At 45.0% G+C, this 72,089-nt stretch overlaps 2 protein-coding genes across 2 annotated transcripts; both read right to left on the bottom strand.

The window, feature by feature from the left end:
• Window positions 1-3,974: 3,974 nt before the first annotated feature.
• LOC146812733 (adenosine receptor A1-like) lies at window positions 3,975-52,167 on the bottom strand. Its single transcript, XM_085615192.1, has 2 exons — window positions 51,761-52,167; window positions 3,975-6,141 (listed from the first exon to the last, which is right to left on the bottom strand). Exons 1-2 carry the CDS (start codon window positions 52,165-52,167, stop codon window positions 5,538-5,540), a joined length of 1,011 nt encoding a protein of 336 aa, XP_085471318.1. The 3' UTR covers window positions 3,975-5,537.
• A 5,174-nt stretch (window positions 52,168-57,341) lies between these two features.
• Window positions 57,342-60,430, bottom strand: LOC146812734 (adenosine receptor A1-like). Its single transcript, XM_085615193.1, has 2 exons — window positions 60,018-60,430; window positions 57,342-57,963 (listed from the first exon to the last, which is right to left on the bottom strand). The coding sequence occupies exons 1-2, from the start codon at window positions 60,428-60,430 to the stop codon at window positions 57,342-57,344; spliced, it is 1,035 nt and encodes a 344-aa protein (XP_085471319.1).
• Window positions 60,431-72,089: the final 11,659 nt, after the last annotated feature.

Consider the following 72,089-nt stretch of genomic DNA (forward strand, 5'->3'; position numbering starts at 1 on the left):
GATTCGTGGTAAGGCTATACTGTCCCCTCCTCGAAATGTCAAAGTAGGAGGGACATGAGACAGTGGCCCTGGAGGAGCTTCTGTGTGATGATGGCTATCAACGACCCAAAAACTTTTGATGCCTGCACGGTTGGTGATGAATATAAATATTCACTGATAATTGTGCCACGTCTGGTCACAACTTTCCTATTCAGGGAAACCCACCTAGATAGCAAATAATTGATGGACAGAAATCCTTCAATTAATAGGAATCACTGTTAATTAGTCTGGCTTTATTGTATTCCATTGGTTTTCAGCTAATATGTGCTACTGGACATAAAGGGCAACCATATAAAAATTACTCTTGGGCCCACACGAAATAGTACAGTCCAGACCAAGCCCCATCCCAAACAACCCCAGATGAGATTCAGCCTTGCTGAGCATCATCACTTAGGTGCAGCATGAGCCCTGTGGCACAGGGAGCTCGATACCCCCCATGTCCGGGCATACTCTTCGCCCTTAGGGCGACTGACATACATCAAGCTCTGCTCACTGAGTAGTCAATTAGTTTGCAGAGCTCCTTCTAATTATGTATATGTTTGATTACTAGGGACATAGCACACGGTTTTTTCAGTGTTTCATAAGTGAAAAATGATTTAGTTAAAACTTTGGTTTTAAGTTTTTCCTGAGTTAATTTTGTAATAAAAAAATTCCAGAGTTTAGTAACAGCTTGTGAGGTTTTAAGTCAGCATGTAAGAGGACTTGGTCTAAGTCCGCGCCAATGTGGCTGAAGTAATCCTTTTCAAAGTTGGGAAATGCAGGTCCAAACCTCAAACTGCCCATCTCTTTAGTAGCAGGTTTGGACCAAGTGCATCATTCCTGGGAACACCTTTGGGGCATAGTTGACTTATGTTGGTACCTGAGTCACCCAACCTATCATTGGCTGTTCCATAAGAAATCTGATCAAAGATGAGTAGATTTATTCCAAAGCTGAGAAGGAAAGCTAGATTGTTGTCCAGCCATGTGAACACCTCCACTTGTTCAGGTAGGAAAGGGTTTATTTGCACAATTGTACATGAATATCAGGCACTTTTTTAAATCTTTTGTAGCCCAAAAGCAAAAACGTCACCTTGCATTTTAAGATAGGGCCTGCAACTCCAGGACTATTGTATCTACATAGTGCACAAGAGTGATCCACTAGCCATCAGCAAAAGTGACATCATGATGGCCACCTGTGAGGCAGTGACTGCCTCGACCAGTCTCATTGTAATTCAGCTCTCGAGATATATTGACAGAGTAAAGAAGCACACGAGTTATTGGAAATGAACCTGGCTGCTCATTCAAAAGTTATTGTGAAATGAGGTAGGAGACCTGGACCATCATGAGGATTACTGTGGTGACTAAGCGTCTTCTGAGACGGAAGCTATGGTTCCATTACCTGGATGAATTGACAGAGTAAATTCATAGGTCCTGTCATGTACGTCAAAGTCTGTGTCCGAGCTCCTGGTGGTTTATTCACTACTAGAAGGTATCTGGGGAGACATGGCTGCTGACTTCCTTGGACCGATTGTGACTGGCAAATACTGATTGTCATCGCTGATTTCTTGTGCTTTCCCTGCACCTTGTAGCACATTAGTGATCAGTGGTCCGTGCTGTCGACAAGATATTCTCCATATCTGACATAGCAGAGACTGCCATTGGTCCTCCTATCAACAGAAAGGAAGGCCAAGGTCACACTGTGCATGAGCTTCTATCAGAGGAAGATCACCATGTAGTAACCTTAAGGCGACGGATGGCAGTGTGGAGCAGTCCATGGCAATGCTAAAGAAAGACGTGCACAGTACTAAACTCACATGAAAGCTTATTTTTGAGATACTCTGTCGAACCCTAAAGGGCGGACTATCATGATACTCCTCCCTTTACCACTGCCAAATCCCCAGCTAAGCTCTGGGAACAGTGTGTATGCCTTCATTAGGGGATGAAGTCCAACAACAAGATCTATAAAAGATGAACATGGAAGAAAATTCAGGCAGGAGAAGAACCAGGCCATCATGATGGTCATGGAGACATGGGGGCTTATTTACAAGCCCCTTGTGCCACAGGTGCATCACTTTTAATGCGGGGAAAAGTGACAACCTGCGGCGTAAATCAGCTCCATGGTTTAGCCAAGGCAAAAAGTTCCTGCAAAGATGAGTTGCCTTTCAAGTTCCTCTCGATATGTCATCGCTACCATCAAGGCATCCACGCCTACAATGTAGACTTAGAGGGGTTCACTCAAAACAATAGGGAATTCCTCACACTTCCTTACAGTAAACAGAGATCTCTGTGAACAGCCATTGCAGTTCTCGCGAAGCATTAAATGATTCCACCCTCCCATTCCTTCCTCACTATATCTACCACCAATTTACGTGTCAGCATCACCGCCAACCACCACCCTCTACCATCAAACCTCCTAAAGGGGTTGTTATAACAATGGACAGAGTGTTCTGACTTGTTGGATAAGCAAGGAAGCTATGGAGTGCTGTCTTCCATGAGTGTGTGAACGGATGTGCAAACACTGAAACACAGTGGCGGTGATTCGCAGAGTGTGTCGACACAGCAAGAACACGATCTGGCAGAGGGCATGTCACATCCTGGATCTGGTCATGCTTCTTGCAGTGATTTTTCCTTCTGCAAGTATAGAGAGAAGCTGAAATTGGGATTGAATCCCCAGCCCTTATATGACTATTTGAACAAGGATCTTAAGAGAGCCTGGAAATCAATGATCAATAAATATAGCTTTTTAATGTAGCGATATTTTTGTTGCAGTGATATCATTTTTGTTGAGATAAATTAATATTTACAATTGCGTATTAATAAAGGCGTGATACTGGTCACAGAACTCTAAACTATTCTATAATGTATAATTTAGTGGTGTTAAATGTATTCAGGTCATGACGTTTTTATACAGTTATGTGTTTTATCTAAAATATGAATCCACCACACTTTGGGGCATATCAGAAACAACCGGCGATAATTATCGCTAAGCGCACTTAGCGCTAGGATAATTATCGCCGGCTAATGTGGATTTTTATCGCTGAGATAGCGTGCTATTAGTAACGCTTATCTCAAAAGCGATAAAAATCCTAGCGCTAACTGCCAAACGTGAGATTATCGCTGGAAACCCAGCGATAATCTCACGAAGATTGGCTTTATCTTGATGATAGGCCTCACATACTTAGCCATGATATCCACCTTCCATAGGATATCATGGCTAAGTCAGTCCTGAAGCAGGCGTAAGGAAAGTAGCGATAACAGGGGTTATTGCTACTTTTCTTGCCGCTATGCTTCATAACGTGGGGCTTGATGATAGGAGAAATGTCGCTTAGCGACATTTCTCCAGTCATGTCAAGTCAGGATCGCCCACTTTGCATCTCATTAGAGATGCGAAGCTGGGCATTAAGAATCCGGGCGCTAATGCAAGGTTTCACGCGATAGCGTGACCTTGCTAATTAGGCGATAAAATTATCGCCGCTTTTCGCCCAAAAATGGACGCAAAAGCAGCGATAATTTTATATCGCCTCGTTGCTGATATGCCTCTTTGTTTTTCACAACTTTTTAGTGATTTCATTTTTGCACCAAAGGCTTATAATGATCTTTGGCACCGCCTACACCAGCCTTATGTTGGTTCTACTTCACTCTCCCCGCCACACACAACAGAGACTCCGGGAAATTGGAAAGAGCTTATAAGTGGGGCGCCTTCGTGCTGTGAATCCAGAACCATGCCCAAGAACGGTTGCTACCAGGGCCCTGGGGCAAAGCCTGGTACTGTCCACAGATATCATCTAGAGTAGACCAATCACACACAGCAGAACACATTCTGAAACTAAACATTCACATTCACTCTTCTCTCCTGTGGATCATAGCGCCTTGACTCCTCCGGGTAATTATTTTCACCTAATAAATCTTAATAACATAACATAAACTCTCCTCACACCTCCTCCTTCCAGGGCGGCTTTTCTTGCAAGTCTTTTATTTATTGGATAACACCAAGAGCATTCATAATATTCTAAGGAATCTGAGTACAGTGAGAGGATTTCAGCTGAATACCTGGGGGGATTGAAGTGGATTGGAGCGGGTGGAGTGGAGTGTACTGATTAGAGTAGGGTGGTTTGGAGTGGTGTGAATTAGAGTGGAGTGGAGATGGGTGGATTGTAATGGGGTGGATATAGATTGTAGTGTGGTGGATTGGATTGGAGCGGGGTGGATTGGATTGGAGTGGGGTGGATTGCATTTTTGTGGGCTGGATGGATGAGATTGAGCGAGGGTGGACTGAACTGGAGTGGGGTGGATTGTTTTAGAGTGGGGTGGATTGGACCGCAGTGGATTGGAGTGGATTGGAGTGAGGTGGACTGGATGAAATGGGTTAGATTGATGGACATGAATGCTTCAGCTGTACTCTAGAATACCTGGCAGAGGCAGATGGACTAGAGCGTCAGGGGCGAGCGAGGAGAGGTTGGTTTGGGTAGAGAACACTGGGGTGTAAATGATTTCTGTTTTTGAGGACTTTAGCATGAGAGAACAAAGGACCACCCAAGAGTGAGTATGCTGCTGGATAGCTGAAGATTCCAGATGGAAGGTGTATCACGGGCGTAGTCGAGGTATAAGGCAAAAGATGACAGTGTGTTGACAAGGTGAAGAGTAAAGGGTCATCATGATGCCTTGATGCCACGTGGTAGGGACATAGATGAGGAGGAACAAGGGGTGCACCAGCCATGTGCGCAATGCAGCGCAGAGCAGAGCCAACTCTTACTGTCAGAGAGAGTCAATGTCGTGCTTTTAGCGAGGAAATTAGTGGTGACCAGTGTACGGTGAGACAGAAGAAATCCAGCGTGCTTGTGCATCAGCAGACATTTTGAACTGTCTGCGGACAGTGATCAGGCATGGCTGCTCATTGTTTTGAGTTGTGTGGGACTATCTATGATTGGGCCAAGCTAGGCATCGAGAAGACCTAATTTAGTGGGGAAGAGAGTGGGAAAAATGGAATCCTTTGCTACCCTTCTCTCCAGCAGAGAGAAGGGTAGCAAGGGATTCATTGTTTGTCTGGGTGACAGTGGGTAGCATTGAATCCCTTGCTACCTTTCTCTCCAGGAGACAGAAGGGTAGCAAGGGATTCATTGTTTGTCTGGGTTTATTTCGTTTTTTGTTTCTATTAATATATATTTTGTTTTTGTTAGTAAAGTAAGGGGATATGTTGTGATTCGTAATGTATAATTTTAATATGTACTACGTGTAGTTCTATTCTTATTGTGCAATCATCGTGTCTCGTGAGCGTTGTCGTGGTATCCGTGGAATGCAGCTCCCCATTCCAGGGAAGCTAGTGCTGCTCTGGGCGGCATCACACTGCTGGTATTTGTTCACGGTGAAAGGGGGTGCAAGTGTTACCTCTAGATTGTCCTTTTATCTGGTCTCTACTGTCATTCGCTCAGGTGATGGAGGGACCCATTCCCTCACCACTAGATCCTGATTGGTTAGAGCTGGAGTCTGCTGTTGTCTGTCCTAGCCTTCCTGCTCCAGCTTCAACCGAGCCTCCGTTGTGAAATGTCGGGCTTATTTACGGTGTTGATGACCCCCACACGGTTGGGGAAAAGGACCTGCCAAAGGTTGCTGTACCCCTCGGAGCTCCGGAAGTAGTACATGAAGGGGTTGGAGGCAGCAGAGAATGTGGCCAGCATGAGGCTGGTGGGCACCAACCAAGGAGGAAACCAGCACCCAGGACAGTAGAGGCGCACCATGGCCACCACGTTGAAGGGAAGCCGGCTGAGACCATAAATGACCACGAGCCCCGCAAGACTGCGGTTTAATCTCTTCTGACGGCGGTAGTAGCTAGTGTGCCGTGGGTAGTGCCTCTGTTGCTTCCGTAGTTTTCCAAAGACCAGGGCGTAGAGCGCAGCAATGGCCAGGAAGGGTACCAGCACGCAGCCGTCGAAGACGATGTAGACTAAGTACTCCATGCTGAGCACATTCTGGTAGGCACAGAGGACGGTACAGGAGGAAGCAGGTGATGGCAAGTTACAGATATGCTGTGACCCCCAGGCCAGGGCTGGAAGCCAGGAGACAAGGCCACCAGCAGTCCAGCAGAGTGCTATCTGCAGGCCGAGGCAGAGGCGGGAGTCTTTGTGCCTGCGGAAAGAGAGAAATAAGTTGGGTGAGGTGAGAGTGTGGAGAACTAATCCTATTTTTTTATGGTTTAAAAATAAAGGAGCTCCCTGGCATACTGTCCTAACAATTTAACTTTCACTGAATCAATATACATATTGAGAGCTTGAGGCCTACATCACAAAGTCATTTGCACATTTATATTTGATTAAGGTGAGTGTTGTGATTTTTAATGTATAATTTTAATATGGACTACGTGTAGTTCTATTCTTATTGTGCAACCATCGCATCCCGTGAGCGTTGTTGTGGTATCCGTGGAATGCAGCTCAGCATTCCAGGGAAGCTGGATGAACTCGGTGATGGTTGATGGATTAAACAGGATGGGAGCCCCGTCTGTGTTGGCGAGAAGAAATAAACTTACGTTTAACATCACCTGCGCATCGACTTCTTTGTATTGAACTTCAGCGTTTTGGTGACAATTGCCTGCGCTCTTCAACAGCGGGGAACGAATCTGCTTGATTTGACTGCATCACGATCTTCGATCTTCAATGGCGTACAGGTGTACGAGCATATGAGTTAGTACGCCTTTATTTATGGTGCCAAGTCAAGCTGTCATCCGGAGTACAGGTACTATGTACGTTTCATTTTATTTGGTTGAGGCGTTTGCACTGAGCCCGTGTTTCCTCGCGCTGCTGAGCGTGCTTTGACTTTGTGGAGGAATCCGATACATGTATGAGATAGATGCACAATTTATAGATTAAAAAAGAAAATACAGTGAACGTCATTAGCAAGAAGGATGATCTGTTGGACGGTGATCACAAAGCAAAGCAAAAGAATGATGGTAGACATGGTTTACACAAATATAAAGCAAAACCTGTGGGAGATAACAGAAGCAAATTTAACGGGTGTCATAGATTTGAGAGCATGAGTCATGCTCCTGATTTTGTGGGTTGTTATGCTAGAGATAACGTTTTCAGAAAATGTGGGGAAAAAGAGCATCTAAGCAGGATTAGCAAAGATCTTTCAAAAAGTAGAGTTGCTTTTGTTGAGGATGGATCTTTCGCACCTGATATTGTACTTTGTGTGGAGTACGAATGCAAAAACAGAATGCAAAGACCCAAAGCGGCTTTCCTGGTCAATGGTGTACCTGTAGAGTTGATGGTGGATTCGGGTTCCATGTTTAGTATTCTACCCTTTCGAATGTTTAATGAGCATTGGCCGAATGTGTAAGTCAGTAACAATGACATTCCTCCTAAGGGGTACAGTGGGGAAGCTATTTCCATCAGAGGGTGGGTGGAAGCTAACTTTGATTTTAAAGGGAGAAGTGCAAGGGGTAAAGTTTATGTGTTGAATGATTGGCCAGCTATTCTAGGCTGGGTGCCACAACATGATCTGCATAAGATTATTGATCCCAGATCGGAGGAACAAGTGTTGATGGTGGGTGATGGGGATGTGATTGAATCTATCCTAGCCAAATACAGAGGAGTATTTAGTGTTTAGGAAAACTGGTGGGGTATTTGCATGAGATCACCTGAAGGATGGGGCGCAACCCGTGAGACATGGGCTAATGAAAATTCCAATTGCCATTGGGGATGAAGTTGAGGAGATGCTGAGTGATATGCAAAGGCAAGATATTATTGAACCGATAAAGGCATCAGAGTGGCTTTCGCCTGTGGTGGTCTCTAAGAAGAAGGATGGTAAGCTCAGGTTTTGTGTTGACCTCAGATCATTGAACCAAAACATAGTCATGGATAGATTTCCTCTGCCAAACATATCTGAAATGGTGTTATTGACAAACAAAGCCAAGTTTTTTACAAAGTTGGATTTGAGGTCAGCCTACCATCAGGTCATGTTACATCCTGATTCTAGACAATTGACAGCTTTTATCACCATTGAGGGAGTTTTCCGATTCAAGAGGCTTCCTTTTGGCCTGGCATCAGCTGCCAGTGTTTTTTAGCATATGATGCACAGCTTACTTGATGGGGTTGAGAATTTCCAGGATGACATTCTTGTTACCGGGGAAAATGAAGTAGAACACAATAGAACCTTGGCAAAGGTCTTGGAAATACTACAGCAGGCAGGAATAACTCTGAGGAGCGACAAATGCATGTTTTTATTGAAGGAGGTGGTCTAATTGGGGTATACAATTTCTGAGAGAGATGTGCAACATAAAGAATATCTGTTAAAGACTATTAAGCTTGCTGGTATTCCTACTAGAAAAGATCAACTCAAATCATTTATGGGATTAGTTGAGTACTAGTCCAAATGTATTCTCAATTTTGCAGACAAAACGGAACCTTTCAGAGAATTATTGAGGAAAAGTGCACAATTTGAGTGGAGTGATACCCAGCATAGGGCTTTTTTAATATCAAGGATGAAATAGTGAATGTGGGCATTTTGACTCCATTTGAACCCAGTAAGGTCAACCTAATTACTGTTGATGCCAGTGCCCATGGTGTTGGTGCTGTCTTGCCACAAGTTAAAGGGGGTGTGGAAAAACCAGTGGTGTTTGCTTCTCGCACCCTTAACCAGTTAGAACGCAACTATGCTGTGAATAAGAGGGAGGTGTTAGCTGTTCACTACTTTCGCACCTACTTGTGGGGTGAACGCTTCACTCTAAGGACAGATCATAAACCCCTTGTGAGAATGTTGAGCCCAGGGGGGGGCGAGTAAAGGATCTTCATGCCTGATGCCTGAGTTAAATATGTAGCAGGCTGAAAAAATGTGCAGGCGGACTGTCTATCTAGATTACCACTTAGTGTGGAATGTGATGACGAGGATACTGAGGAAGTGGTGTGCATGGTGGTTAGTGTTGAAGATGTGTTGGAAAATTAATTTAATTAAGTGACTAAAGATGAGCGGCAGGGAGCAGCTAGGAATGATGACGAATTCAGAGAACTTGTTAGTTCCATCTGGACAGGGTGGAAACGTGAGGGTGATCTCAAGCCTGCTTTGAGGAGTTACCTTAAATTGCAGGAGGAGTTCAGCGACGGACTATTTAGTACTGAGGGGTGAGAGATTCGTACACCCTAGGGGGCTTAGAAAAAACCTACTTCTTTTGGCACATGAAGGTCATTTGGGACAAACAATTACTAAGATATGTCTCAGTGGCCAGGATTAGATGAGGATGTTGAAGTGTGGGTAGAAAGTTGTCATTTATGCAGAGAAAGTGAAAAAAGACTCAAGATTGATACAGAGTGCATGGGGTCTATTGGTGGTGGCCAAAATGGAGAGGCGTGGGAGAAAGTTTGTGTGGACTTAATTGGCCCCATGGATTTTTTTAGCCAGAGACAGGAGATTTGCCATGGTACTGGTGGATTTACTCGTGTTGGGTCATTGTGGAGTTTCTGAGAAACATCACCACCAGTAATGTGATCAAAAACTTAGATGCCATATTTAAGAAAGAAGGGTATCCAGGTGTGTTGGTGACAGATAATGGCACGCAACTTACATCTCACGTTATGCAAACGTTTTTGCATGGGAATGGTATTAGACATGTTTGCACATCTTTGTATAATTAACAAGGGAATGGCATGGTGGAACACGTGAATAGGGTCATCAAGGGCACGATTCAAATGGCTTTACAGGGAAATCAAGATGTTCAGAGATGTGTGGATAATATGGTGTGGACCTAAATACCACAGTCAACTGTGCCACTAATGAAATGCTTTTCAAATTACTCCTCAGTGGATGTTTGAAAGTGTTGGTGGTGTTAAGGGAAAGGATGGTATGAAGGGAGGTAGAATAGAAGTTGGAGATTTAATCAAAATCAAGTTGGACAAGAAAGAGCATTGTGTGAACAGATTCTCTGCACCCATGGAAGTGAAAGAAGTACATGGGTGGCATGTAGTTTTAAAGAATGGACAAAGGTGGAATAGAAGAAGAGTGCCTTTGTATTGTAAGAAGACTGGTATTGATGAGTGTGTGGAAAGGAATGAGGACAATTTAAGGAATGAGCACAACACTGAGAACAAATTGTACCAAGGTGTACCAATGGGGCAGAATGATTGGTGTTAAGCAATCTCGTGAGCATCATTTTCACTCTAAATTTAATAACTTTGTCATGGGGTATGGTCTAAGTGTAGTTTCATTGTTTGTCTGGGTTGTTTTCGTATTTTTGTTTCTATTATTCTATATCTTGTTTTTGTTAGTAAAGTAAGGGGATATGTTTTGATTCGTAATGTATAATTTTAATATGTACTACGTGTAGTTCTATTCGTGTAGTTTATCATTACCTGCACATCGACTTCTTTGTATTGAACCTCAACAGTGAGCAAAGAGCGTAAGCACATGTTGTGTATTCTCAAAATGTCTGTTTCCAATTGCAAAACATGTAGTTATATTTTGGGTGAGAATAATTCTCCCAGGATGAGGGAGGTGCATGTTTCAGGGTGAGAATGCCCTGAAAGTTTGCGCACTCCCACATGTAAACATGTTTTTGAATAATCAGAAACCTTTCTGTAGCCTAGCCTCCCTGTGGTCACTGTTAGATATTTGCTCTTTGGTGGTATTTGGTGAATATCGACCCCCAGAATGTTGTTATACAAGAATATCGAGGACAGAATATCAAATGGTAGGGAGGGAATTATAGGAAAGTATAGATTTACCATTCTTAACTACACATCTACCTATCTTGAAGATATATGTACAACATAGGTACACATATGTGGCATTAGGTACCAACAATCTACACTTACTTACTTGTCAATATTTAATTTTCAATATTTTGTCCTCGATATTCTTATGTCGATATTTAGTGTTCACACCTTGCTCTTTCAAGGGCGTTAGCATATTTGGGGAGGGAAGACCCCAATTTTTGGTACAGGTTTAGTGTAAGGATTAACTGCAAGGGGGCGAGAAGAAAGAAAAAGATGCAAATTCGCTACAGTGTTGTAATTAAAACTATGTAAATTTATACTATGTACAATTACACTTCTTAATATGTTTCTTCATGGTTTTAAAAGAGAATTCATGAAGGTATTTGTGGTTTACTCTTGGAACTATGAGATTGTCACAGCTTCCCAGGCGTACTCCCAGATACCTTGGTGAATTTCAAAAAGCCAGAAATGTACTCCAAAAATAGAAAGGAAATCCACGGGAGTAAATTTCAGAATTTGTTTGTGAACTGAGCCATTACATTCTGCGTCATCTAGGGGGACGACTTCTTAGCTAGGGGACCAGTTTCCTCTCTTCATACCAAAGATCATTCTTTGCCACTCAGCCTTTTTGTTCACCTTTCATTTCTATCTGTTCCTCTGCATATAATTGCTCAGTTTCTTGTCTTTCTTCCGCTGTGGCATGGCCATGTCTACACAACTTGCCTGGCCGGCTGGGTGTCTGGTAAATTTCCTTCCTAGGGGACTAACGTTTGGGAGACTTACATGAAGCATTCACTTTTACCATTCTATCTATACCGCCTTCCAGCTGCCACTAGCTGAGTGGGCTCTGCATCCCTTCTCTCAGCAGCATGGCTGTTTGCTAACACAGTGTTGGAAAGTCATCTTGTGCCCTGGGCAACACCCAACTTTTTGCTGACTGGTATTGGTGGTAACTTACTCTGGCTAACCAAGCCCAGGACCAGTGCTATGCTGAAACAGACACATTTAGAATACAGTGAAAACACCTTCATACACTAGGCTATACTATGGGTTGGGGTACCCCTGTGATTGGCATGACCTACCCTATAAGGCCCTAGTACATACTAGGGAGGGGGATTGAAACTACCTATCAGTCCCTAGTATATAATAGGGCATGGCAGTTAAGAGGCCAGCAGCCCTTTCTGCACTTGCATGTGTGCCCTGCTGAAGCCTGGGGTCAGTTTAAAAGTGACTCTGTGCTGCAGGACTGCTTTTAAAAAGTAAATTGTGCCCAAACTCAACTTTGGTGTTTGGGGAACTTAGAAATGGTTAACCTACAATGTTTGGGTATATTAGGTACCCGGGGTCTCTCCTGGGTGTCCCAATGGTGGGGGATCAGGTATTTATAAGGAGGACCCTTATAAATGAGTTGTATATGCCCTGGGTTAAGTGAAATGGCACATTTCACTCCCCACATTGTGATAAAGTGCTGCCCAAAATCGACTTTGGTGGTAGGAGCACTGTAGAGGGAGGATCTGCAATATTGTTACATATTCAGAACCCCTAAAGTCTCCCCTAGGTGTTCCTGGGGTGGGGGTCCTGTACATATATGGAAAGTACTTATGAAATACGTTTTTATAAGCCTTGATGTTGGAAAAATGGCCCAAGTCATTTTTCCCATTGCAAATTCCATGCCACATAGGTTAACATGGCAAGAATTTATTAACTAATAACTCTTGATAGGAGAAGGCTAAAAGTACAGTTCAAAGACTTCTCAGAATGGTATTAATAAACTCAACAATATGATAATGTTGAATTTCTCCTAAAATGTACATAAAAGAAGTTATAAGACTTTCTTGTTTCTAAGCCCAGATTCAGCCTTCCAGTGGTCTGTCCGATTGGTCAGAGTTAAGTGGATTAGCCAGGCTTCTTTGAAGAGGTGATAAAGAGCCCCTGGGGTTAACAAGCTCTGCTGGTAGGGCAGCATTCCGTTACACAGGAATGCCAGAGCAGGGGGAGGAGTCATAAACAATGGACTTCAAGGGATGGGGAAGACACCAGTGTCATTTACAACTCCATTCTTTTGACCCTAAAACAGATGCTAGGATTAAGGAAGGAATCAGCAGATGCAAGGGGGAGAGACTATGGAGATTAGCCATCCTAGGGGTGTGTTTAGCCAGATCTTCTCTCCTTGCTGGAAAATCTGCCATCATGAATTTGGAAGAATTGGTGCACTCTGGGACAAAATAGTGCCACTCTCTGCAAAAAGTGGTCAGACCTTTGAGTGGTACCCTGCAGCCCATTGGACAGGACTGACCTCTTACTTGACCCAGAGAAATTGGAATAAGTATCTGAGAAGGGCAGAGCCCCTCAGATCTGCTGCTTGAAACTTAAGAAAGCAAGAAGGGCCATGCTGGAAATTTGATGTGCATTTCTTAAGGCCTGCACTCTGAAGCCTGCACCTTCTGCACCATCTGAAACTGCAACCTGTGGATTACCTTGCTGTAAAAAGGACTAAAGAGTGAACTCCCTGCAAGCTACAGGTTAACAGAGTTCACCTAGAACATCACCACCAAGGATCTACAACCTGGAGAACTACCAGTGGATTTGTAAGGGTTTTGTCCAAGTGAATTGTGGGAACTGAAGTCCTCAACTTTCAAGGACCATCTTGAAGATTCCAGACCCTTGGAGTGAGTTTGAGACACTTTGGGATCCTTTGGGGACCTTCAGGAAGAAGTTCCAGGAGTTTGGAGAACTTTGGAACAACTTTGAAAAAAAGCTCCATAAGGGGACCGGCTCAACCTGGCCAGCCAAGCCACCTGCCTTCAACCACGAGCCAGCCAGCCATCCAGGTTCGGCTTGCTGAAAAGCTCTGCAGGTCTGACTTCCAAAGTTTGACCGGGCTTAGGTGGAATAGGAGGCCAGCGAACCCTCACTGAATGGTGAAGAACATCGAGGGACCCTATGAAGAAAAGCTCCCGAAATGTTTCTAAGTCCAAAGGTAAAAACTGTGTCCGAGACCTACCGCGAGGGGTAGCCGAGCGGGGCTCCATCGCAGTCGGCCTGAAACTTTGACTTTGACCCGGTCTATCGCGACCAGTTGTCCCGATAAGGTGCTGTATGTTTCTATGTGCTAGAAACTGCTAAATCTTTGAAAATTCATATCTCCGGATCCCTACATTTGATTTTTGTCGTTTTGGTGTCATTTTAAGGATAAAATATTTCCTATTTCAATAAATTGGTGTTGGATTTTTATTATGCAATGTGTCTTACATATTTACTGAACTGGTGTTTTTAGATGCTTTACATACCTGTCTTTGAATTTAAGCCTGGCTGTTTGCAGCCAAGCTACCAAGGGTTGAGCACAGGAATAATTTTCTAAGACCTATTCTGAGCCCTATACTGTGTTAGTGGCCTTATTGTCAGTAGCAGATATACATTTGCCCCTACTAATAATCCACTTTCCAACACACAGCTAACAGGAAAAAAGAAGCATTGGCAAGGGCAATAGGTCACATTTAATGCAACAATGTACATAAATAGTTATGCCATAATGACGTATCTATATAAGAGCACACTAAAGCCAGATCAACTGGCCTTACCAGTGATTGGTCATGGTAGTGTTGGAAGTGTGGATTTGTTTTGGTGCTGTTATTGTTGTTGATGGAGTAGCATCCACTGTGGTATTGGTATTATGGTGGTGTAGTATTGGTAGTGGTATGGTATCTGTGGTGGTGATATTTATGGTGACAGTGGCATTAGAGGTGGTATTGGTGGTATTAGTGGGGATTTCGGTGTTTCTGGTGGTATCAGTGGTATTGATGGTGCTAATGGTGGTGGTAGTATTGGTGGTCGTGATGGTGGTATAGATGGTATGGAGGTGATATTGGTGGTGATTGGTGGTGATTGTAAAGTTGGTGGAATTAGTGGTGATATTGATGGTGTTCTAGTGGCAGTGGCATTGTGATGGTACTGGTGGTGGTGTTTGCAGTGGTGAAACTGAAGATGATATATTGGTGTTGTGATGTTGGTGGTACTGATAATGCTATTGCTGTACCATAGGTCGTGGTGGTGTTGATGGTGGTTCAGGTGGTAAAAAAACTGTTTTCATTTGCGTGTTTCTTTTCCATTTTTTCGTCCAAATGGATATTGCAACGTGAGGTTTTCTGGTGCTGGAATGTGAAAACCTTGATCACTCAATGCAACTACACAAAGCATCCTCTTTTTCAGCTATCAAACAAACGGAAGGTACTTTAATCTCATGTGACATGAGGTCTTTGTACAGAACAGGCACCTGAATCCCGATCAAATTCTCTTGCATTTCACTGATCTTCTGTGATTAACTGAAACATGGCTATCAAAAGGCATTGCGTCTATATGAAATGAACTACTGCCAGCCACGTGTAAAATCTGTAAGAGAAATCGCCTCGGTTGGGCCAGTGGACAGTGGAGTTGCAGTAAAAACCTGCCAGTCACCATCTATTTGAGTTGATTTGATCCTGGCCCGCCCAGAAAATTAACTGCTACTCTTTTCAAGGAAATTTAGTAACTGGACAGAAATTTTTCTGATATATCATCCCCTTCAACCTCTGCTTTCCAAACTACATCTTTTAACAGCAGAAATGGGACAGTATGTATTTGAGAAGGAAAACATACATTTCTAGACAACTTACACCTCTGGCTAGAGGCTCCTACTGGTGCTACCTTAAACGCAATTACTGATCTTGCAGGTTTTAGTCCCGCACGCTACCAACACTAAACAACTTACATTGTGCAGGAGGAAGATGTCAACTAGAGTAAACCCTCCCTATCTTAATCAAAAATCCCAAACAGTACCCCATAGGATAATATTTTGGGCTTAGAATAGTTGATAAGTATTGGGACTAAGGTATTATTGTGAGTTTTTGAAGGAAGACTTGTCTTAAAGGATATGCGTGCTGACTCATTATCGATTTCTGTGATCTACATCGCATATGTGCTACAGCATCCTGGGTGTACAGCCTTCTTCCAGCAGTCGGGTTGTGCATTGCAAGACCTACAATCACAACATCTCAAGACGCGCTAGCTAATGGAAGACTCCAAGTGAAGGAGGTGCCGAGCTACCATTAGTAAAGCAGGCGGGAGGCAACACATCCGAAGAGCTCAGAACAGAACCTTCTATCATTGAAATGTTATTTGTCCAGTATATGGTGTTGTCGTCCATGAGAAGGTAAATCTTACTAAGACTCTTGATTCCTCTTGAGTGTCTCTGCAAAGGATACAGCTGTGGGTTACAAGTGATGGTAGAACCAAGTGATATCCACTTAATCCATCATCAATTAATTTCACCACTTGATCCACCATCAATTAATTCATCACAACTGCACTGTGAAACAAATACTGCCAGATATTGTATCGGATGTATTTTACATCACCCCGGGCAGCATGGCTAAATAAGAAAAAAAGGCCTACAATCCTTTTGTTGGCGCACCACCACATGCGCGCCTACATAATGACGCAGCCTCTTTTTTTTTTTTTTTAGTTCACAAATCCAAATTGTATCAGCAAATATAAAGAAAAAAATGCATGAAAGTGTTTTATGAAACAGGGTGGAGCAACATGGAGGGTGTGGGTGGTGGGAAGCAACACGGGGTGGGGATGAGAATCAGCCAGTTACAGAGAAGGAAGGCGTAGATGGGAGAAGTAACAGAGAGGGTGGGGGATGGAAGGAACACAAGGGCGGGGGGAGGATAAGAAAATCAAAGAGCGGCAGAAAAAGAGGGTGTGAGTGGGGGAAGCAACACAGAGATGGGGATGAGAATCAGCCAGAGGCAGAGAAGGAAGGGGTAGATGGGAGAAGCAACAGAGAGGGTGGGGGATGGAAGCAACACAAGGGCAGGGCGTACAAGAAAAGCAAAGGGTGTCAGAAAAAGAGGTTGTGAGTGGGGATGCAACATGGAGGGCGGAGTGGGGTGAAAAAGCAACAAGTGAGAGAGCAACATGGAGCAGATGTGGGAGGCGCACACAAGCAAGAAAATGACAGGGCAGGCGATGAGAGCAAGCACAACATGAACGGAGGTATGGAGATGCACACGGGTGACCGACAGAAACAAGGAGTGCAGGAGAAAACAGCTGAAAAACTCATGCAGTCTCATGGAGTGCTTAAGCCAAAAGGAAAAGAGAAGTGCTTGAAAAGCAAGCAGTGGAAGCATAGAAGCCAATCAATCAAAAGAGATGGTAAAGAGGCTATGCTTCATGGGAGGGACAAACACAAGATTGACAAACTGTGACACGAATAGGAAGCAGGCAAATGAGAGTGACAGCATAGCCAACCAATGGTGAGCCATGGGCAGTCTCCAAGCCCATGTATGTCTTTGGTAAGCCCACAATATGTCTTCTGCGATCAGATATCTGCACTGTCTGGTAGGCTTGACCTAAAAATGGAGCTGTAATAAAAGTGGGATGGAGAGTGCCAAAGAAAGTTTGAAATTGTTAAAGAGAAATTACAGGAGGACCCTGTACTTACAAAGTTTTGACCAAAGCAGAAATGTACCGTAGTTACTAATGTCAGTAGTAAAGGACGTGATGCATTTTGTTGCAAGGACGAGGGAGACAAAAAAAATATATATTTTTTTTCTTTCAACTAGGCAGTGGGCAGGCAAAAAAGCGGAAACCAGCTACTCGGTAGTTGAAAGGGAATCCTAACTCTCCGAAAAAAGAAGACGAAAACATTTTGTTTCGGTAACAGTTTTTTAGTTAAGACAAACCATAAACTTCTGAGATAAATGTTTAAAATAATTAATAGAAGGGGTATGCTACTAAGCTGTATCTTGAGCATATATGTGCGCCCGTTGCTAAGGCTCGGCAGTGTGTACAGCGAGTGAGCGCTAGACAGAAACTCTCTGAGATAGTGCATAGGTTCATGATATAAGGCTCTGGTTTCTGCAAAATGTGTGACAATGTGTCAGTGTTAAATATGTATGTATGGGACATAAACTGACGTAAAAGTCAACAATTTTCAGTCGTAATTGAAAAAGCTAAAAACATTGCAACCTTCGTGAATTTGCAAAGTTTCCATTGACCTTTGCAAAAATTGCAAAAAAAACCTTTGCAATATTGCACATCCCTAGGCGCAGACTGTTCTCTTTCTATCGACTGCGCTTATCCATTGGAACTCGCTGGCTGCGAACCATGGAGCCCATCCTTCTCCCCACTTATCCAAAAACACCCTGCCACCTCACCCTTTGAGTCTGGAGTTATAAGGCTATGTGTTAGCCCCTCCTCCAAACCCATAGCTCTGCTCATAGCAGCTCTCCTGTATACAGATGTCACCTTCCCTAATATCACCTTACTTAACGGTAAATAAGTAATATGTATTATGTTTTTTTTTACTCTTTTTCTCTGTGACTAATTTGCCATGGAATATTGTATCGTCCTTGAAGAATGCTTAATTAGAGCCGGTGGTTGCCGGTGGTGGGCACCGCCATTCTTTTTGTTGTTGTCTCGGACAAATTTTCATCATCAGACTGTGACCTTAAGCAAGGGAGAGAGAAAACAGCTACGGGATATAGAAGGAGGACGAAAAAGATAGGAAACATCAACAAAGGGAGAAATCAGGGATGAAGAAAGAACTCGCAAGACTGATATAAAGAGACAGGACATGCATGGCAATGGAAGAAAGACTCAGCCACTGGCTCCTCAGAAAAGCTTCGGAACCCTGCACTCCTTTTGGCAGGAGTGAGCCATATTTATTGCAATACAGTGCATTCCTGTCCTTTCCCCAGCACCGGCGCACAATGGGCCTGCCTAGCGCCAACGCAGCATACAGGAAGGCACACCTTTCTGCACAGAGCACACATAGAAAGAGGAAGTAACGTGGAGAAGGCGTATCTTTTTGGTGCATTCCCAGGTCTACGACTTTTGACAAACCTGAGAATGTGTAAAAAGAAAAACGTGGGAATTGTGCGGGAGCACCCACGCAATGCCCATGGAATACCTTCCCAGGGCAGAGTAACACAACGTTTGGTGCTGCTTCGCGTTACTTAGATTTATGAAGCCATCAGAGCCACGCAGAGGTGCCTTGCGGGGCTTCGTAAACCTCAATTTTTGTGTTGCGTCGCTCTTGTCCAGGGTGATGCAAGAGCGACGCAACATATAAATATGGCCCTGGATCCTGCTGCGGTCCCAGGTGTTTTGTGCAATAACATTAACCAGCAGTCAGTTTCTGACAAATAACAGTGAGTCATTGACAGACTGTACCTTTCAATACTACAACCTGCCGGAATCCGGGCTGCGCTTTAGTGTTTCGTGCGCACTTGAATCACCGCAGGCAGGCACGGCAGGGGCGTAACACAGGCCCCCGCATCCCCCGTGGTGCGGGGGGCCCAGCTCCAGGGGACCCCCTCAGAACAGAACTACGGTCTGAGACCTCCGGATAAAATGCGGAGTGGGGGGGCCCTCTGTGTACAATGCAGGGGGGGCCCTTAAACTTTCTTTACCTCACTGAGGCGCGGGCACGAGTGCGGGAGGAAGTGGCTTGTGAGTTATGTACTTTAAAAAAAGCTTTATTCGATGTTTACAGGTAACTGGGGATAGTTTAATGAAAGTTGACGGTAGCTGCCCACCTCCACTCTGCCATACCCCCACACTGCTACAACGCATTTCTTTGGGGGGCACTTTTCAAGGGCATCCTGCAGTATCCGGTGAAGCCATTGATAATGTATCACTGTAAAGTTCGCTGTTACTCGAATATTCCATTTTCGATCTGTGCACGTGGTTAACCAGGGCTGCCTGCTGGTGGCATGCCAACCAGAACACCGTGCGCATGCGCAGCCTCGCGGGGGTCATTTACAACGCAATGTAATCAGGTACACCGTGACCCGAGACTACAACTCCCAGAATACATGTGGGTGTTTAATATAAATTCAGAGCGGAGGTCACGTGACCTCGGTAACATGGGGCAATTTGGAATCCTTATATGTCCCGCTTTTTCTAAAATAAAGCTTTCAGTTGCTAATTGAGGAATCCGTGCAATTATCGATAAGGCTGAGTTCAAATTAAACTATTATACAATCTACAAATGGGGCATCGTGAATGTACGAATGATTCGGAAGTTAAGACGTAAATGTATTATAGCCAAGAAGGTTATACAGTGCTCTGAGAAGGGCCGGATACGCGGGGCTCCTTTGCCATTTTTTTTTGTGCTCAATTCCAATTTACCATCCGTGCATGTTGAGGTGCAACGTTGCACCAATGCACAGTTATAAGGCCACACCTGGTGATGAAGGTGACCAGAGATGTGTGGATAATATGGTGTGGGCCTAAATACCACAGTCAACTGTACCACTAATGAAATGCTTTTCAAATTACTCCTCAGTGGATGTTTGAAAGTGTTGGTGGTGTTAAGAGAAAGGATGGTATGAAGGGAGGTAGAATAGAAGTTGGAGATTTAATCAAAATCAAGTTGGACAAGGAAGAGCATTGCGTGAACAGATTCTCTGCACCCATGGAAGTGAAAGAAGTACATGGGTGGCATGTAGTTTTAAAGAATGGACAAAGGTGGAATAGAAGAAGAGTGCCTTTGTATTGTAAGAAGACTGGTATTGATGAGTGTGTGGAAAGGAATGAGGACAATTTAAGGAATGAGCACATCACTGAGAACAAATTGTACCAAGGTGTACCAATGGGGCAGAATGATTGGTGTTAAGCAATCTCGTGAGCATCATTTTCACTCTAAATTTAATAACTTTGTCATGGGGTATGGTCTAAGTGTAGTTTCATTGTTTGTCTGGGTTGTTTTCGTATTTTTGTTTCTATTATTCTATATCTTGTTTTTGTTAGTAAAGTAAGGGGATATGTTTTAAATCATAATGTATAATTTTAATATGTACTACGTGTAGTTCTATTCGTGTAGTTTATCATTACCTGCACATCGACTTCTTTGTATTGAACTTCAACAGTGAGCAAAGAGCGTAAGCACATGTTGTGTATTCTCAAAATGTCTGTTTTCAATTGCAAAACATGTAGTTATATTTTGGGTGAGAATAATTCTCCCAGGATGAGGGAGGTGCATGTTTCAGGGTGAGAATGCCCTGAAAGTTTGCGCACTCCCACATGTAAACATGTTTTTGAATAATCAGAAACCTTTCTGTAGCCTAGCCTCCCTGTGGTCACTGTTAGATATTTGCTCTTTAGTGGTATTTGGTGAATATCGACCCCCAGAATGTTGTTATACAAGAATATCGAGGACAGAATATCAAATGGTAGCGAGGGAATTATAGGAAAGTATAGATTTACCATTCTTAACTACACTTCTACCTACCTCGAAGATATATGTACAACATAGGTACACATATGTGGCATTAGGTACCGAAAATCTACACTTACTTACCTGTCAATATTTAATTTTTCAATATTTTGTCCTCGATATTCTTATGTCGATATTTAGTGTTCACACCTTGCTCTTTCAAGGGCGTTAGCATATTTGGGGAGGAAAGACCCCAATTTTTGGAACAGGTTTAGTGTAAGGATTAGCTGCAAGGGGGCGAGAAGAAAGAGAAAGATGCAAATTCACTACAGTGTTGTAATTAAAACTATGTAAATTTATACTATGTACAATTACACTTCTTAATATGTTTCTTCATGGTTTTAAAGAGAATTCATGAAGGTATTTGTGGTTTACTCTTGGAACTATGAGATTGTCACAGCTTCCCAGGCGTACTCCCAGATACCTTGGTGAATTTCAAAAAGCCAGAAATGTACTCCAAAAATAGAAAGGAAATCCACGGGAGTAAATTTCAGAATTTGTTTGTGAACTGAGCCATTACATTCTGCGTCATCTAGGGGGACGACTTCTTAGCTAGGGGACCAGTTTCCTCTTTTCATACCAAAGATCATTCTTTGCCACTCAGCCTTTTTGTTCACCTTTCATTTCTATCTGTCCCTCTGCATATAATTGCTCAGTTTCTTGTCTTTCTTCCGCTGTGGCATGGCCATGTCTACACAACTTGCCTGGCCGGCTGGGTGTCTGGTAAATTTCCTTCCTAGGGGACCAACGTTTGGGAGACTTACATGAAGCATTCACTGTTACCATTCTAGCCATACCGCCTTCCAGCTGCCCCCACTGAGTGGGCTCTGCATCCCTTCTCTCAGCAGCATGGCTGTTTGCTAACACAGTGTTGGAAAGTCATCCTGTGCCCTGGGCAACACCCAACTTTTTGCTGACTGGTATTGGTGGTAACTTACTCTGGCTAACCAAGCCCAGGGCCAGTGCTATGCTGAAACAGACATATTTAGAATACAGTGAAAACACCTTCATACACTAGGGTACACTATGGGTTGGGGTACCCCTGTGATTGGCATGACCTACCCTATAAGGCCCTAGTACATACTAGGGAGGGGGATTGAAACTACCTATCAGTCCCTAGTATATAATAGGGCATGGCAGTTAAGAGGCCAGCAGCCCTTTCTGCACTTGCATGTGTGCACTGCTGAAGCCTGAGGTCAGTTTAAAAGTGGCTCTGTGCTGCAGGACTGCTTTTAAAAAGTAAATTGTGCCCAAACTCAACTTTGGTGTTTGGGAGACTTAGAAATGGTTAACCTACAATGTTTGGGCATATTAGGTACCCCCGGGGTCTCTCCTGGGTGTCCCAATGGTGGGGGAACAGGTATTTATAAGGAGAACCCTTATAAAATGAGTTTTATATGCCCTGGGTTAAGTGAAATGGCACATTTCACTCCCCACATTGTGATAAAGTGCTGCCCAAAATCGACGTTGGTGGTAGGAGCACTATAGAGGGAGGATCTGCAATATTGTTAGATATTCAGAACCCCTAAAGCCTCCCCTAGGTGTTCCTGGGGTGGGGGTCCTATACATATATGGAAAGTACTTATGAAATATGTTTTTATAAGGCCTGATACTGGAAAAATGTCTCAAGTCATTTTTCCCATTGCAAATTCCATGCCACAAAGGTTAACATATCAAGAATTTATTAACTAATAACTCTTGATAGGAGAAGGCTAAAAGTACAGTTCAAAGACTTCTCAGAATGGTATTAATAAGCTCAACAATATGATAATGTTAAATTTCTCCTAAAATGTACATAAAAGAAGTTATAAGACTTTCTTGTTTCTAAACCCAAATTCAGCCTTCCAGTGGTCTGTCCGATTGGTCAGAGTTAAATGGATTAGCCAGGCTTCTTTGAAGAGGTGATAAAGAGCCCCTGGGGTTAATCAACTCTGCTGGTAGGGCAGCGTTCCATTACACAGGAATGCCAGAGCAGGGGGAGGAGTCATAAACAATGGACTTCAAGGGATGGGGAAGACACCAGTGTCATTTACAACTCCATTCTTTTGTCCCTAAAACAGATGCTAGGATTAAGGAAGGAATCAGCAGATGCAAGGGGAAGAGACTATGGAGATTAGCCATCCTAGGGGTGTGTTTAGCCAGATCTTCTCTCCTTGCTGGGAAATCTGCCATCATGAATTTGGAAGAATTGGTGCACTCTGGGACAAAATAGTGCCACTCTCTGCAAAAAGTGGTCAGACCTTTGAGTGGTACCCTGCAGCCCATTGGACAGGACTGGCCTCTTGCTTGACCCAGAGAAATTGGAATAAGTATCTGAGAAGGGCAGAGCCCCTCATATCTGCTGCTTGAAACTTAAGAAAGCAAGAAGGGCCATGCTGGAAGTTTGATGTGCATTTCTTAAGGCCTGCACTCTGAAGACTGCACCTTCTGCACCATCTGAAACTGCAACCTGTGGATTACCTTGCTGTTAAAAGGACTAAAGAGTGAACTCCCTGCAAGCTACAGGTTAACAGAGTTCACCTAGAACATCACCACCAAGGATCTACAACCTGGAGAACTACCAGTGGATTTGTAAGGGTTTTGTCCAAGTGGATTTTGGGAACTGAAGTTCTCAACTTTCAAGGACCATCTTGAAGATTCCAGACCCTTGGAGTGAGTTTGAGACACTTTGGGACCCTTTGGGGAACTTCAGGAAGAAGTTCCAGGAGTTTGGAGTACTTTGGAACAACTTTGAAAAAAAGCTCCATAAGGGGACCGGCTCAACCTGGCCAGCCAAGCCACCTGCCTTCAACCACGAGCCGGCCAGCCATCCAGGTTCGGCTTGCTGAAAAGCTCTGCAGGTCTGACTTCCAAAGTTTGACCGGGCTTAGGTGGAATCCGAGGCCAGCGAACCGTCACTGAGTGGTGAAGAACATCGAGGGACCCTGTGAAGAAAAGCTCCAGAAATGTTTCTAAGTCCGAAGGTAAAAACTGTGACCGAGACCTACCGCGAGGGGTAGCAGAACGGGGCTCCATCGCGGTCGGCCTGAAACTTTGACTTTGACCCGGTCTATCGCGACCAGTTGTCCCGATAAGGTGCTGTATGTTTCTATGTGCTAGAAACTGCTAAATCTTTGAAAATTCATATCTCCGGTTCCCTACATTTGATTTTTGCCATTTTGGTGTCATTTTGAGGATAAAAATATTTCCTATTTCAATAAATTGGTGTTGGATTTTTATTATGCATTGTGTCTTACATATTTACTGAACTGGTGTTTTTAGATGCTTTACATACCTGTCTTTGAATTTAAGCCTGCCTGTTTGCAGCCAAGCTACCAAGGATTGAGCACAGAAATAATTTTCTAAGACCTATTCTGAGCCCTATACTGTGTTAGTGGCCTTATTGCCAGTGGCAGATATACATTTGCCCCTACTAATAATCCACTTTCCAACACACAGCTAACAGGCAAAAAGAAGCATTGGCAAGGGCAATAGGTCACATTTAATGCAACAATGTAAATAAATAGTTATGTCATAATGATGTATCTATATAATAGCACACTAAAGCCAGATCAACTGGCCTTACCAGTGATTGGTCATGGTAGTGTTGGAAGTGTGGATTTGTTTTGGTGCTGTTATTGTTGTTGATGGAGTAGCATCCACTGTGGTATTGGTATTATGGTGGTGTAGTATTGGTAGTGGTATGGTATCCGTGGTGGTGATATTGATGGTGACAGTGGCATTAGAGGTGGTAATGGTGGTATTAGTGGGGATTTCGGTGTTTCTGGTGGTATCAGTGGTATTGATGGTGCTAATGGTGGTGGTAGTATTGGTGGTCGTGATGGTGGTATAGATGGTATGGAGGTGATATTGGTGGTGATTGGTGGTGATTGTAAAGTTGGTGGAATTAGTGGTGATATTGATGGTGTTCTAGTGGCAGTGGCATTGTGATGGTACTGGTGGTGGTGTTTGCAGTGGTGAAACTGAAGGTGATATATTGGTGTTGTGATGTTGGTGGTACTGATAATGCTATTGCGGTACCATAGGTCGTGGTGGTGTTGATGGTGGTTCAGGTGGTAAAAAAACTGTTTTCATTTGCATGTTTCTTTTCCATTTTTTCGTCCAAATGGATATTGCAACGTGAGGTTTTCTGGTGCTGGAATGTGAAAACCTTGATCACTCAATGCAACTACACAAAGCATCCTCTTTTTCAGCTGTCAAACAAACGGAAGGTACTTTAATCTCATGTGACATGAGGTCTTTGTACAGAACAGGCACCTGAATCCCGATTAAATTCTCTTGCATTTCACTGATCTTCTGTGATTAACTGAAACATGGCTATGAAAAGGCATTGCGCCTATATGAAATGAACTACTGCCAGCCACGTGTAAAATCTGTAAGAGAAATCGCCTCGGTTGGGCCAGTGGACAGTGGAGTTGCAGTAAAAACCTGCCAGTCACCATCTATTTGAGTTGATTTGATCCTGGCCCGCACAGAAAATTAACTGCTACTCTTTTCAAGGAAATTTAGTAACTGGACAGAAATTTTTCTGATATATCATCCCCTTCAACCTCTGCTTTCCAAACTACATCTTTTAACAGCAGAAATGGGACAGTATGTATTTGAGAAGGAAAACATACATTTCTAGACAACTTACACCTCTGGCTAGAGGCTCCTACTGGTGCTACCTTAAACGCAATTACTGATCTTGCAGGTTTTAGTCCCGCACGCTACCAACACTAAACAACTTACATTGTGCAGGAGGAAGATGTCAACTAGAGTAAACCCTCCCTATCTTAATCAAAAATCCCAAACAGTACCCCATAGGATAATATTTTGGGCTTAGAATAGTTGATAAGTATTGGGACTAAGGTATTATTGTGAGTTTTTGAAGGAAGACTTGTCTTAAAGGATATGCGTGCTGACTCATTATCGATTTCTGTGATCTACATCGCATATGTGCTACAGCATCCTGGGTGTACAGCCTTCTTCCAGCAGTCGGGTTGTGCATTGCAAGACCTACAATCACAACATCTCAAGACGCGCTAGCTAATGGAAGACTCCAAGTGAAGGAGGTGCCGAGCTACCATTAGTAAAGCAGGCGGGAGGCAACACATCCGAAGAGCTCAGAACAGAACCTTCTATCATTGAAATGTTATTTGTCCAGTATATGGTGTTGTCGTCCATGAGAAGGTAAATCTTACTAAGACTCTTGATTCCTCTTGAGTGTCTCTGCAAAGGATACAGCTGTGGGTTACAAGTGATGGTAGAACCAAGTGATATCCACTTAATCCATCATCAATTAATTTCACCACTTGATCCACCATCAATTAATTCATCACAACTGCACTGTGAAACAAATACTGCCAGATATTGTATCGGATGTATTTTACATCACCCCGGGCAGCATGGCTAAATAAGAAAAAAAGGCCTACAATCCTTTTGTTGGCGCACCACCACATGCGCGCCTACATAATGACGCAGCCTCTTTTTTTTTTTTTTTAGTTCACAAATCCAAATTGTATCAGCAAATATAAAGAAAAAAATGCATGAAAGTGTTTTATGAAACAGGGTGGAGCAACATGGAGGGTGTGGGTGGTGGGAAGCAACACGGGGTGGGGATGAGAATCAGCCAGTTACAGAGAAGGAAGGCGTAGATGGGAGAAGTAACAGAGAGGGTGGGGGATGGAAGGAACACAAGGGCGGGGGGAGGATAAGAAAATCAAAGAGCGGCAGAAAAAGAGGGTGTGAGTGGGGGAAGCAACACAGAGATGGGGATGAGAATCAGCCAGAGGCAGAGAAGGAAGGGGTAGATGGGAGAAGCAACAGAGAGGGTGGGGGATGGAAGCAACACAAGGGCAGGGCGTACAAGAAAAGCAAAGGGTGTCAGAAAAAGAGGTTGTGAGTGGGGATGCAACATGGAGGGCGGAGTGGGGTGAAAAAGCAACAAGTGAGAGAGCAACATGGAGCAGATGTGGGAGGCGCACACAAGCAAGAAAATGACAGGGCAGGCGATGAGAGCAAGCACAACATGAACGGAGGTATGGAGATGCACACGGGTGACCGACAGAAACAAGGAGTGCAGGAGAAAACAGCTGAAAAACTCATGCAGTCTCATGGAGTGCTTAAGCCAAAAGGAAAAGAGAAGTGCTTGAAAAGCAAGCAGTGGAAGCATAGAAGCCAATCAATCAAAAGAGATGGTAAAGAGGCTATGCTTCATGGGAGGGACAAACACAAGATTGACAAACTGTGACACGAATAGGAAGCAGGCAAATGAGAGTGACAGCATAGCCAACCAATGGTGAGCCATGGGCAGTCTCCAAGCCCATGTATGTCTTTGGTAAGCCCACAATATGTCTTCTGCGATCAGATATCTGCACTGTCTGGTAGGCTTGACCTAAAAATGGAGCTGTAATAAAAGTGGGATGGAGAGTGCCAAAGAAAGTTTGAAATTGTTAAAGAGAAATTACAGGAGGACCCTGTACTTACAAAGTTTTGACCAAAGCAGAAATGTACCGTAGTTACTAATGTCAGTAGTAAAGGACGTGATGCATTTTGTTGCAAGGACGAGGGAGACAAAAAAAATATATATTTTTTTTCTTTCAACTAGGCAGTGGGCAGGCAAAAAAGCGGAAACCAGCTACTCGGTAGTTGAAAGGGAATCCTAACTCTCCGAAAAAAGAAGACGAAAACATTTTGTTTCGGTAACAGTTTTTTAGTTAAGACAAACCATAAACTTCTGAGATAAATGTTTAAAATAATTAATAGAAGGGGTATGCTACTAAGCTGTATCTTGAGCATATATGTGCGCCCGTTGCTAAGGCTCGGCAGTGTGTACAGCGAGTGAGCGCTAGACAGAAACTCTCTGAGATAGTGCATAGGTTCATGATATAAGGCTCTGGTTTCTGCAAAATGTGTGACAATGTGTCAGTGTTAAATATGTATGTATGGGACATAAACTGACGTAAAAGTCAACAATTTTCAGTCGTAATTGAAAAAGCTAAAAACATTGCAACCTTCGTGAATTTGCAAAGTTTCCATTGACCTTTGCAAAAATTGCAAAAAAAACCTTTGCAATATTGCACATCCCTAGGCGCAGACTGTTCTCTTTCTATCGACTGCGCTTATCCATTGGAACTCGCTGGCTGCGAACCATGGAGCCCATCCTTCTCCCCACTTATCCAAAAACACCCTGCCACCTCACCCTTTGAGTCTGGAGTTATAAGGCTATGTGTTAGCCCCTCCTCCAAACCCATAGCTCTGCTCATAGCAGCTCTCCTGTATACAGATGTCACCTTCCCTAATATCACCTTACTTAACGGTAAATAAGTAATATGTATTATGTTTTTTTTTACTCTTTTTCTCTGTGACTAATTTGCCATGGAATATTGTATCGTCCTTGAAGAATGCTTAATTAGAGCCGGTGGTTGCCGGTGGTGGGCACCGCCATTCTTTTTGTTGTTGTCTCGGACAAATTTTCATCATCAGACTGTGACCTTAAGCAAGGGAGAGAGAAAACAGCTACGGGATATAGAAGGAGGACGAAAAAGATAGGAAACATCAACAAAGGGAGAAATCAGGGATGAAGAAAGAACTCGCAAGACTGATATAAAGAGACAGGACATGCATGGCAATGGAAGAAAGACTCAGCCACTGGCTCCTCAGAAAAGCTTCGGAACCCTGCACTCCTTTTGGCAGGAGTGAGCCATATTTATTGCAATACAGTGCATTCCTGTCCTTTCCCCAGCACCGGCGCACAATGGGCCTGCCTAGCGCCAACGCAGCATACAGGAAGGCACACCTTTCTGCACAGAGCACACATAGAAAGAGGAAGTAACGTGGAGAAGGCGTATCTTTTTGGTGCATTCCCAGGTCTACGACTTTTGACAAACCTGAGAATGTGTAAAAAGAAAAACGTGGGAATTGTGCGGGAGCACCCACGCAATGCCCATGGAATACCTTCCCAGGGCAGAGTAACACAACGTTTGGTGCTGCTTCGCGTTACTTAGATTTATGAAGCCATCAGAGCCACGCAGAGGTGCCTTGCGGGGCTTCGTAAACCTCAATTTTTGTGTTGCGTCGCTCTTGTCCAGGGTGATGCAAGAGCGACGCAACATATAAATATGGCCCTGGATCCTGCTGCGGTCCCAGGTGTTTTGTGCAATAACATTAACCAGCAGTCAGTTTCTGACAAATAACAGTGAGTCATTGACAGACTGTACCTTTCAATACTACAACCTGCCGGAATCCGGGCTGCGCTTTAGTGTTTCGTGCGCACTTGAATCACCGCAGGCAGGCACGGCAGGGGCGTAACACAGGCCCCCGCATCCCCCGTGGTGCGGGGGGCCCAGCTCCAGGGGACCCCCTCAGAACAGAACTACGGTCTGAGACCTCCGGATAAAATGCGGAGTGGGGGGGCCCTCTGTGTACAATGCAGGGGGGGCCCTTAAACTTTCTTTACCTCACTGAGGCGCGGGCACGAGTGCGGGAGGAAGTGGCTTGTGAGTTATGTACTTTAAAAAAAGCTTTATTCGATGTTTACAGGTAACTGGGGATAGTTTAATGAAAGTTGACGGTAGCTGCCCACCTCCACTCTGCCATACCCCCACACTGCTACAACGCATTTCTTTGGGGGGCACTTTTCAAGGGCATCCTGCAGTATCCGGTGAAGCCATTGATAATGTATCACTGTAAAGTTCGCTGTTACTCGAATATTCCATTTTCGATCTGTGCACGTGGTTAACCAGGGCTGCCTGCTGGTGGCATGCCAACCAGAACACCGTGCGCATGCGCAGCCTCGCGGGGGTCATTTACAACGCAATGTAATCAGGTACACCGTGACCCGAGACTACCACTCCCAGAATACATGTGGGTGTTTAATATAAATTCAGAGCGGAGGTCACGTGACCTCGGTAACATGGGGCAATTTGGAATCCTTATATGTCCCGCTTTTTCTAAAATAAAGCTTTCAGTTGCTAATTGAGGAATCCGTGCAATTATCGATAAGGCTGAGTTCAAATTAAACTATTATACAATCTACAAATGGGGCATCGTGAATGTACGAATGATTCGGAAGTTAAGACGTAAATGTATTATAGCCAAGAAGGTTATACAGTGCTCTGAGAAGGGCCGGATACGCGGGGCTCCTTTGCCATTTTTTTTTGTGCTCAATTCCAATTTACCATCCGTGCATGTTGAGGTGCAACGTTGCACCAATGCACAGTTATAAGGCCACACCTGGTGATGAAGGTGACCAGAGATGTGTGGCTAATATGGTGTGGGCCTAAATACCACAGTCAACTGTACCACTAATGAAATGCTTTTCAAATTACTCCTCAGTGGATGTTTGAAAGTGTTGGTGGTGTTAAGAGAAAGGATGGTATGAAGGGAGGTAGAATAGAAGTTGGAGATTTAATCAAAATCAAGTTGGACAAGGAAGAGCATTGCGTGAACAGATTCTCTGCACCCATGGAAGTGAAAGAAGTACATGGGTGGCATGTAGTTTTAAAGAATGGACAAAGGTGGAATAGAAGAAGAGTGCCTTTGTATTGTAAGAAGACTGGTATTGATGAGTGTGTGGAAAGGAATGAGGACAATTTAAGGAATGAGCACATCACTGAGAACAAATTGTACCAAGGTGTACCAATGGGGCAGAATGATTGGTGTTAAGCAATCTCGTGAGCATCATTTTCACTCTAAATTTAATAACTTTGTCATGGGGTATGGTCTAAGTGTAGTTTCATTGTTTGTCTGGGTTGTTTTCGTATTTTTGTTTCTATTATTCTATATCTTGTTTTTGTTAGTAAAGTAAGGGGATATGTTTTGATTCGTAATGTATAATTTTAATATGTACTACGTGTAGTTCTATTCGTGTAGTTTATCATTACTTGCACATCGACTTCTTTGTATTGAACTTCAACAGTGAGCAAAGAGCGTAAGCACATGTTGTGTATTCTCAAAATGTCTGTTTCCAATTGCAAAACATGTAGTTATATTTTTTATGAGAATAAATCTCCCAGGATGAGGTAGGTGCGTGTTTCAGGATGAGAATGCCCTGAAAGTTTGCGCACTCCCACATGTAAACATGTTTTTGAATAATCAGAAACCTTTCTGTAGCCTAGCCTCCCTGCGTTCACTGTTAGATATTTGCTCTGGTGGTATTTGGTGAATATCGACCCCCAGAATGTTGTTATACTAGAATATCGAGGACAGAATATCAAATGGTAGGGAGGGCATTATAGGAAAGTATAGATTTACCATTCCTAACTACACATCTACCTACCTTGAAGATATATGTACAACATAGGTACACATATGTGGCATTAGGTACCGAAAATCTACACTTACTTACCTGTCAATATTTAATTTTCAATATTTTGTCCTCGATATTCTTATGTCGATATTTAGTGTTCACACCTTGCTCTTTCAAGGGCGTTCGCATATTTGGGGAGGAAAGACCCCAATTTTTGGAACAGGTTTAGTGTAAGGATTAGCTGCAAGGGGGCGAGAAGAAAGAAAAAGATGCAAATTCACTACAGTGTTGTAATTAAAACTATGTAAATTTATACTATGTACAATTACACTTCTTAATATTTTTCTTCATGGGTTTAAAGAGAATTCATGAAGGTGTTTGTGGTTTACTCTTGGAACTATGAGATTGTCACAGCTTCCCAGTCGTACTCCCAGATACCTTGGTGAATTTCAAAAAGCCAGAAATGTACTCCAAAAATAGGAAGGAAATCCACGGGAGTAAATTTTAGAATTTGTTTGTGAACTGAGCTATCACATTCTGCGTCATCTAGGGGGACGACTTCTTAGCTAGGGGACCAGTTTCCTCTCTTCATACCAAAGATCATTCTTTGCCACTCAGCCTTTTTGTTCACCTTTCGTTTCTATCTGTCCCTCCGCATATAATTGCTCAGTTTCTTATCTTTCTTCCGCTGTGGCATGGCCATGTCTACACAACTTGCCTGGCCGGCTGGGTGTCTGGTAAATTTCCTTCCTAGGGGACTAACGTTTGGGAGACTTACATGACGCTTTCACTGTTACCATTCTAGCCATACCGCCTTCCAGCTGCCACCAGCTGAGTGGGCTCTGCATCCCTTCTCTCAGCAGCATGGCTGTTTGCTAACACAGTGTTGGAAAGTCATCCTGTGCCCTGGGCAACACCCAACTTTTTGCTGACTGGAATTGGTGGTAACTTACTCTGGCTAACCAAGCCCAGGGCCAGTGCTATGCTGAAACAGACATATTTAGAATACAGTGAAAACACCATCATACACTAGGGTACACTATGGGTTGGGGTACCCCTGTGATTGGCATGACCTACCCTATAAGGCCCTAGTACATACTAGGGAGGGGGATTGAAATTACCTATCAGTCCCTAGTATATAATAGGGCATGGCAGTTAAGAGGCCAGCAGCCCTTTCTGCACTTGCATGTGTGCACTGCTGAAGCCTGAGGTCAGTTTAAAAGTGGCTCTGTGCTACAGGACTGCTTTTAAAAAGTAAATTGTGCCCAAATTCAACTTTGGTGTTTGGGGAACTTAGAAATGGTTAACCTACAATGTTTGGGCATTTTAGGTACCCCCGGGGTCTCTCCTGGGTGTCCCAATGGTGGGGGATCAGGTATTTATAAGGAGGACCCTTATAAAATGAGTTTTATATGCCCTGGGTTAAGTGAAATGGCACATTTCACTCCCCACATTGTGATAAAGTGCTGCCCAAAATCGACGTTGGTGGTAGGAGCACTATAGAGGGAGGATCTGCAATATAGTTACATATTCAGAACCCCTAAAGCAGGGGTACTCACAAACTTTCTCTCGGGGGCCAAATTTACAGTGTGGTTTGTGGCCGAGGGCCGCACCGGTGGGGGCGAGGGCAGTGGGGGAGGGGGCGGGGCTAGAGCAACAAAAAAAACTGTGACCATGAGGTTGAACACAGGCCCCTGCAGCAGACGCCTTCGTCCACTGAGCCACCAGACCCGGCATTCACACATCTCTATCTATCTATCTAGCTCTGTCTCCCTCCCTCCCTCTATCACTCTCCCTCTCTCTCTATTTCTCTCTCTCTCTCCTTCTGTCTCCCTCTCTCCCTCTCTCTCCCTGTCTCCCTCCCTCTCCCTGTCTCCCTCCCTCTCTCTCTTCCTCTCTCTCTCTTTCTCCCTCTGCCCCACTCACTGTGTTTGTCTCCCTCCCTCTCCGTCTCCCTCCCTGTCTCCCTCCCTCCCCCTGTCTCCCTCCTTCCCTCTCTCTCCCCCCTCTGTCTCCCTCCCTCTCTCTCCCTCCCTCTCTGTCTCCCTCCCCTATCTCTCTCCTTGTCTCCCTCCCTCTATCTCTCTCCCTCTCTCTCAATCAGTTTGTCTCCCTTTCTCTCTGTCTCCGTCCCTCTCTGTCTCCCTCCCTCTCCATCTGTTCTCCCTCTGTCCCCCTCCCAGGGGCGTAGCTAGAGCTTGTGGCGCCCGGGGCTATTCCTCAGATTGCCGCCCCTGGGGGGGGGAAGGGGGAATAAGGGGAGGAGGGTACTGGGGAAAGGACCGAAAGACACGTAGTATCGCCGCTAATAGTTACCTTGATCATGCAAGTTACATGCACATACATGACACGATCCAAGGCTACACAGTTGAATACACTGGTGACCGGCAGTACAAAGGAGAACACACAGACTGCCACCCTGCAGGATTTCAGGAAGGGCCTAAAACCATGGTTATTCGATTAAAGTCCCTCATCAGCAGCACCGCCCCCACCCTCCAGCACCTAGATACCCTTACAGGTGATAAGTGGCGCTATGCAAATCCTGTTTGTTTGATTGATTGAGACCCGATTTCCACACATCGTTTTTGCGCTATATTAGTTTTATCTGTAAAACTGTATGTCTTTGCAAGTTAAGTGACCCCTTCAATGGAGATTGTGCTGACTGTACCTTGGGGCACATGGCCTCTGTTTATAACTTCCCTCAGCTCACTCCTTGTACTTGCCAGCCCTTATCACTGACCTACTCCTGCCCAGCAGCTTCAGCTGACCCCACGTGCCGGTGGATTTGAGGGTGGACTCTCATCCAACCCTCTAGCTTACTATTTTTCTCCTTCTTTTTGTGCATACTGTGGAAAGTTTAACATGTTGCTTTGTACAAATTGTTACCGATTTGATTATTCAAAACTCCAACCGAATTAATTTCTGTGCCTTGGTATTTCCTGTATCAGGTCATTTAAATCTGCCATCATGCCCTGGGAAGCTGCAGCAAAAGAACCACTGTGCTGCGAATTACATTGCGAAAAACTCCACTCTTTGCTAATAGTGGGAAACTGCAAACAATGTTAAAGAATCTGTGGGGAAGGAGGTATTACAGGCTTTGCAATACAAGGAAGAAAATGCCCTGATGTGAGACTCAAACTAGACACGGGACACCATGAGATGTCTAACAGCATAGGGTTTCCACGGTGCCAACCTGCACTCTAAACACTTCCTGGCAGGTCTCCCCTCTTCTAATGTTTTCCTTTCCCCTTCTATCCTAGTCATCTTTTTTCAAACTGTAAGCTCTTTCTTGCGCTACACCACCCCCATTCCAGCTTTTCCTGGCTCTTTTTGTCTCCTTCATTCTCTTCTGTACCTCTTTCACTGTACTGTAATACCTTTGGACCTGGGCGAAATTTAAATTATGCTGGCAAAATCTATATCATTTTGGAAATTTCACCTTAACCTTGCTATGTAAAATTTCCAAACTTGGACCATGTCGTGTAATCGTCATAAAATTATAGCAGAGGGGTACAGGAACAATGCGAACAACAACAACATGAGCAGCTATAGTTTGCAGTAATCAGTTTTTTTTGCACTTTTTTAAAATGCAAAATACGTTGTTGCATCAAAAATTGAGGCTAGGATGCATTTTGCGCTCAAATATAGCACTAAATGATGGGTTTGCATTTCACTAAATGATACCTAATTTTCTGGAATGTTCCTGATATTTTGCGATTTACACAAAAGCAAATTAGGTAAATTTTGCACACCCCTAAAATAGTTTCCTTTCACCTCCTTTTCTTAATGTTTCCTTGTTCTTAGTTCGTCTCTTCCCTTTGCTACTCCGATCTATAATCTCCTGTCCATGCGTGCAGGGAAGGATGGGACAGACCTACCGTTTCTGAACTCCCAGAATTTACTACTGTTTCGTTTATCTTTTTCTCATTCGTTCCTCCCCTCCTCCAACGCTGTTTACTGCCTCTCCCTCTCCTTGGTTTCCTTTCTCAGTCTCCCCTGCATCGCGCCGCGCCTCCTCCCTGTCTACCTGCCCCCAATCTGCGGAAAATCCCCGATCCCTGCATCTCTGATTGGACACACAGAGTGAGTACAGAGGGTAAATAGTGCATTCACATTCAGAATACACAAGCCCTATCTGTACTTTATTAACTGTATCTTCCTGTACATATAAAATCCCAATAAATCTTTTCTGACATTAAAAGAACACACAGGCTCGTCTTAAGAATATCACGTAAGCAGTAGAAGGTGTTTACTTCTGCAGAAGGGACATCAGTGGTCCTCAAATTTGATAAGGGCATCTTTTTTCTTTGTCGCTCTAGAAACATATATCACAATAGTGTCCAACATATAGGAAGGCTTCTAGGACACTGACACTTTTTATGCAATTACAGTACACTACAAACTCCCATTCTCATTGCTTTGGTCCTCTCACACTCTTCGTGAGCTACCCCCTCCCGCACATAATAGCACAGCCAATGCGCCCCCACCGCTCTCTCACCATTACATCTGCACTTCCGTGCCCCTCCCCGAAAGTCTAGCAGTAATATGTCCATAGAAGATTATGTTGCTACCTGAGTCAATGCAAACTCATACCTGCCAACTCACACGGTGCCACCGCGTATGACACGATTTCCTACACGCGCGCTGACATCATGCAAGGCTGGCACAGTCTCACTTACTTGGAGGCAGCCCCCATCACTAACTGTACCCAGGACTGTACCCAGAGGGAAGAGTCATGAGCTGCACATGCGGGATCCTGCACCACAACAGCTGAAACAAACGCGATTCTATTATTAAAAGAAAAAAATATTTCCTACCTTACAACGCGAGCCAACTGAAAACGTTGGGAAAGGGAGGCCCCTGCACTTCGAGGAAATACAAGCCGAAAGTGTGTGGCAACTCCATGCTACACCACCCTGCTGCCCTGGCTGCCCTGAAGGTGTCGAGGTCAGGGAGGGAGGGAGGACAATCCAGCTCCTGGGGGGAAGGTCCATTAGCAGGAAATTGACAAAAAAACACAATTGGTGCCTGCCTCACGCTGAGTACGATGAGTGCAACATTGTCCGAGTCTGTTCACGTGACCTGATAGACTGGCGCCAGCGTTCGGGTCCCACTCTAGCAGAGGGCGCCAATTTGATACTAAATGCGCAGCTGTGATCCTCGGCGTATAGTGTCCGAGGCGGCCGCCAAAAGGTGTCAGTAGCATAATAGGGAATGGGTGTTCATAAGAGCAAAGTGGGAGTTTTAAAAAAATTAATCGGGAGAATGGGGCCTTGAATCAGGTTACTGTCATGTGTGGGCTTTGGAAGTGTGCTGCTGCAGGATCGGGCATTTGAAACGCAGATGCACGTTTTTCTCTTACCTTTCAAAAGCATGGAGCGTAATGGCAGGCAGAGAGAGGGTGACCGTGATACAAGTGTTGTGCACTCACTGGCCTGACAGGTTGCTGGCAGTGCATACACCACTGCCCCCACCCCCCTGTGTGTCAGCCCGGGCTGACTCGCTGAGACAGCTTCCTGTGAACTCACACACAGCCGCCCCCAGTACTTCACAGGTCTTTAAAAGACCATTCGATGGTTAATGAGGCTTTGTTGGTTTTTCACCCCTTCGAGAGCCCCTGCATTGCCACTCTGACTATTGGTGGAAGAATTAGCACGTTGCGATACAAGCCCTGTCAGCTGAAACCCCGAGGAATCTTGCTTGCAGGAATCGGGAGGCGTGAGACTAGCCTTAACATCGGTAGTCTCCCGCCTGTCTGTTCTTGATCTGGTGACGTCTGGCCTGGGCCCGGGGTCGTAGTCTGATTGACTGGTGGCCCGTTGCGGAGGCCTTTATAATTTATTTGGGGACTCGGGACACTGACTGAGACCTGACACTACTGTAAAGTGTCAGACAGAGAGTGTCCCCACTCCCCAAATAAATTATAAAGGCCGCCGCGACGGGCCACCAGTGACCGCCGCCGCCCTAAAAATAGTGCCCCCTGGGGCGGTCCGCCCCCCCCGCCCCCCCCTAGGTACGCCACTGCCCCCTCCCTCCCTCTATCTCCCTCTCCCAACTTGTCTGTCTCTCTCTTGCTGTCTCTCCCTCCCTGTCTCCTGCTCTGTCTTCCCCCTCTCCCTCCCTCTGTCGCACTCTGTCTTCCTCCTGCTTTAAACTCACTGGCTGCTCTCACTAGCTGCTGCCCCCCCCCCCCACTGTCCGTCACCTCACCCGGCGCTGAACAGCCGCCGCACCCAAGTACTTCACAGGTCTTTTAAAGGCCAAGTCACTTGTTAATGAGGCTTTGTTGTATTTCATCTCTTCTTAGCGCCCCTGCATCTCCACTCATTCAGAGGGGAGATGCAGGGGCGCTAAGAAGAGGTGAAATACAACAAAGCCTCATTAACAAGTGACTTGGCTTTTAAAAGAATCCCCGGCCCCCATAGCTCTTGCACAGATACACAGCGGCGTCACTAGGGTTGGTGTCAACCAGTGCCATAACTCATGATGTCACCCCAGGACAGGGTGCAATATTCCCACATTAAATCCTGTGCGCATCTCTCTTGAGCTGCTCCGTCCCAGACCCTGCACAGCTCACCCACAGAAGCCCAGGTCAGACTTCCTGCCACCCCCATCCCTGCCCATTCTGTGACCCCGCGCTTCTCCCTTCCCTTCGAACACCGCACTGCTGATATATTCCGTAATTTGGACATATTAGGACAGTGGTTTGGCCATTAGGAGTGACAAGTGTTTTGCTGGCTAAATTGCTTTGTGTAAAATCGCAAATCTGGAATTGTAGCTTTGCCCCCTCAAATGAACTCTGAGGTTGCCGAAGTGTCTGCATTCCCTTTTTGATGATATATTGGAGCGCTCTGAAACATATTTTATTCCTATTAAGCACTATAAGGAAAGTGTTCAACAAGGTTGTCTATTGTTTTGCCATGTTTGTAAGGCACAATATTGTAATAATCGCGTGCATGGCCTGTTGTACATTGTGTCGTGTGTGCCGCCAGCAGAGGGCGCCTCAGCCTTCTTTGCTGTAGAGTGGTTTTGCTGCAGTCTCTGGCTGCCTCCACAGCCCCCCCCCCTTGCTTCCCTCCTTTCTTCTCTTTTCACAGTTCACTAACTTTGTCTCAAGGGTATGTTTCCAATTGATTACAGACACTTTGCGCAGGACTTTGTGATGAACACCGATGTCGGGAGCAGCTCGTCCTCTGCAGGCGCGGTGGCGGTGTCACCCCATGTGATGGTGTCACCTGGTGCGGTCCGCTCCCCCGCACCCCCCTAGTGACACCACTGCAGGTACATGTCTGCAAGGTCCGCGGGCCGCCAGGGAAGGCTTGCCGGGCCGCTGGAGGCCCGCGGGCCGTACTATGAGTACCCCTGCCCTAAAGCCTCCCCTAGGTGTTCCTGGGGTGGGGGTCCTATACATATATGGAAAGTACTTATGAAATACGTTTTTATAAGCCCTGATACTGGAAAAATGGCTCAAGTCCTTTTTCCCATTGCAAATTCCATGCCACATAGGTTAACATGGCAAGAATTTATTAACTAATGACTCTTGATAGGAGAAGGCTAAAAGTCCAGTTCAAAGACTTCTCAGAATGGTATTAATAAACTCAACAATATGATAATATTGAATTTCTCCTAAAATGTACATACAAGAAGTTATAAGACTTTCTTGTTTCTAAGCCCAAATTCAGCCTTCCAGTGGTCTGTCCGATTGGTCAGAGTTAAGCGGATTAGCCAGGCTTCTTTGAAGAGGTGATAAAGAGCCCCTGGGGTTAATCAACTCTGCTGGTAGGGCAGCGTTCCGTTACACAGGAATGCCAGAGCAGGGGGAGGAGTCATAAACAATGGACTTCAAGGGATGGGGAAGACACCAGTGTCATTTACAACTCCATTCTTTTGTCCCTAAAACAGATGCTAGGATTAAGGAAGGAATCAGCAGATGCAAGGGGGAGAGATTATGGAGATTAGCCATCATAGGGGTGTGTTTAGCCAGATCTTCTCTCCTTGCTGGAAAATCTGCCATCATGAATTTGGAAGAATTGGTGCACTCTGGGACAAAATAGTGCCACTCTCTGCAAAAAGTGGTCAGACCTTTGAGTGGTACCCTGCAGCCCATTGGACAGGACTGACCTCTTGCTTGACCCAGAGGAATTGGAATAAGTATCTGAAAAGGGCAGAGCCCCTCAGATCTGCTGCTTGAAATTTAAGAAAGCAAGAAGGGCCATGCTGGAAGTTTGATGTGCATTTCTTAAGGCCTGCACTCTGAAGACTGCACCTTCTGCACCATCTGAAACTGCAACCTGTGGATTACCTTGCTGTTAAAAGGACTAAAGAGTGAACTCCCTGCAAGCTACAGGTTAACAGAGTTCACCTAGAACATCACCACCAAGGATCTACAACCTGGAGAACTACCAGTAGATTTGTAAGGGTTTTGTCCAAGTGGATTGTGGGAACTGAAGTTCTCAACTTTCAAGGACCATCTTGAAGATTCCAGACCCTTGGAGTGAGTTTGAGGCACTTTGGGACCCTTTGGGGAACTTCAGGAAGAAGTTCCAGGAGTTTGGAGAACTTTGGAACAACTTTGAAAAAAAGCTCCATAAGGGGACCGGCTCAACCTGGCCAGCCAAGCCACCTGCCTTCAACCACGAGCCGGCCATCCATCCAGGTTCAGCTTGCTGAAAAGCTCTGCAGGTCTGACTTCCAAAGTTTGACCGGGCTTAGGGGGAATCCGAGGCCAGCGAACCCTCACTGAATGGTGAAGAACATCGAGGGACCCTGTGAAGAAAAGCTCCAGAAATGTTTCTAAGTCCGAAGGTAAAAACTGTGACCGAGACCTACCGCGAGGGGTAGCCGAGCGGGGCTCCATCGAGGTCGGCCTGAAACTTTGACTTTGACCCGGTCTATCGCGACCAGTTGTCCCGATAAGGTGCTGTATGTTTCTATGTGCTAGAAACTGCTAAATCTTTGAAAATTCATATCTCCGGTTCCTTACATTTGATTTTTGTCATTTTGGTGTCATTTTAAGGATAAAAATATTTCCTATTTCAATAAATTAGTGTTGGATATTTATTATGCATTGTGTCTTACATATTTACTGAACTGGTGTTTTTAGATGCTTTACATACCTGTCTTTGAATTTAAGCCTGCCTGTTTGCAGCCAAGCTACCAAGGGATAGCACAGGAATAATTTTCTAAGACCTATTCTGAGCCCTATACTGTGTTAGGGGCCTTATTGCCAGTGGCAGATATACATTTGCCCCTACGAATAATCCACTTTCCAACACACAGCTAACAGGCAAAAAGAAGCATTGGCAAGGGCAATAGGTCACATTTAATGCAACAATGTAAATAAACAGTGATGCCATAATGACGTATCTATATAATAGCACACTAAAGCCAGATCAACTGGCCTTACCAGTGATTGGTCATGGTAGTGTTGGAAGTCTGGATTTGTTTTGGTGCTGTTATTGTTGTTGATGGAGTAGCATCCGCTGTGGTATTGGTATTATGGTGGTGTAGTATTGGTAGTGGTATGGTATCCGTGGTGGTGATATTGATGGTGACAGTGGCATTAGAGGTGGTATTGGTGGTATTAGTGGGGATTTCGGTGTTTCTGGTGGTATCAGTGGTATTGATGGTGTTAATGGTGGTGGTAGTATTGGTGCTCGTGATGGTGGTATAGATGGTATGGAGGTGATATTGGTGGTGATTGTAAAGTTGGTGGAATTAGTGGTGATATTGATGGTGTTCTAGTGGCAACGGCATTGTGATGGTACTGGTGGTGGTGTTTGCAGTGGTGAAACTGAATGTGATTAAATTGGTGTTGTGATGTTGGTGGTACTGATAATGCTATTGCGGTACCATAGGCCGTGGTGGTGTTGATGGTGGTTCAGGTGGTAAAAAAACTGTTTTCATTTGCATGTTTCTTTTCCATTTTTTCGTCCAAATGGATATTGCAACGTGAGGTTTTCTGGTGCTGGAATGTGAAAACCTTGATCACTCAATGCAACTACACAAAGCATCCTCTTTTTCAGCTATCAAACAAACGGAAGGTACTTTAATCTCATGTGACATGAGGTCTTTGTACAGAACAGGCACCTGAATCCCGATCAAATTCTCTTGCATTTCACTGATCTTCTGTGATTAACTGAAACATGGCTATCAAAAGGCATTGCGCCTATATGAAATGAACTACTGCCAGCCACGTGTAAAATCTGTAAGAGAAATCGCCTCGGTTGGGCCAGTGGACAGTGGAGTTGCAGTAAACACCTGCCAGTCACCATCTATTTGAGTTGATTTGATCCTGGCCCACACAGAAAATTAACTGCTACTCTTTTCAAGGAAATTTAGTAACTTGACAGTAATTTTTCTGATATATCATCCCCTTCAACCTCTGCTTTCCAAACTACATCTTTTAACAGCAGAAATTGGACAGTATGTATTTGAGAAGGAAAACATAAATTTCTAAACAACTTACACCTCTGGCTAGAGGCTCCTACTGGTGCTACCTTAAACGCAATTACTGATCACCGAAGTCATCTGCAGCGTACCACAAGGATCATCACTCAGCCTGACCCTCTTCAACGTCTACATGAGCCCTCTCGCAGCCATCGCACGCCAACACAACCTCAACATCATCTCCTACGCCGACGACACCCAGCTGATCCTCTCCCTCACCAACGACCCCGCCACCGCCAGAGCCAGCCTACACGAAGGAATGAAAGACGTCGCTGAGTGGATGAAGAACAGCCGCTTGAAACTGAACTCAGACAAGACGGAAGTCCTCACCCTGGGATCAGCCCCCTCCGCCTGGGACGACTCCTGGTGGCCCCCTGCCCTGGTCACCACTCCCAAGCCAACGGACCACGCACGCAACCTGGGCTTCATCCTGGACTCCTCCCTCTCGATGACCAGACAAATCAACGCTGTCTCTTCATCATGCTTTAACACCCTGCGCATGCTCCGTAAGATCTTCCGATGGATCCCCACCGAAACCAGGAAGACGGTCACCCAGGCACTCGTCACCAGCCGACTGGACTACGGAAACACCCTCTACGCCGGAACCACAGCCAAACTACAGAAAAGACTCCAGCGCATACAGAACGCCTCCGCACGACTCGTCCTGGACATCCCCCGACACAACCACATCTCCGGCCACCTGAGAGACCTGCACTGGCTCCCCGTCAGCAAGAGGATCACGTTCAGACTCCTCACCAAGGCACACAAGGCGCTCCACGACCTGGGCCCCAAGTACCTCAACAACCGCCTGACTTTCTACACGCCAACCCGCCAGCTACGATCAACCAGCCTCGCCCTCGCCACCGTTCCACGCATTCACAGAGCCACCGCCGGAGGAAGATCCTTCTCCTACCTGGCCGCCAAGACATGGAACTCCCTCCCCTTCGGCCTTCGAACGACCCAGGACCATCTCTCCTTCAGAAAGCAACTCAAGAACTGGCTATTCGAGCAGTAGCGGACCCCTCCCCCCAGCGCCTTGAGACCCTACCGGGTGAGTAGCGCGCTATACAAATTTAATGATTGATTGATTGATTGATTGATCTTGCAGGTTTTAGTCCTGCACGCTACCAACACTAAACAACTAACATTGTGCAGGAGGAAGATGTCAACTAGAGTAAACCCTCCCTATCTTAATCAAAAATCCCAAACATTACCCCATAGGATAATATTTTGAGCTTAGAATAGTTGATAAGTATTGGGACTAAGGTATTATTGTGAGTTTTTGAAGGAAGACTTGTCTTAAAGGATATGCGTGCTCACTCGTTATCGATTTCTGTGATCTACATCGCATATGTGCTACAGCATCCTGGGCGTACAGCCTTCTTCCAGCAGTCGGGTTGTGCATTGCAAGACCTACAATCACAACATCTCAAGACGCGCTAGCTAATGGAAGACTCCAAGTGAAGGAGGTGCCGGGCTACCATTAGTAAAGCAGGCGGGAGGCAACACATCAGAAGAGTTCAGAACAGAACCTTCTATCATTGAAATGTTATTTGTCCAGTATATGGTGTTGTCGTCCATGAGAAGGTAAATCTTACTAAGACTCTTGATTCAGCTTGAGTGTCTCAGCAAAGGATACAGCTGTGGGTTACAAGTGATGGTAGAACCAAGTGATATCCACTTAATCCATCATCAATTAATTTCACCACTTGATCCACCATCAATTAATTCATCACAACTGCACTGCGAAACAAATACTGTCAGATATTGTATTGGATGTTTTTTACATCACCCCGTGCAGCATGGCTAAATAAGAAAAAAAAGGCCTTCTATCCTTTTGTTGGCGCACCACCACATGCGCGCCTACATAATGACGCAGCCTCTTTTTTTTTTCTTTTTAGTTCACAAATCCAAATTGTATCAGCAAATATAAAGAAATAAATGCATGAAAGTGTTTTATGAAACAGGGTGGAGCAACATGGAGGGTGTGGGTGGTGGGAAGCAACACGGGGTGGGGATGAGAATCAGCCAGTTACAGAGAAGGAAGGCGTAGATGGGAGAAGTAACAGAGAGGGTGGGGGATGGAAGGAACACGAGGGCGGGGGGAGGATAAGAAAATCAAAGAGCGGCAGAAAAAGAGGGTGTGAGTGGGGGAAGCAACACAGAGATGGGGATGAGAATCAGCCAGAGGCAGAGAAGGAAGGGGTAGATGGGAGAAGCAACAGAGAGGGTGGGGGATGGAAGCAACACGAGGGCAGGGCGTACAAGAAAAGCAAAGGGTGTCAGAAAAAGAGGGTGTGAGTGGGGATGCAACATGGAGGGCGGAGTGGGGTGAAAAAGCAACAAGTGAGAGAGCAACATGGAGCAGATGTGGGAGGAGCACACAAGCAAGAAAATGACAGGGCAGGCGATGAGAGCAAGCACAACATGAACGGAGGTATGGAGATGCACACGGGTGACCGACAGAAATAAGGAGTGCAGGGGAAAACAGCTGAAAAACTCATGCAGTCTCATGGAGTGCTTAAACCAAAAGGAAAAGAGAAATGCTTGAAAAGCAAGCAGTGGAAGCATAGAAGCCAATCAATCAAAAGAGATGGTAAAGAGGCTATGCTTCATGGGAGGGACAAACACAAGATTGACAAACTATGACACGAATAGGAAGCAGGCAAATGAGAATAACAGCACAGCCAGCCAATGGTGAGCCATGGGCAGTCTCCAAGCCAATGTATGTCTTTGGTAAGCCCACAATATGTCTTCTGCGATCAGATATCTGCACTGTCTGGTAGGCTTGACCTAAAAATGGAGTTGTAATAAAAGTGGGATGGAGAGTGCCAAAGAAAGTTTGAAATTGTGAAAGAGAAATTACAGGAGAACCCTGAGCTTACAAAGTTTTGACCAAAGCAGAAATGTACCGTAGATACTAATGTCAGTAGTAAAGGACTTGATGCAATTTTGTTGCAAGGACGAGGGAGACAAAAAATATATATTTTTTTTTCTTTCAACTAGGCAGTGGGCAGGGAAAAAAGCGGAAACCAGCTACTCAGTAGTTGAAAGGGAATCCTAACTCTCCGAAAAAAGAAGACGAAACCATTTTGTTTCGGTAACAGTTTTTTAGCTAAGACAAACCATAAACTTCTGAGATAAATGTTTAAAATAATGAATAGAAGGGGTATGCTACTAATCTGTATCTTGAGCATATATGTGCACCCGTTGCTAAGGCTCAGCAGTGTGTACAGCGAGTGAGCGCTAGACAGAAACTCTCTGAGATAGTGCATAGGTTCATGATATAAGGCTCTAACTGGTTTCTGCAAAATGTGTGACAATGTGTCATTGTTAAATATGTATGCATGGGACATAGACTGACGTAAAAGTCAACAATTTTCAGTCGTAATTGGAAAAGCTAAAAGCATTGCAACCTTCGTGAATTTGCAAAGTTTCCATTGACCTTTGCAAAAACTGCAAATAAAAACCTTTGCAGTATTGCACATCCCTAGGCCCTCGCCTGTTCTCTTTCTATCTACTGCGCTTATCCATTGGAACTCACTGGCTGCAAACCATGGAGCCCATCCTTCTCCCCACTTATCCAAAAACACCCTGCCACCTCACCCTTTGAGTCTGGAGTTATAAGGCTATGTGTTAGCCCCTCCCCCAAACCCATAGCCCTGCTCATAGCAGCTCTCCTGTATACAGATGTCACCTTTCCTAATATCACCTTACTTAACGGTAAATAAGTAATATGTATTATGTTTTTTTTTACTCTTTTTCTCTGTGACTAATTTGCCATGGGATATTGTATCATCCTTGAAGAATGCTTAATTAGAGCCGGTGGTTGCCGGTGGTGGGCACCGCCATTCTTTTTGTTGTTGTCTCGGACAAATTTTCATCATCAGACTGTGACCTTAAGCAAGGGAGAGAGAAAACAGATACGGGAGAAAGAAGGAGGACGAAAAAGATAGTAAACATCAACAAAGGGAGAAATCGGGATGAAGAAAGAACTCGCAAGACTGATATAAAGAGACAGGACATGCATGGCAATGGAAGAAAGACTCAGCCACGGGCTCTTAAGAAAAGCTTTGGAACCCTGCACTCATTTTGGCAGGAGTGAGCCATATTTATTGCAATACAGTGCATTCCTGTCCTTTCCCCAGCACCGGCGCACAATGGGCCTGCCTAGCGCCAATGCAGCATACAGGAAGGCACACCTTTCTGCACAGAGCACACATAGAAAGAGGAAGTAACGTGGAGAAGACGTATCTTTTTGGTGCATTCCCAGGTCTACGGCCTTGTCCCGGGTGATGCAAGAGCGACGCAACAGGGCTGATAAATATGGCCCTGGATCCTGCTGCGGTCCCAGGTGTTTTGTGCAATAACATTAACTGGCAGTCAGTTTCTGACAAATAAGTGAGTCATAGACGGACCGCATATTTTAATACTACAACCAGCCGGAAACCAGACTGCGCATTAGTGTTTCGCGCGCACTTGAATCACCGCAGGCAGACACTGCAGGGGCGTAGCACAGGCCCCCGCATCCCCCGTGGTGCGGAGGGCCCCCCAGATCCAGGGGACCCCCTCAGAACAGAACTACGGTCTGAGACCTCCGGATAAAATGCAGAGTGGGGGCCCCTCTGTGTACAATGCAGGGGGGGCCTTAAACTTTCGTTACGCCACTGAGGCGCGGGCACGAGTGCGCGAGGAAGTGGCTTGTGTGTTATGCACTTTAAAACAAAGCTTTATTCGATGTTTACAGGTAACTGGGGATAGTTTAATGAAAGTTGACGGTAGCTGCCCACCCCCTCACTGCCGTACCCCGACACTGCTACTATGCATTTCTTTGGGGGGCACTTTTCAAGAGCATTCTGCAGTATCCGGTGAAGCCATTGATAATGTATCACTGTAAAGTTCGCTGTTACACGAGTATTCCATTTTCGATCTGTGCACGTGGTTAACCAGGGTTGCAGAACACCCTGCGCAGCCTTGCGGGGGTAATTTACAAAGCAATGTAATCAGGTATATCGTGACCCGAGACTACAACTCCCAGAATACATGTGGGTGTTTAATATAAGTTCAGAGCGGGGGCCACGTGACCTCGGTAACATGGGGCAATTTGGTTTTCTTATATGCCCCGCTTTTTCTAAAATAAAGCTTTCAGTTGCTAATTGAGGAATCCGTGCAATTATCGATAAGGCTGAGTTAAAATGAAACTATTATACAATCTACAAATGGGGCATCGTGAATGTACGAATGAGTCGGGAGTTAAGAAGTAAATGTATTATAGCCAAGCAGGTTATACAGTGCTCTGAGAAGGGCCGGATACGCGGGGCTCCTTGGCCATGTTTTTTTCTGTTGTCAATTTAAATTTACCATCCGTGCATGTTGAGGTGCAACGTTGCACCAATGCACAGTTATGAGGACACAACTGCTGATGAAGGTGACCAAGGAATGAATGCATCAACGAGGCACAATGGTGAGGACATAAGTAGTGGAGAAGGTGCCTATGCACTAATTGTGCACACCCCCAGGACCTTCCTTTTGGGGAAGGAATGATGCATCAACGGGGCACAATGGTGAGGACATAAGTAGTGGTGAAGGATCCTATGCACTAATTGTGCCCACCCCAGGACCTTCCCTTTGGGGAAGGAATGATGCATCAACGAGGCACAATGGTGAGGACATAAGTAGTGGTGAAGGTGCCTATGCACTAATTGTGCACACCCCCAGGACCTTCCTTTTGGGGAAGGAATGATGCATCAACGGGGCACAATGGTGAGGACATAAGTAGTGGAGAAGGTGCCTATGCACTAATTGTGCACACCCCCAGGACCTTCCTTTTGGGGAAGGAATGATGCATCAACGAGGCACAATGGTGAGGACATAAGTAGTGGTGAAGGTGCCTATGCACTAATTGTGCACACCCCCAGGACCTTCCTTTTGGGGAAGGAATGATGCATCAACGAGGCACAATGGTGAGGACATAAGTAGTGGTGAAGGTGCCTATGCACTAATTGTGCACACCCCCAGGACCTTCCTTTTGGGGAAGGAATGATGCATCAACGGGGCACAATGGTGAGGACATACGTAGGGGTGAAGGTGCCTATGCACTAATTGTGCAGCACCCCCCCCCCCCCCCCCAGGACCTTCCTTTTGGGGAAGGAAGGATGCATCAACGAGGCACAATGGTGAGGACATAACTGCTGGTGCTCACAGCGAGGAGGACATATCTGGTGCTGCGGGTAACAAAGCACTAGTTGTGCAGGCATAATGATGCCCCTATGGAATCTGACAACAGTGCACGGCAGTGCCTGGTCACAAGCCAAGTGAGATTTAATGAGCACTAAACCAAAGCCCAAGATATCAAGTCGGTCTCATACATTTTCTCCGTTCTGTTGGGAATAGATGGCTTTATAAGTTTCCCTGAATGGAAGTAGACTTCTCCACCGTCTGAAATGGGATTGAATGCCCATGCTGTCATATGTCATGACAACAGAAATATCGAGCTACACATATATATATATATATCGTCTCCAAAATATCTGCCATCATATTGTCAAGGGAGGCATACATAGGAAATTACATATGTACTTTTGTAGTTCTACATCTATTTAACTTACCAATTTATGTGCAGTTTGATATTGTGGAGCTGATATTTGTACAGGTCGATATTGTGCAGTCGATATTGTGGAGTCAATATATGTACAGGTCGATATTGTGGAGTCAATATATGTACAGGTCGCTATTGTGCAGCCGATTTTTATGCAGGTCGATATTGTGTTGTCGATATATGTACAGGTCGATATTGTGCAGTCGATATTGTGGAGTCAATATATGTACAGGTCGATATTGTGGAGTCATTATATGTACATGTCGCTATTGTGCAGCCGATTTTTGTGCAGGTGAATATTGTTCAGTCGATCTATGTGCAGGTGAATATTGTGGAGTCAATATATGTGCAGGTCAATATTGTGGAGTCAATATATGTGCAGGTCGATATTGTGGAGTTAATTTTTGTGCAGGTTTGTGGTGTTGCCATTTGTGAAGTTCAATATGGTATAGTTAATGTATGTGAAGGTCGATATTATGAAGTCGATATATGTGCAGGTCAATTTTATGGAGTCAATATTTGTGCAGGTAGATATTGTGCAGCCTATATTTTTGCAGGTCGATATTGTGCAATCAATATTAGTGCAGGTCAATATTGTAGAGTCAATTTTTATGCAGGTCAATATTGTGCAGCCGATATTTGTGCAGGTCGATATTGTGCAGTCGTTATGTTCAGGTCGATATTGTGGATTCAATATTTGTACAGGTAGATCTTATGCAGCCTATATTTTTGCAAGTCAGTATTGTGCAGTCGATATATAAGTGCAGGTCGATATTGTGGAGCCGATATTTATGCAGGTCAATATTGTGCAGCCGATATTTGTGCAGGTCGATATTGTGCAGTCGATATATGTTCAGGCCGATATTGTGGAGTTAATATTTGTGCAGGTTTGTGGAGTTGCCATTTGTGAAGGTCAATATGGTATAGTTAATGTGTGTGCAGGTCGATATCGTGGAGTCAATATTTGTGCAGGTTTGTGGAGTTGCCATTTGTGACTGTTGCTATGGTATAGTTAATGTATGTGCAGGTCAACATTCTGAAGTCGATATATGTACAGGTCGATATTATGTAGTCAATATTTGTACAAGTAGATATTATGCAGCCTATATTTTTGCAGGTCGGTATTGTGCAGTCGGTATTAGTGCTGGTCGATATTGTGGAGTCAATATTTATACAGGTCAATACTGTGCAGGCGATATTTGTGCAGGTCGATATTGTGGAGTGAAAATTTCTGCAGATTTGTAGAATTGCTATTTTTGCAGGTCGCTGTTGTGAAGTCAATATTTCTGAAGGTTTGTGGAGTTGCTATTTATGCAGGTCAATATTGTGGAGTTGCTAGTTGTGCAGGTTTGTGGAGTTGCTACTTGTGCCCGTCGCTATTGTGGAGTCAATATTTGTGGAGTTGCTATTTGAGCAGGTTGATATTGTGGAGTCAATATTTTTGCAGGTTTGAGGAGCTGCTATTTATGCAGGTCAATATTGTGGAGTTGCTATTTGTGCAGGTTTGTGGAGTTGCTACTTGTACCCGTTGCTATTGTGGAGTCAATATTTGTGCAGGTTTGTGGAGTTACTATTTGAGCAGGTTGATATTGTGGAGTCAATATTTGTGCAGGTTTGTGGAGTTGCTACTTGAGCAGGTTGATATTGTGGAGTCAATATGTGTGCAGGTTTGTGGAGTTGCTATTGGTGCAGGTTGATACTGTGGATAAAATATTTGTGCGGGTCAATATTTTAGTTGTGTGCTTTTGGCCTTGTTATTTTTGTTTGATTCGGGAGCATCGTGTCTTTAGATCTTAAAATTCTATTGGCTTATATATTTGTACCCAGTGTTTTTTAGAGATTTTTTTGCCACTTCAAACATTATTTTATGAGTCAAGGTGAAGGGTTTAAAACGCTCCCTGTCCTGGACCAGCAGCCAGAAACGTTTAGAAGAGTGGGTGTGATGGGCTGTGTATATCAGTGGCAGTCACTGCCCTGGCTGCTGCTTTTGGCAGAAGTTGGAGGTTTTTTAATGGAATGTTTAAGTGCATGTTTACACAAGCCATTACAGTAGTCCATCTTAGCCTAGACTGCTGCCCTGGCCATGGTTGCACACAGATTATCCTCTAACAACAGTATAGTTGGGTTAGTCGCTGGAGGTAGATGCCATGGTGGAGTTTATTCACCTCTCCATATTCATCAGAGAGTCAAGCAGCTGGACCTGACTACAGATGTGATGATGGCGACGCCCCAGCGGAGCATGGCCTGAGGCCTGGCATAGAATATGATGATGTGCCAGTGGGGAATCAGAACCAGGAGGAATCTTGCGAGCAACGCACCAGCGGTGCATGGCCATGGCGGCGACCTGGTGAGCAAAGCCACCAAGCACCAGAGGCTTGAGGTGATGAGAACAGATGCAGGAGGTAATTTTGCACCAGGAGAGTCAAGGATACACCTCATGGGGTCAACAAAGAGGCCTCAGTGGTGTTGGGGGTGCACCTGGTGGAGACGACGAAGATGCTAAAGAGGCATTACTAATGTAGCAGTTGTGACAATGTAACATCCAACCATTGGCGAGAATATACTTGGTGGGGATGGAATTGACGCTCTAGCTGCAGTGAGAATATTCAAAGTAGGGATGGTTACTTAGGCACCAGCTGTGCCCGATGATGATGAGGCTCTTGGACAGGGAGGTGGCAATGCTGCAGTGGTATACAATGATCAGGATACATCTGGTGGACATGCAACGATGACACGCCAGCAGTTCATGGCCATGAGGATATACCTGGTGGGAGCAAGGAGGTGATGTACGAGAGGCGCTGATGACTTAAATAATTGTGGGAATGCAACAACACTGCACAAGCGGTGCAGGGATGCAAGGATGTATCTGGTGGGAATACACCGTGATATACCTGGCTGAAGTGAGAACATACCTAGTGAGGATGGCTACCGAGGCACCAGCTATGCGTAATGACGATGAGGTTCCTGGACAGGAAGGCGGCAATACCGTAGTGGTATGCAGCGATCAGGATACACCTGGTGGACATGCAATGATGATACAGCAGCGGTCCACGGCCATGGGAATATACTTGTGGGGAGCAAGGTGGTGATGTACCCGGGGTGCTGCTGACTTAAATAGTTGGGAGAAAGCGACAACACTGCACAAGCGGTGCACAGATGCAGGGTTGTATCTGGTGGGAATACACGGTGATATACCTAGCTGAAGTGAGAACATACCTAGTGGGCATGGCTCCCTCGGTATCAGCTGTGCCCAATGATGATCACGTTCCTGGACAGGAAGGCAGCAATACCGCAGTGGTATGCAGCAATCAGGAGACACCTGGTGGACATGAACAATGACACACCAGCAGTTCATGGCCATGAGGATATACCTGGTGGGAGCAAGGTGGTGATGTACCAGGGGTGCTGATGACTTAAATTGCTGTGGGAATGCAACAACACTGCACAAGCGGTGCGGGGATGCAAGGATGCACCTAGCTGGGAGAAAGGTGCTGACGACGTACCTGGTGGGGAAGGCCACAATGCGCCAGCGTTGAACGGCGATGAGGATGTGGTGGAAGGACGAGACAATGGCCCAACCCAGGGTGGAGCAGGTGAGAGCCAGGCACAGCGAGTAGGGCAACACAACATCCCGCTCCAGGAAGACCAGCATGGGCACCGAGGACAAGCAGAGCATGCCATCCGCCACCCCCATGGACATCATGGCCAGAGCGGTGCCAGAGTGGGGCCGGCGTGACCTCTTGCACACCACGGCCAAGGTCAAGGAGTTGCAGAGAGCCATGGCCACCGCCAAGGCCAACCCGGCCACCAGGACGATGGTGCGGAAGACTGGTTGGCCCACATTGTCGCCGTCGTTGTCCGGTCCAGCAGTGCAGCGGCCTCGGGAGGTAGCCAGGTAGGGCTGCTCCATCTGTGGCAGCCCAGGAGCGAAGAAAAGACCACGTCCTGAATCAATATTTGACGGAGGTAGATTGGACAGGCTCTGCTCCGCTCCAGGCAGGTGTTCAAAGCATCACGCGGGCCTGGACCACCCCACCCCTGATGGGAAGATAGCGTAGGTCGCTTCGCAACCCCCCACCCCCCAGGCTGCCCCGCGAGCAATCACCCTACCACGGAATCCTCATTTTGAGACGTAGCGTGAAATATGAAATTGTAGTATAGCAGATTTAAACATGGGGCAGAGCTAATTACCTCAAAAAAGAGCACCCCTCGTTTGCAGATGCAGCTAATAGTGTAAGGTAATGACAGGGCCTGAAAATGCCACAGAGACTATTTTTAGGAGCATCGCAAAGGAGGGGATGATGCGCCTGTGGCAGATAACTCTCTGAAACCTGCAAGCCACAGGATCCAATTCTAGAGCGATAGCTCAGTGAGCTAATGCACCTGCAAGAGATGATGACCGCGTAACCTACTGGCCCAAAATTCACACCGCGTATTATATAGTTCAGTGAGTTAGTACGACCAATGCCGACAGATGTGTGCAACATGTGTGTCAGTAAGCTCCAATCTCAGTAAGATAGCTCAGTGGATGAATGCGCCTGTTGCCTGGTATGGATCTCAATAATGAAGCCGTCGGGGCGGGTGTGTCCTCGGCAGATAGTTCCTACAGGTCTTAGGATAGAACCGGGTCCCGCTGACTCCGCCTTTCATCCATCCGATTTTAATCAAATGGGCACTAATTGCCGAATCAGGAAGCATCATTTCGGTGTGCGGTCAAATTCACCACGATTTCCTGCCGGCAGTTACCAACACAACAAGCACAGACAAAGACAATCCTTTCCGATATTGTACAATGACAGTAGTTTAGTGAGCCTGACCAACACTGCCTGGGCAGCAGGGGTGCAACCGAGAACCGCGCGCTAACACACAGAACCTGTGACGCTGCTCTGAAAACTCCCACACACACTCAGAATAGTCGGAGCACTACCAGTGCGTTGTTTCCTAACACGCACGGAAGAACTAAAGGGCACGCAGAAGCAGTCAAACTGCACGCACAAGAGACACACGCACTCACGCTCGCAGGCACACACGCGCGCGTGTAATGGACACAGGCATTTAGCTGGTGCAATCTGGTGGCGAGATTCCCGCTCTCCTTCTTGGCGCTACCCTTGGTTTGTTGCTGAATACCACCATACATTAACCCCCTTTTGGCCCGAAGTCGCCCCCTGCACCCGCCCCCCTCACCCCCCCCCCCCGCCCCGATTTGCTGAGTGTCAGCGTTTAGTGTGTACTCTTTGCACCTCTAATTTTGCCCTCTTTGGACTCATAGCTGGAGAAGTTGTTTTTCATCCTTTCTGTTTAAAATACAGAACTAGTATACTTCCACTAACCCCCCCCCCCCACGCCCCCAAAGTCATGGTTACTCCATCTCTTTCACAAACAGACCTCTAATAAACTGATCTAAACCCAGAGCGCTTTGAACCAGAATTAATTTACCATATTAATTGGGAACATAGTTACCGCTAGAGTCACATATAAAAATGCACGTCACTTTCTAAATGGTGTTCATTACACAGATGTACACAAAGAACATTCTCGAGGGCGTAGAACTCCACTACAAAAGTCAAATCCAGTGCTTAATTTGTGCAGGTGCTTGCTGGCGCTTTTTTGGGAACTGGGACTTTTTTTTCTTCAAACCCAGAGCGAAAGAGAGAAGGGAGGAAAGGGAAAGGTGGAAGAAAAGCAAAAAATCCCTGAGTCAACAATGGTTTCTTACTGTCCATCAGCCCCCGCAGACACAATCCCTCCCTACTCACTCCGAGTATTCCAGCCCTTTCTAGACTCTCTTTAAACACCTCATATTGGTTCCACTGTCTCACCATTGCTGGCTCTTGCAGCCCTCTTGCCTTTCTTCTACATTTATCCTATTAGGCCTGTTTTGTTGGTAACCTCGAGCACTTCTGTTTACTGGCAATGTTTGCTGTGCCCGGCTTTGCCTTTGAGTCCGGGGTACATACATTATGATATGTTTATTTTTTCTGTAACTTATTCTTGCTCTTTTGTAAATCGCTTTGATTATATTGTAATCACTTTATTTGATTTGAACTATTCAAATCATGCAAGTACATAAAAACAAACAATTCATTACAACTGACCAGCAATAAGAATAATCCATCATAACCCAAACGTCTCAGGTATTAGAATGTAAAGCGCTCTGATGCAATGTTCACACTATACAGAACTGCATAAATAAATAAATAAAGGCACAACACAGGGATTAAAAAGACCCTGGTGCAGTGCTTAATTTGAGCCGGTGGTTTCCGGTGCTTGGCACTGGCACCTAATTGCCAGCACCTGTGCTTATGGGAGTTTGCCACATGGTGGCGCTGTCTGGCTAATTTAGGTATGAGTGCAACAACAGCAGTTTATTAGTTCGATTTACAACAGCTAATACCTGTCTGCCAAGCCATTCTTATAGCTTTGGGGACCTGGAATAGTATACATTGCCACTCCTCTAGGAGTATAATGGTAGTAGTTGTGTTGGCAATATCATTGGCAGCCCTGGCAGGGGCAATGGGTGGTGCAAGCTGTAATGGCCTCCTGACGAGAGCCCCGGCACTTATTCTTTTTACAAATCAAGCACTGGCCTGGCGGCTGGTACATGTGATGCTGAATTCAGGGGAAGCAGGAAGAAATAAACAAGCCAGAAGGTAAGGTCAGAATTGGTCTCCCCCAAAGCTCAGGCTATGGCAGTGAGCAGCAGACCGGTGCTTGAGGCCACATCTAGCGGTCACTGGGGCAGCTTCCCCTGCACAAACTGTCAAGTATATCAGCTGCCCCTGCAAGGCACCAGTGTGTGTGTGTGACAAGCAGGTCTGCATAGATCTTACGGTGTCCCATTTCAGGTGCAGGAACTTCATCCTGACCTGATTTTTCCAATAAGTTTGACATATATATATACACATACATATATATATATATATATATATATATATATATATATATATATATATATATATATATATATATATATATATATATATTATTTTTGCAGAGTTTTATATAGCACGAACTTGACCCGAATCCAATCAGGTATCAGAGCGCTTTACATAGCAGCAGTTACATTACATGAGGACACACATTCATTCTTTGTTGGGCACAGGGAGATTAAGTGATTTGCCCAGAATCACAGGATGTTCAGCGTCATTACCGAGACTCAAACCCAGTTCCCCTGTCCGAGGTCGAGCGTACTAGCCATCAGGCCAACTCCTCTCCCCTATATATAGCACCTGCACCATTCATGGCACACATGCCAGGCTGCCAGGGGGTCTGTGGACGCTGGGAAAGCAGATTTACTATTCTAACTCCAGTTCTAGAATATTTGGGGGAAGCTCAACTTTCACCAAAATAGTCCAGGAAGGAGGTCTACATACTATTCCAATTCCTGTTCTGCAATATTTTGTGCAAAGTTTAAAATTCTACAGATTTGTTAAAAAGGAGATGGAATGTTGCAGTTTTGCATTGCCGGAAGGTGCTGTCGCGAGTGTGCAGTCGGAGGCAAAAACCATGGAACAAGTTACTTTAAGGGGCTTTGGGTCCAACTCATTCATCCACTGGATCATTTTACGCGGCCGGGAACATTCAGACATTGGCTTGAGCCATTATCAGTCACATACTGGCCAAGCCAAGAGGGATTATTTTAATTAAGAAGCGGACGTGCACAGTGTGTAAGAAGGGCTGATGAAAGTATCCACAAAAATGGACAATACAGAAAAAATGGCTTCTCAATTCTCTCTAGCATCAGTTTTCTAGATGCTTTCCCTCCATTCCAATTAAATAGCTCCTGCCTTGGTCCTAGCATTATGTCTGCCTTCTCTTCTAAGCAGGGAAATTCTAATAAACTCAAAGTAAAGGCGCCCTTTGGCTTTACAGGAACATAAACGTTAAAAGGTGGAAACACAAAGGCAGGAGTTATGACCCCAACTTAACAGACATGTGAGTAGCCAACTTTTCGTTTGGCCAGTCTTATCCAACAGCACTTTGCACACTAGGATTTAAAATGATTTATTAACGGATTCAAAAGAAAACCACATGTCCCAGAATCCATCAAGCTGTTATCTAAAAAGCTAGGACTGGCTTAAGGTGTTCCCAATGATGCCTGCCATCGCCCCATTTGTGAATGTACCTAAGCATTATGCTGGAGTCCACAGATCACACTTTAGGTGGATAATAAAACTTTGACAGTTCTCCTCATAAACTCATCACATCTCTGAAAAGACATTCATAAGTGTTTTATGTATCTATGTATTGAGTTTGATTGCAACTGCCTAGATTCGTCATCAAGGGATTCTTTTTTATTCTTCATTTAGTTCTCTTTAAAAAGTCAAAAAGAGGCTTCAATTTTAACCAACGTTTTTCTGGTCCCCAAATATTCAACGAGATCCCTACCAAATACTGATTTACTCCAGGGAAAGACAGGAGTGACAAGTTGAGTCAAAATTGTGAATTTGTCATCCAGGAGAGAAACCAGTGTACAACTGGTGTCATGATGAAATAGATGCTGCTTTCAAACACCTGATGCTAAGAGGCAGCAGACCCATTGAACTACCGCAAGACCCAGGTAGGCCTTCCGCGTATCTGTCGGTCAGTACCCTTAACGTGTGAGTGGTAGAAGATGGACCATCTGCCTGAGCCTGCTTCCCAGTACCTGCAGTGGTCTCTCAGTGGAGCCAGGCTTCTATTTGTTCATCACAAAAGGTCCATTATATTGGGCATTCAAAATGTCCTCTGGGGTTTCTTCCATCTGAGGGGTTGTATGTCAGAATCTCAATATCAGAACTTCAGTGTCACATAAATATTGTGGAATTACATCTTACAAAACAAATGCTCCTAAATCGCTCCGTTGGGTGTAGACTTTCTATTATAAACTCCAATGGGTGATATTTTTGTCAACAATATTGTGGGCACAACATTTTAATCAGATGATATCTAGACCACTCTGTTCGTGTACCGTAGAGTTTGAGGTCCTCTCCTCTCCTCTCCCAGTGGTTCACTCTCTAGTCCTCCATCAGAGGTGTCTCATCATCACTTTGATTTCTCTCCGGGACATCAAGTCAAGGCCCTGCTCCTGCCGACTACCCACGTCTACACGGTGTCTACGCGGTTTCTGACCAAGGTGTCATTGATGGCAGCCTGGATCTTCCTGTCCCTGAAGATGTAAATAAAGGGGTTGCAGGAGGCGCTGAGCATTGCAATGATGGTGGTGGCCAGGATAGCCCAGGAAGGGACAGTGCATTGGGGGCAGTAGAGTTTGGTCATGTTGAGCAGGTAGAATGGGAGCCGGGTGATGGCCACCACCGCCACCTGTAGGACCATGGTGTTGGCCATGTTCCTCTGCTTGACATAAAAGGCCTCATTGCCGCCCACCGTGCTCCTTCCGCCGACTATGTCCTTCACCTTTTTGAAGATCATGATGTAGAAAGCGGAGGTGATGAGCAAAGGCAGAAGGACGCAGAGGTAGAAGAGGATGTAGACAATGAACTCCAGATTTAGAGTGATCTCTAAGGAGCAGGCCACCCAGCACACCCCGGAATCCAGGAACACGTCTGTCACCGGGGATGAAGAAGAAGTGTTGGCATTGACAAGAGAAATAAGTCGTAACAAGTTGTTGTAGCCAGACATTGGAATCACAGCTATGATGATGCCGATAGACCAACAGGATGCAAACTGGAGATTGGCACAGCGGGAGGTAAACAGGAAGTGGTATCTGAATGGAAGAGAAGAAAAAGCAAAAAAAAGGAGAAAGTGACTACAGGTTCACTGCACCTAAAGAATATGCAAGGACCATATGCCACACGCAGGGGTCAGACTGCTGGGGGAAGTTTATATCGGTGCACTGGAAGCAGTTATCCCACAATTTAGGATTATCAACTATAAATATAAATATATTTTAGAAAGTATACCTTCCCTGGCGAAGTTTGCACACATAAACACACACACTCCCCATGACAGTATTTTCAGTGGCTCGAGAACATATGAACAATGTTTGTTTTCTGCAATTTTTATTTCTATTTTAGGAGCCCTTACACATGTCTTTTCTCAAGGAAATTTTGCACTTGGTCTCTTGAGCAGTTAGAATAAGAAAATAGGGATCCTTTTTGCCCTGATGAATGCCTCTGACCAGTTTCATCATTAGAGAGGGCAGAAACATGTTGGCTCAACATGGATGCATGAATCATTGAAACCAAAGAGCATCCACCCTCCACCTGTCTGATCTTTAAACATAGCTGAGGTACCCACTAATAAAGGGATATCCTTCGGTTTTCCTCTAGGTATCTTTAATTTGATTTAACATGCCTGGATCCCTTGTTGATATAGGTATATCAAATATCAAGAACTACCTCACAATGAGGTTGAGTCCGCCCGGTAGTACCATCTTATCATGGTGGGATGAGGATGAAGCATGACACAAAATGTGGGTGAAGCTTCTTCATCCAATAGAACTGGCATGGTCATGTGTATCAGTTGGCACATATTAGTCCAAAAAGGGTATACATAGTCATTACATATAAACTAAGGTTTGGACTGAATCAGGCATTCCTTGATTGACCATCGCATCTTTGTGTGATATCTGATTACAAGTTCAGTTTACGTCAGCGAGAACGCTATAGAATTCCTGTTTTTAAGCCTGACATCATTCCAATTATTGGTAAAGTGGGTGCTCTGTTATTACCACCATGACATCTATCCCCAGTTCAGCCATGGTAGGAGCGGAGGCGCCATTATTCCATCTGTGATGTCAAAGCCCTGCCTAGCCAGAGGCAGATAGGATCCACCGGCATTCCCACTAAACCTCTGATCGTAGTCCAGCTTTCAGCAGAGAAGATGCTTAAGTATTCCAGGTGTGACCTCCGACACGTGTCCAGCTGGAGGGAAGGGGTTACTACATTAGTCCCAATATGACGTCTAAACCCCAAGTTCAGATGGCATCTGAGAGGCTGCTCCATCATTCCCATTCCATTTAACAGCAGGGGGTACCCTAGTATTCCCACTATTCTAACATAATGCCACCATCTATAATTCCACCTAATGGTGGAGTGGGCCCTTCACTTTCCCCAGCAGGAAGTCTAACATCTGCCCATCAAACTGTCTTGTAAACACAGGCATATTCCTTGTGGAAAAACCCATAACATAAGAAGCTAATTACTAATCACGTCCACTGTAAAAGAACTCCTCCACCAGACCAATAGATTGTTTCGCCCCTTTCCAATATGTCTGCCAATGGCCACTTCCATTCCTGGGACCCAATATTGCCAATGCCCAAGTCTACACGAGGAGAACTGTTTGCAGAAAGTATAAATGAGCCTCAACTCTGTGAAGTATCAAACCGTGATGCAGACTATCTTTGTAATTTTGGCACAACTGACACTCCAGCCAACCCAGTTAAATTCAACTGGCGATGGAATTATTAATGGAAGCTAATGCATGACTATGACATGAAGGACCAATAAACACTAGTCCTATTTATATATACATTTTGAGTGTGGTGACATTCTTTCATGATGCTTAAGTGGGCATGCCAGTATTACCTGTAAGATGGTCAACCGAGTGGCCTAGTGCACCTCTTCTGCTAAGAAAGTCACCATACTGGCTGTTTGGTGAGTAAGCTCTTACGTAATCCTACGATGGAAGTCCCCTAAGCAGCCCGCTAATGTTCGCGTGCACCAATATTCCCCAGTACGGGAGGCCGGTGTGACCAGGACCGTCGGCTGGTATTAAAGAGATTTAGACAAGAAAGGAAATCTAGAAGATCTGACCCACCTGGTTGGGAAGGCCACGGCACACAAGCGATGAGTGGCAATCAACAGGTGATGGAACGAGGACACAAGGGAGCAGGCCAACACACCGCACACCACAACGAGGCATCCCTTGAAGGGCACTGACAGCTGCAGGCAGGTGACGCTGAGCAGCAGCATGGCAAATAGACATTGTGCCACATCAGCAAAGCCCATGGAGACCAGCGCGGCTGAGGTGAAGGAGCGTCGGCGCTTCCACCAGAGGGCCTTCATCACAACGCCATTGGCCAGGGTTATGGAGAGGATGATCAGCACAGAGACTGAGAAGCCCAGAGCGGCGAAGACCTGGTGTTGCACCCCTTCAGAGTCTCGTAGGCTCCAGAAGCTGTCGTAGGTGGAGGGCATCGGCAGATGGTCTAAGAGACTACCGTACGACATAGCGACAGGTGCCCGTATCAGCCTTAGGTGGTCCAATGGCTGCAGGGGGGAGATAAAATAAACATAATGCTGCAGCTGTTACCAACAGAAAATAGCTCATCTATGGACTTCAAGATAATGGCTGGGCCTTTGCAAAATCTCATGGTATAACTTCATCCTGTGGTTGGGCATGCAATGACCGTGCACAACTTGGCAATGGTCGCACACAGTCAGTTACGCCGAAGGCCTCCGCCCAGAGTGATCTTGATCGTCAAGAAGCTGTCCTGATTTTGTGGTGGTGCAGGCAGTTGGATTTATTGATCCAACACAAGTTTGAGTTGACAAACTTTCAGAAACTTTTAACATTTTCCTAATGTGGAGCATATTCTGAGGAGTTGAGTAGGAAGAGGATAGTCTATGTATAGATGCAGTGTCAACCACTCTAGATCTTGGCTGCCTGTGTTTGGGGGCATCGTTTCAGTCATAATATAGTCATATAGGCTGCTGCAGAGGGATTCACCAGCTGTCAAAGACCCTGAACGAGAGAGAGGGCCTGTAACAACCGGTATAGCCTGAGGCAGAAGGGCTATAAGGTGACTAGAACATTCAACACACTGAGGGTAGAATGTTCTAAATTGAAAAGGCAGAAACAACACAAAGACACATATTGGAACATTGGAGCAGAATTTACATTATGGTTACAATGTATTTTTCTGATTAGAACATGCACTAAACTGTTTACTTTGGTTCAAGCAAGCATAAGACAGAGGAAGGGGGCTGTAACTACTTCTATTCACAAGCAATGGTGTCAATAAGAGACAGCCACGCAGGGGGAGAGTGGGGAGGGGATGGAGAGGGGCCTACGAGTAGAGGAGAGACAGTGGGCGTGGTATTAGAGACAGCTTGCAGGAGAGATACAGATAAGAAACCACTAGGCTGAGAAAGAGAGCAGGACTGGATTGATGGGTGATGTGCAAATGAAAGGAGGGACTGATTACAGGGGAAAAGAAGCGAGAGACTTGAGTGAGGAGGGATTTGGGGGTTGGGGGAAACAAGTTTAGGAGAGACCAGGCTATGCGATTCAGAGACTGGGGTGGGGAAAGACTGGAGTGGAAAAGTAAAAATGTGGAGTTAGATCGAAATTGAGATAGAAAGTATAACTCACGAGTATGCAATTTAGACATGATAATGCTACGACGAGCAGACGATAACAGGAACCCACACCTTCCAACTTGAAGAACAATCGCACCTTGTGAGGAGGGGGCCGTGCCTTGAAGGGGGCAGAGCGTCGTACCGAAGAGTACCCATGAGGCACTTTTGAACCCCACCCCAACCTCAAGCACCCGTCTCCCAAAAATAAAAAGCTTGCTGAGGCTGGTGACGATGTCCTGGGTTGTTTTCACACCCCTTAATGGACGTCGGCAGTTAAAGCCATAGAAAACCACTATTTACAGTGTTTTTCAGCTTGTTTTCCCTGCCACAGTGTGATATTGGCTCCTCACTGGGAGACCGTGTGATAGGAGCCGATATCGTGTGTCACACAGTGGCACCGTGTGATTTGGCAGTCATGGGAATCGCTGGCCTCACCATGATGGTTTTAGGATTCGAGCATGTCCACAAAATGAAAAGTTGCACTTACCTAACAAAGGTCCCACTCACATACCCGCCAAAAGACCAGCATCAAGCAGAGACCTCCAAAAGGAGACAGAGGATGTTTGAGGGCTCAGGGGAGGGGCGTCTGTGTCCCCCGCCTCCGTCTGTTTCTGGGTCCAGGGCCAGGTCCGGCTGGCTCTAGGTTTCTCTGTTGCGTGTTTGTAGGAAGGACAGAGAGAGGGTGAGGTTACAAGGTGAGATGGTCCACGCAGTAAGTCAATATTGGAAGAACAGAGGAGAGCGAACAAAAATGTCCCAAAGAAGCAAGGAAACCAGGAAGTTGGGGTCACGTGTGTTTGCTGGGAGGATAGCGTCTTTTGTTATCCTGCGCTGTACGCTATCACTGTGTGGACAAGAGCAATTAATAATAATTTGCCATCTTCTTTGCATGAGTGTCAGAGTGAAGAGTGGAAAATAGGAACTTTGCTGCAGAACAAGCGAGGATCCGTCATAATATCCTAATTGCCGCTCTGACTCCAGACCCTACTATCATGAAGGTGTTATGTTATGCAGATTTGTAGAGCGCATTATCACTCGGGAGCATATCCTGGTGCTGAGCACGTGTGAGTCTGGCCCCTTCTAAGGCCTCGAAAAGCCATGTCTTCAGCTTCTTCTGGAATTCAGAAGTGGGGTGGAAGCTCTTGTGTGTAGCGGCAGTCCGTTCCATCCTATAGGGGCGTTGGATCCAGTTTTCCGTATGAGTGGGATGTGTGCAAGAAGGAGTCCAAACGAGTGCCGTATCCAGAAGGTTTATGAATGCAAATGTGATGGGTGAGGTATGCTGGGCCAGTGTTATGTTGAACTTTAAAAGTGTGGGTGAGGAGTTTGAATTGTGCTAGTTTGTGAACCGGGTGCAGTGGACCTTCTTCAGGTGTAGTGTGATTTGAGGTGTGTGTCAAGGTGCCCACCCCATGTCCTCCTACCCCTATTATAGCCATTTCTGGGTGCATGCCCTCTTTGGTATAATTAAAAGTGCATATATTTACACCAGGCAACTAACAGTACAAGCAAGGTGTGCAGTCCCCTGCTGTCCTACCAGCAGCGCTTCATAATGATTAATGAATGAATTAATGAATACATCGGCCCATTGGTGCAAATCTACAATCTTTTAATCTCAGGGTTAGTGAGTATTAGGGTACCAAGGGTAGAGGGAACCTGACCTGCACAGACTTCTAAGAAATAATTGCTTGTCACGTGGTGGACACTGCAAAAGGATCCTGTCCCTCAAATCAGCCAGCAGATGGCCCCTTTTCACGAGGTGGCTCCCTTGTCTGACAGGGCTACTGCCAGTCAAGCATGGAGTTTAAAGGTTTTGGCCCAGATTTTGGATCACAAAAGCCGCGCAAACCCAGCGCAAAGTGTTGTGGCGGCATTTACTTTCTGACGCAAATCATGATTTGTGCTGGGAAGTTACCTAGAGTAACTCAAAGTAGTGCTACGCGCTACTTTGCACTTTATTTTAGTTAAGGGGGTGTACCTTGGGTGTACATGAGTGTTTGTTTATTATTTTAGAGGCTTGTAAAGCGCACAGCTGCCCCCAACGGGGCTGTCCCGGCGATGGGGCAGATGGCAGATGGCAGGCACGGGGAAGAGAGCTAAAGGCTGGAGAACTACTAGGTTTTCAGGACGTGTTGAAAGATATGTTCTGACTCAGATGAGCTTAGGAGGAGAGGCAGGGCATTCCAAAGTTTGGAGGTAATGACTGGAAAGGACCTGCCACCCATTCTAGACCTACAAAAACGGGGTATGGTCAGGAGACGGTGGTGTTAGATCTGAGGTTCTGGTCGTGATGATAGTGCTTAAGTCTGGCTCTCAGGTACGCTGGCCCTTGTCCCCTGAAGGCTCTGAATGCCAGAGTGAGGGCCTTGAAATCAGTGCGTTTAATCACTGGTAACCAGTGTAACTTACACAAATTGGGGGTAATCGAATGGCGGAAAGAGATCTTACAAATCAATCTGGCCGCAGCGTTTTGTATTATCTGCAGACGCCTAGTCAAATAGGCTGGGGCCCCCCGGTAGAGACTGTTGGCATAATCCAGGTGTGAAGAAATCAAAGCATGGATTACCGTCCGACGGGACTCTAAGGGGAGAAAGTGGAGGAATGTACACAGCATGCGGAGCTACCCAAAGCACGCAGAGGACACATGTCTAATTTGAGCTTTTCAAGAGAGCTCATTATCAAACTTGAAGCTGAGATTTCTCACTGAGTCGGCAGGCTTGGGAGGGGGATTCAGCTCTCACGGCCACCAAAACACCGGAGGGGGCGGGGTTTTTTGGTTAATAAAAGAGTACCTCAGTTTCGACCAAGTTAAGTTTGAGGGTGTTGAGTGACATCCAAGCCGAAATACTACTCAGGAAAATACTAAAATTTAAGAATGCCGCTTCGGAATGCTCTTCAAAGGAAAACACTACTTGGGTGTCGTCCACGTAGGAGATCACCCTAACAATACAAGATTTGACCAGTGCCGCGAGAGGTGATAGATAAAGGTTGAAAAGAAGCGGGCTCAAGGCAGAGCCCTCAGGGGACCCCACAGAGCAGGGGTTTCTCATCCAAGATGAAAGGAGGAAGAAAGACTTGTTGAGACCGGTTTCCCGACAGGAACGTGCCCTGAATACCCAGTTTGCTTAACCTATCAAGAAGGATAGGGTGGGAAACCGTATCAAACGTCGCGGACAGATCAGGTAGCACTAGCATGGCTGCTTTGCTCGAATCGACGCTCTCGCGGATGCACTCGGAAACTTCGAGAAGGGCAGTCTCAGTACTGTAGCCCATTCTGAATCCAGATTGAGAATCATGAAAATGATTTCGAGATTCCAAATGAGTGGAAAGTTGTTCCTGAACAATTTTTTCAAGTATTTTTGCCGGTGCTGGTAGAGGGGAAATCGGTCTATAGTTTTTAAAACGGCAGGATTGGCGTCAGGTTTTTTGAGAATCGGAACCAAAAAAGCCTGCTTCCACACAGCGGGGAAAGTGCCAGAACACAAAGAAGAGTTCCAAATCTGGTTCAGTGGGGAATTGATGATTGGTGCCAGATGTTTGAAAAACTGAGGGTCGTTGGGAGATCCAGATTTACACATCAAAAGTTTATGTAGTGAAGTGTCGAGAGAGACAGGGCGGAAAGTAGACAGAGTGTCATTGTAGATTGACTCAGCCGAAGACTCAGGATTAGGCTGAAGGGATGCAAAGGTGGAATAAATATCATGAATTTTGTCCTGAGAAAAGTCAGATAGTCCAATACACAAGGACATGGTAGGGGGGACTGTACTGGTGGTGACGTCTGGCTTCTTAAATTCCTGTACAATTTTAAAAAGAGTTTTAGCCGAATTCCCTGCAGAGTAAATCTTATCAGAGAAATAGTCTCTCATAGTGGTGCGTTTAAGTTTGTGGAATTTATTTTGGGCAGCTTTATATGCTGCCCTAGCCTCTGAATCATAACATAGTCTCCAAACGCGCTCCAGTTTTTTACAATGGCTTCTCTCCACACGGAGCTCGGGTGAGAACCAGGGCGCTGAGGGTCTTTGTCTAGCCGAGTTGGAAGGTCTAAGGGGAGAAACAATATCTAGGGCTGAGGTAAGCCAGCTGTTGAAGCTAACTGAAGCAGAGCCCGGGTCCCCTGACAAATGAAGGTGCATAGAAGAGAGTGCTAGAGTCATGCTATTGCTTGTGACGTTGCGCCACACCCTTCTTTTTTCCGAATTGTAAGAGGGTCTGGGATTGTGGGGAGGCAATGCCAGGCTAAAAGGAATTTAAAAATGATCGGTCCAGGTGAGTGGAGACGGGAGGGCTGTAGTCAAATTGGGGTGGTTGGTGAAAATCAGGTCTAACATATGACCCGCAAAATGCGTAGGGCCATTAACCAGTTGTGTCAGATTAAGGCCTTCAAAGGTGTCCTATGGGTGTTTCCATGCCACATCCATAGGTTTTGATACGGATCCCTGTCCACTATTATTTGTAGAAGGGGATTTGCACCAAAAGTTTACCCTTCCTCAAGGCAGGCTTTAAAATGGAGCACATTTGAAAGGTTTACACATTTTCCCCACTTTGCACCTGTGCTGCATTGTACAACACACACACACGGTGGAAAAAGCATTAAAGCTCAGTTTTTTACAGGAAGTGTAGCCTTCTAGCTCAAAAACGATGCCTGACAGAATGCACACACCCTTGTGCTTGGAAATATAGCAGCCTGAGGGCCACCAGCACTGAAGCAGAGAAACACAGCACCATATCTTGGCTGATATTTGGATGTTTGTCTCTCATCCCTATGAATGAGACAGCACATCCCAAGAGCTACTCAACACTTTGGAAGTGTGAAAAAGGACGCATTAATGAGACAGATGCATATTACATCACAAGAACCCTTGGCGGATGCCATGCAGACTAACATTAAGGCCACACTAAAACATACATTAAATCTGACTAGTAACCCTCCCGCTGCCCCTAAACAATCACCCCTCTTTTATTCTCAACAACTGTAATCCTCCCAACCAATACCCTCGGCCTCTACTACTAAACATCTTAGTTTAATACTAATGTATTAACCTCCTAAATGAACTCTGAACTCTGGCAACCGAACTTGCTGGCCCCAACCCCAAGCTTATTCACCCGCCCAGCTGTGTAACCAACCTTACTTCTGTCCAAATACAATCTCCAGACCTGCCTACCCCAGCAACCCCTATTCACAAACAACAGTATGCACCTGTCCCATGGCCAACCAAGTGCTCTCTGGTCACATAATCAAAAGACACCCAAATAAGCCCCTTATAAAGAGGTAGGTGGTTGGGAGCCAAGTAAGTCTGACCCCTCTCTCTGGAGGTTGCCGACATGCCTACTTACCACAAAAAAAGACCCCCTGTCATCTAGACCCTAAAATGTACTCTCTTAGCCCCGCCCCTCTCTACCCACCTAAACAATCTTCCTCCCAGCAGTCTTCAGACTGCCCCACCCACCCGAAACATCTGAGGGGCAAGGCTCCAAAGTCTTCTGCCTCCCAAGCACCCATCTGGTAAGACTGCCCACCCCAAGCACTACTCAACACCTTGAATGTGTGTGAAAAAGGCCGCTTTAATGAGACAGGTGCATCAAACATCACAGCAACCATTGGGAGATGCTGTACAAAGTAACATTAATGCCTCAGCTATAGATCACTCAGAAATAACAAATAAAAGCTCTCTCCCTCTAAAACAATCACCCCACTTTTATTCTCAATAACTGTAACCCTACCAACCAAACCCACGCCCATACTCATCAACTTTTTAGTCTATTACTGGCTTAGTAACCCTCTGAGTGAACTCTGAACTGTGGCAACCCCTCTCTGCCACACCCCCGAGCTGATCCGCCCGCCCAGCAGCATAAGCAACCTTGGTTTTGTCCAAACACAATCTCCAAACTTACTACCCAGAAAAAGTATCAGTAGAGGACTTTTTCTTCTACCCCATTTCCTATTTTACCAAAACTTCTCCCCCCCAACATTTGTGCCAAGTGTTTCTCATCTGCAACTAATACAACTCCATCAAAAATCATTGAAAGTTGAACCCCGTTCTCAAGAAACAACTGCTTCACCTTAAACGTAATCTCATAATTCACCGATTTACTTATGCCTTCCTCCCTGCAGACATGCCTCATTTCAAGGTTCACTTTTCCCTTTGCTTTATCAGTTGCTACTGGATTCCTTGCTCCTGACACTTCCTTCTCAGAATCAATTCAGCCCACATTGATGACATGTCAGACCACAACCTCTTCATCTCCCTCAAGGCCTTTTTCATGTCTCTCAACAGTGCCAAACCCTTTTGCTGCCCCAACTCATTTTCCCCCCAAGTGTAACTATAAACAGCACATCTGGTCCACCACAGCATTGTAACAGTTTTGCCAGTGTGAATAATAACTCTCCCAAGCTCATCCCACCTATACCACATCACTTTATTGGCACATTCAAGTCTTCAGGTTCGAACTGCCTTCCAAAACACCTATGCTGTGCCTGGCAGACTGCCCACTTTATGAAGCAGTGTCCACACAGCCACACTGAAATGAAGCCCTTGTGTGGTCCTGACACTTCACCTGAAATACAATCAGCAAATAGAACATGTTATTCTTAACCCATCTATCAGAAGACCTACTTTGAACTCCCATAACACCTACAGCACACAGACTTCCATCTCCCCCTCTTTCGATTCATCCTTTCTGAATATCCTCTTGTTCTCAATTCCATCGCCGCTGCTATTCCAAACAAAGTTTTAAAAAAACACATCCAAGTGCAGGTTCAACCATGTCAGCGCCTTCTTCCACACCGCCAACAGTTTACAACTCAACACTCTTGAACCCTCCCTCTGCCAAGAACCCCAAGCACCCCTTGTCCAACCTGAAATCCTGAACCACTGCCACCAGTGAAATGGGCACACTTCCATCACAGGGTATTTCCTTAGCACAACCTTCCTTTGATCTGTCTTAGATTGTCTCAATAGGGTCCCAAACACGCGATAGCTGGCGTCGTCCTTGATTATTTTGAGTTATAGATACCTCAATTCCACATATATATCAAGAAATTGTGAGTTCCAGAGTGCTACAACACTAGGAAGGGGGTTGTATCCAACCAGAAATTTGCAGTACAGAGTTTGGCTGTCACAATTATAAATAATGTAACCGCGTAAACTCCTAGGTATATCAGGTGAACATTGGAACAGAATATGTTTAAGGAAAGAGAGTGGTTTAATTTGAAGAAGTCTGCTTGGTTCACTAGAAACTTGACTCCAGAATGGTTAATTTTGCTACATTTAGAAAATGTATGAATTGTGCCTGCTTCAAGACATTTTAAAAGAAAGCTGCTGAGTTCTCCTGATACCCCCACCTAAACAAATTTAGGTGCGTGGACTACGTCTTGAATAATCGTATATTGATGTGTTTTTAAACTAGAAATACGAGGCTTATGAGTAAATATCTTACATATTTCCTTCTGATCCAGTAATTCCTCTAATTTTATGGATCATTTCCCCACCAGATGTTGGAGTTTGTCCAGGTGTTTGTTAAGCAGTAGGTGATAGGTCTGGCCAATTAGCCCTCAATAGACATCAATAATGGAATAAAAGGAGCGGAGTCAAGTTCACAGGGATAATCATCTATAAAAGGAGCACATTTTAGTTTATTTTGAATACCTAGTCAGGGGCATTTGGTGTTTCTTAACCAGAGTTTTATTTAGTGCCCTTGCACATCTATACTTTGCATGGTAGAACTGAGTCACACCATTGTAGAGTGAATAAATTAAGAGAAAAAGGGGGAAAGGTGAGATTATCCCAAAAAGTAGTATTTTTCGGAATGATTGCGATAGTAAGCCAATGGGAAAGATCCTTCTGCTATTTGTATGAACCAGCAAAAGTCTTGAATCTAGGGCCAGATGTACAAAACCATGAAATAGCGGTTCTTAATTTGCGAATATTAAGACATCGTAAATTGCCATTTCCTAAGTACTATTTCAGGGCAGATTGAAATACCGATTCAATATATTAAGGAATTTTAAAATGGCAGAATTGCTATTACGGAATCAGTTGGATTTACAATTTGTGAATCATAAATTCACAAATTGTGAATGCAGCATGGGAAGCAACTGATGATATCACAACCAAGAAATCTTTGTTTGGAACAAATTGCTGGCTTAGAGAGCAGACAGAGAAGGTGTGGCTGATCTGTTTGAAACTCTTCAGCCATGACAAGTGACAAAACAGAGAAGTGGGGTGGTGGAAGAAAAAAGAAAGCAAAGTTTCTCTGACATTGAACTGGAAATACTAACAGTACTACGTATTTTAAACAATGAAAAGTTATGTCTGGTCTTTCTGTCCTCAGAAAAAAAGATATGTGAAGGCATTCGGGAGAAAATAAATAGCATGTGCTAAACAATGGCAGTATGAAAGGGGTTTGGAAGTGCTGGGGTAACCTCAGGGCCTGAACCAAGGAGAGCATAGCCAGAAGGCTTAAGGAAGCTTCCAGGACTGGTGAAGACCCTTCCACAGAACCTCCTGCAACACCAATTGAAAGCTCATCAAATCCACCCTGATGACTACATCACTGACTGAAGTCAGTGATATGACATATGCATGCAGCAACCTAGAGACACACGTAAGCTACACATTTATACATTCAATTAAAAAAACAATGGTTAAAGGGACATTATAGTTAGCTATGCTAATAATATGTAACTTTAAGTTGAAAAATCCTTAGAAACTCACTGAAAAAGCAAACTGAAGTTATAGTTAGGCCTTTGAATAATATAAAAACTATTGTTTAAAAACAAGAAAACAATTAAATTCACCAGCCATGATTTACTAAGCTAACTCTAACTTGTATCCCTGCCATGAACTGCTTATATCTTCACATATTACATCACTCATGACATGTTAAATGACATAACTGGTGACATCACTGATGCCATATTTATTGGTGTTCTTATCCTTTTATTGCTACCCGTCTCCTTCCCCACAAACTTCCAAAATCCTGCTCCCCATTTCTCCAGCCAACTGCTTGTATCCCTTAAACAACATAACATAATATGCTATTCCTTCCAGTTTATCGGCAATACCATTAAATATGATGGGGTTACCCTGTATTCCTTAGAACCTGGGTATACAGTAGTGACCTACAAACAGTTCTGTCAGATGAATGAAATATCCTCAAGGAGCATTGTAAATAATGTTTTTCATTAGACATTAAATACTCGAAGGGCCTATAAATGATCCCTCCAAAATGTGTATGACTTTCCCTGACTCAAATAACACAAATCTTTCAAGAAAATTATATCATAAAACCACTGACACAACGTAACCATTAACTTATGTTTTAAATATATAATTTTTCATATATCAAAACATGTATATCTATCTCTTTTCATATTTCTCTTTTCAACAGCTGTCCAGAAAACATAAAGAACAATACATCACATTCACATATACATAGTGAAAATCAAAAATCTCCCAGTGCTCACATACTAAGACATGAGACCTTGGAACCACATATAATCAAAATGTCTCAAAACATTTTTGGTCATTGTGTCCTTATATCTTCTTTATATATTCCAAGAATAGCTGACATAAGACATAACGTAATGTTGTTGACGTTTCAACCCTGTGTTCAAGTGTTATTGACTATACGTCATGGCGGGTCTTCCTCAGGACTAAAACAGACCAAAGGGCAGTCTTTAATGTATTCAAAGAAAGACACCTATGGCGTGTCCAAAACGATATCCATTAGTTAAGTACCATAACATCTCAGACCCCAGACGGGGTTCACTCGATATGGGGATGTTTTTTTTTTTTACCCTCCTTCAATTGTAGTCCTCTTGGCCCAATCGTGGCTTCATTTGTGACTGATTTACAATATGCACAGCTGCAGCACCTGTCTTGTCTGCTATCCTCCTGTGTGTGCAATAGACACAGGTAACAAATCTCTATGAATTAACAGCATAAAAGAGTATCTACATCTTCTCTGTGCTCTTCCCCCCGTCTGTAATCTATTTTCTCCCTGTAGGAAGCAGGGTTACTGTTGCAGTAACCCCCTCACACTTTTTGCCAGACTACTGATGCACTTTGACTCTATGTGCCCTGGTTCCCTGCCAATCAGGTTCCCAGGGCCTGTGTTCTTTTTGAAAACTGCACCTTGTAACCCCAATTGGCTCCTCTCTGGTCACATGTCAGTCCCTTGTAAAAGCACTGTGGCCAGGGAAGGCCTCTAAGGGCTGCGGCACTTATTGTGCCACCCTTAGAGGCCCTGTACCTTTACACACACACACACTGGCATTGCAGGCTGCACGTTTTGGTGCAGAACAAAGTGAAAAGTCGGTATAGCACACATTCCTGTGTGCCATGCCTACAAACCACTGCCCTGGCATAGGTCAGATACCCCTCTAGTTGGGTGCACTATACCAGTGTGAGGGTATAGGTGCATGAGCCCTGTACCACTACAGTGTCTAGACTAATTCTTAGACAGTGTAATTGCAGTAATGCCATTAGAGAGTATATGGTGCTGGGAGATTGTGATTACGAACTCC

The sequence above is a fragment of the Triturus cristatus genome, chromosome 7 (assembly GCF_964204655.1).
Source record: "Triturus cristatus chromosome 7, aTriCri1.1, whole genome shotgun sequence".
In the NCBI taxonomy this organism is placed as follows: Eukaryota; Metazoa; Chordata; class Amphibia; order Caudata; family Salamandridae; genus Triturus; species Triturus cristatus.

Excerpts from the sequence above, each read along its gene's own strand:
- LOC146812733 (XM_085615192.1), bottom strand. The coding sequence starts at position 52,167 with ATGGAGCAGCCCTACCTGGCTACCTCCCGAGGCCGCTGCACTGCTGGA. Across the intron at positions 6,142-51,760 it reads ATTGTGGCCTTCCCCACCAG|GCACAAAGACTCCCGCCTCT; the intron begins GTACGTCGTCAG and ends CTCTTTCCGCAG.
- LOC146812734 (XM_085615193.1), bottom strand. The coding sequence starts at position 60,430 with ATGTCGTACGGTAGTCTCTTAGACCATCTGCCGATGCCCTCCACCTAC. Across the intron at positions 57,964-60,017 it reads GCCGTGGCCTTCCCAACCAG|ATACCACTTCCTGTTTACCT; the intron begins GTGGGTCAGATC and ends TCTTCCATTCAG.